This window comes from Papio anubis, chromosome 6, assembly GCF_008728515.1.
Source record: "Papio anubis isolate 15944 chromosome 6, Panubis1.0, whole genome shotgun sequence".
NCBI lineage: Eukaryota > Metazoa > Chordata > Mammalia > Primates > Cercopithecidae > Papio > Papio anubis.
The window spans coordinates 81,707,233-81,779,321 of record NC_044981.1 but is presented as its reverse complement, the minus strand read 5'-3'; the positions used below and the strand labels follow the sequence as shown (position 1 = coordinate 81,779,321).

The 72,089-nt window shown below is 40.3% G+C and overlaps 1 long non-coding RNA gene across 2 annotated transcripts; it reads right to left on the bottom strand.

Annotated features, from left to right (window-relative positions):
• Positions 1-31,729: 31,729 nt before the first annotated feature.
• LOC103883835 lies at positions 31,730-53,817 on the bottom strand. Of its 2 annotated transcripts, none has more exons than XR_002521641.2 (5): positions 52,476-53,817; positions 49,407-49,567; positions 47,025-47,281; positions 46,003-46,264; positions 31,730-31,871 (listed from the first exon to the last, which is right to left on the bottom strand). It is a non-coding gene; the product is annotated as an uncharacterized LOC103883835 (long non-coding RNA). The 2 variants fall into 2 exon arrangements; XR_001901956.3 differs by lacking the exon at positions 31,730-31,871 and adding an exon at positions 34,851-40,021.
• Positions 53,818-72,089: the final 18,272 nt, after the last annotated feature.

Here is a 72,089-nt window from a genome sequence, read left to right as displayed (position 1 = left end):
GCAACTTATTTCTGAGTTGTAATTCCTTGCCTCTACTGTGAGACAAACCCCAGTCACATCTCCAGCACACAACTCCAAATGCCTGAACCACAGCTGCCAGGGGTTCCTCCAGAACCTCCTCCACCAGGAGCTTGCTACAAGTGCTGGAAATCTGGCCACTGGGCCAAGGAATGCCCGTAGCCTGGGATTCCTCCTAAGCCATGTCCCATCTGTGTGGGACCTCACTGGAAATTGGACTGTCCAACTCACCTGGCAGCCACTCCTAGAGCCCCTGGAGCTCTGGCCCAAGGCTCTCTGATGACTCCTTTTCCAGACCTTCTTGGCTTAGTGGCTGAAGGTTGACACTGCCCCATCACCTCAGAAGCCTCCTGGACCATCACAGATGCTTTGGGTAACTCTTACAGTGGAGGGTAAGTCCGTCCCCTTCTTAATCACTACAGAGGCTACCCACTCCACATTACCTTCTTTTCAAGGGCCTGTTTCCCTTGCCTCCATAACTGTTGTGGGTATTGACGGCCAGGCTTCTAAACCTCTTAAAACTCCCCAACTGTGGTGCCAACTTGGACAACATTCTTTTATGCACTCCTTTTTAGTTATCCCCACCTTCCCAGTTCCCTTATTAGGCTAAGACATTTTAACGAAATTATCTGCTTCCCTGACTATTCCTAGGCTACAACCACACCTCATTGCCGCCTTTTCTCCCAGTTCAAAACCTCCTTCACATCTTCCTCTCACATCCCCCCACCTTAACCCACAAGTATGGGACATCTGTACTCCCTACCATCCCATTAAAACCTAATCACCCTACTCATCACCAATATCCCATCCCACAGCATGTTTTAAAATGATTAAAGCCTATTATCACTTGCCTGCTATAGCATGTGCTTCTAAAACCTATAAACTCTCCTTACAATTCCCCCATTTTACCTGTCCAAAAAACTGGACAAGTCTTACAGATTAGTTCATGATCTGTGCTTTATCAACCAAATCGTTTTGCCTATCCACCCTGTGGTGCCCAATCCGTACACTCTTTTGTCCTTAATATCTTCCTCCACAACTCACTATTCCATTCTTGATCTTAAAGATGCTTTTTTCACTATTCTCCTGCACCCCTCATCCCAGCCTCTCTCTGCTTTCACCTGGACTGACCCTGACATCCATCAGTCCCTGCAGCTTACCTAGGCTATACTGCTGCAAGGCTTCACAGACAGCCCCCATTTCTTCAGTCAAGCCCAAATTTCTTCCTCATCTGTTACCTATCTCAGCATAATTGTCATAAAAACACACTTGCTCTCCCTGCTGATCATGTCTGGCTAATCTCCCAAACCCCTATCCCTTTTACAAAACAACTCCTTTCTTTCCTAGGCATGGTTAGTGTGGTCAGAATTCCTATACAAGCCTTTCTGTCCAAACAATTTGACCTTAATGTTTTAGCCTAGCTCTCATGTCTGCGTGCAGTAGCTACCACTGCTTTAATACTTTTAGAGGCCCTAAAAATCACAAACTGTGCTCAACTCACTCTCTACAGTTCTCATAACTTTCAAAATCTGTTTTCTTTCTCTCAGCTGCTGCATATACGTTCTGCTCCCCAGCTCCTTCAGCTATACTCACTCTTTGTTGAGTCTCCCATAACTACCATTGTTCCTGGCCTGGACTTCAGTCCGGCATCCCACATTATTCTGGATACCACACCTGACCCCCGTGACTGTATGTCTCTGATCCACCTGACATTCACTCCATTTCCCATATTTCCTTCTTCCCTGTTCCTCACCCTGATCACATTTAGTTTATTGATGGCAGTTCCACCAGGCCTAATCGCCACTCACCAGCAAAGGCAGGCTATGCAATAGTATCTTCCACATCTATCATTGAGGCTACTGCTCTGCCACCCTCCACTACCTCTCAGCAAGCCAAACTAGTTGGCTTCACTCAGGCCCTCACTCTTTCAAAAGGACTATGTGTCAATATTTATACTGACTCTAAATATGCCTTCCATATTAGGCACCACCATGCTGTTATATAGGCTGATAGAGATTTACACACTGTGCAAAAGTCCTCCATCATTAATGCCTCCTTAATAAAAACGCTTCTCAAAGCCACTTTACTTCCAAAGGAAGCTGGAGTCATTCACTGCAAGGGGCATCAAAAGTTGTCAGATCCCATTGCTCTAGGCAACGCTTATGCTGATAAGGTAGCTAAAAAAGCACAACTTCTATCCCTCAGGGTAGTTTTCCTCCTCCACATCGGCCACTCCCACCTACTCCCCACTGAAACTTCCACCTATCAATCTCTTCCCACACAATGCAAATGGTTCTTAGACCAAGGAAAATATCTCCTTCCAGCCTTACAGGACTATTCTATTCTGCCGTCATTTCATAACCTCTTGCATGTAGGTTACAAGCCACTAGCCCGTCTCTTAGAACCTCTCATTTCCTTTCCATCATGGAAATCTATCCTCAAGGAGATAACTTCTCAATGTTCCATCTGCTATTCTACTACCCCTCAGGGATTGTTCAGGCCCCCTCCCTTTCCTACACATCAAGCTCAGGGATTTGCCCCTGTCCAGGACTGGCAAATTGACTTTACTCACATGCCCCAAGTCAGTAAACTAAAATATCTCTTAGTCTGAGTAGACACTTTCACTGGCTGAGTAGAGGCCTTTCCCACAGGGTCTGAAAAGGCCACCGTGGTCATTTCTTTCCTTCTGTCAGACATAATTCCTTGGTTTGGCCTTCACACCTGTATACAGTCTGATAACGGACCAGCCTTTAATAGTCAAATCACCCAAGCAGTTTCTCAGGCTCTTGGTATTCAGTGAAACCTTTACATCCTTTACCATCCTCAACCTTCAGGAAAGGTAGAATGGACTAATGGTCTTTTAAAAACACACCTCACCAAGCTCAGTCACCAACTTAAAAAGGACTAGACAATACTTTTACCACTTACCCTTCTCAGAATTCAGACCTGTCCTCAGAATGCTACAGGTTCCAGTCCATTTGAGTTCCTGTGTGGACACTCCTTTTTATTAAGTCACAGTCTCATTCCAGACACCAAAACAACTTGGACTACACCCCAAAAAACTTGTCATCCCTACTATCTTCTGTCTAGTCATACTCCTATTCACTGTTCTCAACTACTCAAAAATGCCCTGTGTAAACACTCGTGTTTACACTGCCGGTTTATACTCTTTCTCCAAGCCATCACAGCTGATATCTCCTGGTGCTATCCCAAACTGCCACTCTAAATTCCCTCTTAAAGTAAATCATCTTTGCTGGCAAGGCTATGCTGAACATCCTTGGGCACTCTCTAATTAGATATCCTAGGTCCTTCCAATTCTTAGTCCTTCAATACCTGTTTTTTTTCCTTCTGTTACTCAGACCTTGTGTCTTCCATTTAGCTTTTCAATTCATACAAAACCACATCCAGGCCATCACCAATCATTCTATACAACAAACATTTCTTCTAACAATCCCACAATATCACCCCTTACCACAAAATCCTTCAGCTTTATCCCTCCCACTCTAGGTTCCCACGCTGCCCCTAATCCCGCTTGAAGCAGCCCTAAGAAACATCACCCATTCTCTCTCCATACCACCCCCCAAAATTTTTGCCGTCCCAACACTTCAACACTATTTTGTTTTATTTTTCTTATTAATCTAAGAAGGCAGGAATGTCAGTCCTCTGAGCCCAAGCCAAGCCATCGCATCCCCTTTGACTTGCATGTATATATACCCAGATGGCCTGAAGTAACTGAAGAATCACAAAAAAAGTGAAAATGCCCTGCTCCACCTTAACTGATGACATTCCACCACAAAAGAAGTGAAAATGGCTGGTCCTTGCCTTAAGTGATGACATTACCTCGTGAAAGTCCTTTTCCTGGCTCAAAGAGCTCCCCCACTGAGCATCTTGTGACCCCCACTCCTGCCCGCCAGAGAACAAACCCCTTTGACTGTAATTTTCCTTTACCTACCCAAATCCTATAAAACAGCCCCACCCTTATCTCCCTTCGCTGATTCTCTTTTCAGACTCAGCCCGCCTGCACCCGGGTGATTAAAAAGCTATATTGCTCACACAAACCTGTTTGGTGGTTTTTTCACTTCTTTTGTGATTCTTCAGTTGCTTCAGGCCATCTGGATGTATTCATGCAGGTCACAGGGGATATGATTGCTTAGCTTGGGCTCAGAGGCCTGAAAGACACATTAAAAGGAGAAAAGGCATACAAATTTATTACATACATACACACAGGGGCCTCACAAAGTATGGCTTAAAGAAGTATCGGATGATCAAAGTTTAAGGAGTTTTGAGCCTCAGAAAGAAATGGTAGCTTGGGGGTCTCTGAGAAGGGGTGGTGACAGGTTATGTGATATTGAGGGGAGAAAATACATGAGAAAAGACTGTCTTGTTATGCAGAAATGTCTTAGGTAGCACTACTCAGAAGAATAGGTGGTATTCACCTCTTTAAAATTTTTCCAGTGAGTTAATCTTTCTCATTTTCATGATATTATAAGGAAGAGGCCAAGAACATTGCATTCCTTCTGAAGAACTTCCCTCAGTCAGATGAGGGAGCTTCAGAGAAAGCCCTTCCTGGATTTGCTGTTCCCCAGGTGCTATCAGTTTGAAGTCCAAAGTTGCATATTTTGCAGTATCATTTACTAAGCCCCAAAAAGATCATGAGGGTGGAGCCCTCATAAATGGAATTAGTGCCTTATAAGAAGAGACATGAGAGAGATGGCTTATCTCTGTCTACCATGTGAGAATACAGTAAAAAGGCAGTTGTCTGAAAACCAGGAAGAGGGCCCCACCAGACACTGAATCTGCTGGCCCCTTGATCTTGGACTTCCCAATCTCCAGAACTGTGAAAAATAATTTTTTTAATCCAACAATGTTTAAGCCACTCTGTCAATGATATTTAAACATATATACATACATACATACATATTTTTTAAGAATAAAAATAAAATAAAGTGCCCATGTACACCATCCATCTTAAAAATGTAGAATATAATTAGTATCTTTGAAGCCCCATGAGTGTACTCTTCACTGATGTCTCCCTGCCTCCATCACACCCTACAAACCCAGGGGTAACCAAACTCTTGTAATTTTAGTTAGTCATTCTCTTTCTTTCCTGTATAGCTTTACCACATATGCATGTATCCCAACACAGTATGTCTGATTTTTCTCTATATAATTTTGTACTTTATGTAAATGAATCACACAGTATGTTTCTGTGACTTGCTTTTTCACTAAACATTTTGAAATTCAAACACTAATGTATGAGGCTGTAGATCATGCTTTCTCATCCCTAGTTCATATTTTGCTGTGAGTATAACATAATTTGTTTATCTGTTTTGCTGTTAATGGATATTTTGTGCTTCAATAGCCAGTGCTGCTTTGGAATCTGTATGTGGTTCCTGGTAATCATGCATAAAAGTTTGTCTAGGGAATATATTGTAAGAGCCATTAAGGCTATTCCCATATATTCTGCTGCTGTTTCCTGTCAAAGTTCCTGTTAGGATTGCATTTCACTGCCCACTTAATTTAGGTGTGGCCATATTGGATTAATGAAATGTGAGCTAAGTGATGTGTGACCTTTCTGGGAAGAAGTTTTGTGAGGCAATACGTGCAATGTTCTTTTCTCCCTTCTACAGTAACTGGAAGTGTTCTGCCTAGCAACTGCTTCATCAGCATGGGTCCACAAGTAAGGCTGACAAAGACATGGAGTTGACACTCCAGTCAACCCACAATGACAATGAAGCAAGAGTGAAACAGAAATCTTTGTTGCTTTAAGCCACTTTGGGTATGTTGTTTAAAGCATTGTCTAGCTTATCCTTATACAAAAATTAGTATTGAGTGGATTTCCTTGGAAGACATCTATTCAATTTTAATAAATAATGTCAAGCTCTATTCAAAAGAGGTGGAGCCAATTTTAATACTACTTACCAAGAGTGGATGACAGTTACTGTTATTTCACAGCCTTGCCAATACTTAGTATTCTTAGACTATACTTTGCTCTGATAAAACCTTACAAAATGATGTCTATTGTTTTGATTTTTGTTTTCCTGAAGATTAGTGATACATTTTTATGTTTATTAGGTATTCAGGTTTCTTCTTCTGTGAAATGTCCATTTAGTTTATGCCTGTATTTCTATTGAGTTGCTTTCTGAATTTCTGTGCTGTTAGTCATTTTCTTTTGATTAACATAAGTTCTTTAAATCTGCTCTCTATGCCTCCTTATTCATTCTTCCTGTCTTATTTTTCTCAATAATATTTATTAGCATCTTATACATTATTTATTTACTTGTTCATTTATTGTATCTCTCTTAAGCTATGATGGCACCTCCATGAGGTTAGGGACTGTTTTTCCACTGGTAACTCCTCAGTGCCTAGAGATACATCTAGCACACAATAGGCATCAGGTTGAATGAATGAAAATGTATGTGACCATTGAGTTTGTTGACCTTGGCCAGTTTCACCATAAAGGTAAGTTTTGTCCTGAAATATACAGTTCCTTGAGCTTGATGTCTTAGTGGCCTAATAGGGACCAGACTGAAGGTGGAGCTTTTCACTTCCACTGTCTGTTATGTCACAGCAATTGTTTCTTCCTCCCTTCTTTCATTAATTGAAATGTGGCAAATTTAATCTGATATTTTTAAAAGAGGGGGATAACCTTAGATATGAAGTCCATTTGTGCAGATATTATCAAAATCATTTAAAAAACAGATATTCACCTTGATATAATTTTTAACAAGTTCACACAGAGATTTTTCACATAAAATATCACTTTGGATTTCTTCACTTAAAGAACAAAATGAACATAAAATCTCCTGTGGCATCTTTTAGCAAACTACCTGCATGACAGACAAGTTCACAAAAGTTTTTCTTTAGCTACTCAGACTCTGTTCTCCTAACTTAGCCAGCACAACAAGAACACACATTTGGTGAAGTTCCCCTAAAGAAGTTTTGTTAAACACTACAAGGTGTTATGTACAGAGTGCCAGGAAATGTGTTGATATCTTTATTACAGTCTGTGTTTTTGGAACAGAGCACTTATTTTGGTAACTATGGCTGAGCATGTTGTAAACCAAGAGCTGTAGCCTTGAAATATTGAATATGGCAGAAATTTTAGCGTACTGGAGTCTATGATGAGATCCATACTAGCAAGGGCATCTGAATGCCACCTGGAGATATTTTTTTCTACTCTCCTGCCCTGCCACAGCCTTCAGTAACTGTTACCACACATGTGGTGAAGACCTCATGTGTCTCATTTAGATGTCTCTTCTCTCTCCCATCCCATCCCCAACCTGAGTATCTTGTACTTGATGAAGGTCCATAGGAAAGAGTTGATGAATGGTTGTAGATTCTTCTGTGGCTACAACTTCTAATCCATCATGGCAGCCTATATGTAGACATTGAATTTCTTCTAAGTTTGACTGGTTCCTTCTTTACCTATATATGGGAGATTCCTCCACCTTCTGCTCTTGTGCTAGGGAGGAAAAGGGCCATGGATCTCTTCTCTCCTAGGAAGGTGTAATATAGGAACCAACTAACATTTTTTCCCACTACTGTACTCTCAGCAATCTTAATACCTCATTTTTGACACCAGATGTATGGGAGTTTCTTCCACATTAACCAATTCTCTGACAGCAGATGGATGTCCTACCATTCAACTTAATTCTCCTGGAGATAGCACAGACTCCACAGGTGAATGGCTCAGTCCCACAATACTTCAACCCATCTCAGATGCCAATTGCAAGTAGTAAGTTCCCAGTTACCCACAACTTCTGTCTGACTTGGCTACAAATCAAAGATTCCCACAATCCTCTCTTTGGGGTTGATCACTTGCTAGAGTGGCTCATGGAACCCAGGAAAACAGTTTATTTATTGTTGGTGATTTATTGTTACAAAGGATATATTAAAGAATGCAAATAAATAGCCAGATAAGGAGATATACAGGGTAAGTCTGTGAGAAGAGGTGCAGAAGTTTTATGCCCTCTTTGGCTGTGCTACCCTTACCTCCATATGCTCAATAACTCAGAAGCTCTTTAAACTTTGTCCCTTTAGGTTGATACAGAGGTCTTATTACATAGGCATAATTGATTAAAGCAATGGCCATTGGTGATCGACTCAATCTTCAATGTCTCCAGCCTGGTGAGGTGGGACAGGAAAAGCTGAAAGTCCCAGCCCTCTAATCTCAGGATTGGATCCTCTGGCAAGCTGCTCCCATCCTAGGATATGCAGGGAACCCCGAGTTATACTAGCCATCTCACTAGACTACGGAAAGACACATCATTTTAGAGATCTCAAGGGTTTTGGGAGCTGTATACCAGGAAACTGGATGAAGACCAAATATATATTTCACAATATCACAGTGAAAGACTCACCACTTTTCAGGAATTAGTTCATTTGGGTTTCTTTAAGTCCTTAGATCTCTGAATTCATTTTTGTTTTGTTTTGTTTTGTTTTTTTAAATTATAGTTCTTTGGTTGACATGCTTATTCTTATTGTTAGGGTGTGTATTAGTCCATTTTCATGCTGCTGATAAAGGTATACCCAAGACTGGGAAGAAAAGAGGTTTCACTGGACTTATAGTTCCATGTGTCTGGGGAAGTCTCAGAATCATGGTGAAAAGTAAAATGTACTTCTTACATGGAGGTGGCAAGAGAAAATGAGGAAGAAGCAAAAGTGGAAACTCCTGATAAACCCCTCAGATCTCATGAGACGTATTCACTATCACGAGAATAGCACGGGAAAGACCAGTTTCCATAATTCAATTACCTCCCCCTATGTCCCTCCCAAAATAAATGAGAAATCTGGGAGATACAATTCAAATTAAGATTTGGGTGAGGACACAGCCAAACCATATCATTCTACCCCCTGGCCCCTCTAAATCTCATGTCCTCACATTTAAAAATCAATCATACCTTCCCAACAGTCCCCCAAAGTCTTAACTCATTTCAACATTAACCCAAAAGTCCACAGTCCAAAGTCTTATCTGAGACAAGGCAAGTCCCTTCTGCCTATGAGCCAGTAAAATCAAAAGCAAGTGAGTTACTTCCTATATACAATGGGAGTACAAGTATTGGATAAATACAGCCATTCCAAATGGGATAAATTGGCCAAAACAAAGGGCACTAAGTCACTAGGCTGCACACAGCATGGGGACCCTGGGCCCAGCCCACAAAACCACTTTTTCCTCGTGGGCCTCCAGGCCTGTGATGTAAGGGGCTGCTGTGAAGGTCTCTGACATAGCCTGGAAATATCTTCCCCATGGTCGTGGGGATTAACCTTAGGCTCTTTGTTATCTATGCAAATTTCTGCAGCCAGCTGGAATTTCTCCCTAGAAAATGAGGTTTTTTTTTTTTTTTTCTCTCACATAGCCAAGCTGCAAGGTTTTTCAAACTTTTATGCTCTGCCTCCCTTATAAAACTGAATGCCTTCAACAGCACCCAAATCACATCTTGAATCCTTTGCTGCTTAGAAATTTCTTCTGCCAGATATCCTAAGTCATCTCTCTCAACTTCAAAGTTCCACAAATCTCCAGGGCAGCGGCAAAACGCCACCAGTCTCTTTGCTAAAACGTAACAAGAATCACCTTTGCTCCAGTTCCCAACAAGTTCCTCATCTCCATCTAAGATCACTTCAGCCTGGAACTTATTTTTCATATTGCTATCAGTCTTTTGGGCAAAGCCATTCAACAAGTCTTTAGGAAGTTCCAAACTTTCCCACATTTTCCTATCTTGTTCTGAGCCCTCCAAACTCTTCCATCCTCTGCCTGTTACCCAGTTCCAAAGTCGTTTCCACATTTTTGGGTATCTTTTCAGCAACATCCCAGTCTACTGGTACCAATTTACTGTATTAGTCTATTTTCCCACTGCTGATAAAGACATACCTGAGAATGGGAAGAAAAAGAGGTTTAATTGGACTTACAGTTCCATATGGCTGGGGAGGCCTCAGAATCATGGTGGGAGGTAAGATGCATTTCTTCACTTGACCTTAGCCAAAAGGCCGAGAAGCGATAATAAGATGCATTTCTTAAATGGCAACAGCAAGAGGAAATGAGGAAGAAGCAAAAGTTGAAACCCCTGACAAACCCATTAGCTCTCTTGAGACTTATTCACTATCATGAGAATAGCATTGGAAAGACTGGCCCCCATGATTCAATTACTTCCCCCTGGGCCCATCCCACAACACATGGGAATTCTGGGAGACACAATTCAAGTTGAGATTTGGGTGGGGACACAGCCAAACCATATGAGGGTAGGAGCTCTCATCTCCAGTGACTTTCTAAATGGAAATAGAAACTCCACCATAGATATATGGACAAACATAAGCTTATAAATATTCCAAGTAAATATTATTTTTCTGTGAATATTCTTAGGATGAGAAAAAGTGAGTCCTGAAACATTTCCGGGCACATGAAATATCAAAGGATAATATATGAGAATTAACAACCTTTAACTTCTCAGCTATCACATCTACTCTCTGAAATTAAAAAGTTCCAATTACCTGCCAAATGAGATAATACATTGATTAAATTTTATTTCTAATAGAAAAGCTAAAAATATTTATTTAAAAACATGGAGCAATATTAATTCTTTAGAAACCAATATGATACAAATATCGGGAATAATTTTTATTCAATTTATGAAGCCAGAAATGTTCTATATTCTGCTATATATAAAACAGTAACTTCAATTTTGTTTTGGTTACAAAAGAAGGAGTAATACCTTTTAATGGCATTTCTAGAATTTCCCTAGTTTGTTTTTTTCTAACAGAGTCTAGATTATTGTGAGTTTTTGGGCTCTTGCTTTTTTCTTTCAATCATTTTGATATACATAATAAAAATAACAAAACCATTAGTTTATAATAAGTAAAAATGTTGAAGAAATCCTGAAATTCATTGCCTAATTTTTGTGTACAATATTCCAATTATTCTAACAAAAATCAAATGGAAACATGTATAATATTACATAACAAATGTGTAATATAAATATGTGTGTAATATCTAATATAATGATAATAGTAATATACATGGAGGGAGAATCATAGAAATAGAAGAGATCTTGGAAAACATCTGATGCAAAAATACTAACTTACAGAAGAAACTGAGACCCAAAAAGGAAAAGAGCTGTGTCTAAACTCATATAACTGATTGGTAGCAAAGCTAGGACTAGAAATCAAGTATTGTAGGTTCTTATACAAATTCTCTTTTCCTCTGCAATAAACTTGCCTCTCATGGTGTAATACACAGCTTCTTTAACTATTAGCAGAAGCTAGTTTGAGACTTCATAACTTTAAGCAGGAGAAGCCTAAAATCTCAGTGACCACCTATGGCTGCTTTCCTCTGAGAAACCTTCTCCACCCACAACAATGACTCTGCTTCAAGCAGCCATCGCACCAAGAATGCTGACTCATATGTGAATGGACGTCTGACCCAAGCTTGGGCAAGTGCTAAGTTATCTGTGTTGGTACAGCCCTGAGATAAAACAGATAGCACACTTGAATAAGATAATTGAGGAGAGCTCACTGAAAGGACTACTGACATATCAGTGGACAAACTATGTGCCTCTTTATTTTGCTCACAATGGTAGGGTAGTGAGTGCCCTTGGAAATGAAGGGGAAAGGCAAGGGAGCAGTTATCAGAACTCAGAATATATGTATACAATGTTTATATAATAGAATATACAATGTGTATATATACACAATTTATATATGTATACAATGTATATACAAACACAATGGAATATTATTCAGTCATAAAAAGAACAGAAATCCTGTCATTTGCAGCAATGTGGATGGAGCTGGAAGTTATTATATTAAGTGAAATAAGCCAGGCATAGAAAGACAAATATCCCATGTTGTTACTCATATGTGAGAGCTAAACAAAAAGTGAATCTCATGGAGGTAGAAAGTTCTTATTGGCTCTGATGACTGGTTGCTGGTCCTACTGGTTCTTTAGATGACATATTCTGTCCATCAACTTCAGCTGGGGTTGTTACCAGAGGCAAAGAAGGGTAAGCAGGAGAGGGTATGAAGAGAGTTTCATTAATGAGTACAATAATACATTTAGATAGAAGGATAAGGTCTGGTGTTTGATAGTACATAGGGAAACTATAATTGACAGCAATTTATCATATATTTCAAAATAGCTAGAATAATTAGAATGTTCACAATATAAAGAAAAAGTAAATATTCAGAATTTAATTATTACACATTACATGCATATATCAAAATATCACATATGCCTCCCCAAATATGTACAATTACTATGAATCAATTTTAAAAAAGAAAAATGTAAAACAAAAGTCCAGGATAAACCGAATTTAAAAGTTTTCAGATTGACAAAATTGTGGATTAAATCTTACATTCAGAAAATTAGTAATTGCCCTTAGGTCTTTTCTGAACATTTCTTCAATCCAACAGGTCTCTCTTCCTCATGAAGACACTTGAGTTAGAGAAAGCAGCAAGGATGACAGCTGCTTCTGAACAGTGCCAGTAAAGGATGAAGGAAGTTCCACATCAGGGTTGGGACCCTGACTGTGACAAGAGAAAGAACACAAGTTGTACCAACTGTGAGGACTCCAGCTGAAGCTGATGCGAAGACAGAATATGCCACCTAAAGACCCAGTAGGACCAGGCCCCTGTCATCAGAGCCAATGAGAAGTGGCGGATCACACCAGAATGTTTCATCAGCTGCCTCCTGAAACCGAACACTGCCACAAAGTGGAGTAGGAGGCAAAGCCAGACCCTTCTGAGGAAAACAGCCCTGACTCAGTTTAACCTCTGTACTGACCGCCCTCTAATGACTGTTTCTAATCTGAAGTGACTAAGTTATGCTGAAATGCAAGATTAAGAGTTGTCTACTCTTAAATGAATAAAATAAATTCAGAGCTATGTTGAATTCAGTTATGGAAAAATAAAGTTACATTTCTGACTAGCTAGCTCTAAGTCTGAAATTATAAATCTATGAAATTTATCAACTTTGTCATACAACTGTTGTTATCCTTAGTACCATGATCATAACTACTTTTAATATAACTTTTATTGCTAAGTAAATCTGTATTCTGTTTGAAACATAAAAATAAAAATATTCACTGTGTTTAGTCATTTAGGGCTAATGATGACCTCAGAAAGACACAATGTGGGAATGGGTGTTTGTGCTTATGAAAGCCAGAAGGGAGTGAAGAATGAATGTGTGGAAAAGAAATTATTGGAGTTGGTGGAGACCACTTTCTTGAAAAAATTGTGCTTAATTAGAGTTTTCGTTATAGCTGTTTTAGTTAATACACTAGTAGCTTGATATCATGAAGATGTCAATTCTACCTAAAATGATACTCTTTAAAATTTTGTAAATCTTTTAAGTAAGGTTTGATTTATGTACAATGAATTCATAATTATTAAGTACACAGTTAGATGCATTTTTAGATATGTTTGAGCTATGTAACTACCACCCAGATCAAGATATAAAATAGTTTCATCATTCCAGAGTTACCTTCATGTTCCTTCCTAGTCATTAGCCTTCCGCAGAGATAACTACTATTTTGATTTCTGTCACCACAGATGAGTTTTCTGTTCTGCTTTGAACTTTGTGTAAATGGAATTATGTAGTATATACTCTTTTGTGTCTGATTTATTTTTCTGATTATAATGTTCTTGTTATTCGTATATGCTGTTGTATGTATTAATTGTTCCATTTTTCCCTGTTTTTCTTTCTTTTGCTTTGAAGCATCCCACTGTATGAATATGTTTTGATCCATTCTCCTCTTGATGGACATTTGGGCCATTTCCATTATTTGACTGTTATAAACAAAAGCTGCTATGAATATGTTTGCACATATCTTTCAGTGGAAAAGCCACAAACTTCTCTTGGTTATATACTTAAGAGTGGATTTGTTGGGTTATTAGGTCATTTGACTCTACAAAATGCTGCCTAATTGTTTTCCCAAGTGGTTGAACCAAATGACTTTCTCTTCAGCAATATAAAAAAATTCCAGTTTCTCCATACTCTCATCAACACTATATACGTGTGTGTGTGTGTATATATATATATATATATATATAGCCAGTTTTTAAAAATTGTAACTGCCTCAGTAGGTGTGATGTGGTATATTGGTGTGGTTCTACTTTGCCCTTCTCTGATGTCTAATCATTTTGAGCCATTTTATATGCTTAATGGCTGTGTCTTTTGTGAAGTGCCTGTTCAAGTCCTTGCCAATTTTTAAAATTGGCACTTTGTCTTTATCCTATTAGTTTTAAAAGTTTCTTCAATAGTCTATATACAAGATCTTCGTATTATAAATCACTTCTTTTTTTTTTTTTGAGACGGAGTCTCGCTCTGTCACCCGGGCTGGAGTGCAGTGGCCGGATCTCAGCTCACTGCAAGCTCCGCCTCCCGGGTTTACGCCATTCTCCTGCCTCAGCCTCCCGAGTAGCTGGGACTACAGGCGCCCGCCACCTCACCCGGCTAGTTTTTTGTGTTTTTTAAGTAGAGACGGGGTTTCACCATGTTAGCCAGGATGGTCTCGATCTCCTGACCTCGTGATCCGCCCGCCTTGGCCTCCCAAAGTGCTGGGATTACAGGCTTGAGCCACCGCGCCCAACCAGTATAAATCACTTCTTATCTGTGGATTTCCTACTCACATATTTAATAATTTTTCTGAGGTCACAGAAATGGTCTAATAGAATTTTTTTTTTCACCTTTATGCTTCATATGTTTTGTGTCTTGTTTAAGAATCATGTTTTACTCCATGGTCATGAAAATATTTTTCTATCTTTTACTAGAGCTTAATTTATTTTTAGTTTTCACTAGGTCTATATTCTACTTTTGTGTATGGTTTGAATATAAGAGTCAAAGATTCTGTTTTTTATTCCCATGTGGGTTTCCAATTTTATTAGAACTATTCATTGAAAAGACCATCTTTTCTTCTCACTGAGTTAAAGTGGCATCGTCACATAAACCACATGACCGGGTGTGTGTGTGTGTGTGTGCAAATTTCTAGCCTCTCTGTTTTCTATTGCTCTATTTGTATATCTTTATTTCAAGACCAAAGTGTCCTAATTACTGTGGTAATACTAATATGGGCAGGAGGCAGAGAAATACTGGGTAGAAAAGGGCAATCTCCAGCGAGGGCCACGCCCTCAAGCCTGGACCTGCAGCCCAAAGAAAGAACGTGCATTCCTGTTCTCTTCTCCAAATGTTGCCTTTTCCAAAACCACTCTGTCCTGCCCCACCCCACATCCTGTACCCATTAAAACTCCAGGTCCCACCAATGGACTGACAGAACAGTAGAGAAGGAGAGAAGAGAAGAAGCAGCTAGACATTGGACAGAGGCTGCTTGACTTCAGAGAGATGGCTTGATGGTGGGACCTCAGAGAAGAGCTCAGCCAGTGATAGTCAAACTCCCGGAGAAGACCACCTCCCCACACCATCCCCTTTCCAGCTCCTCATCCCACTGAGAGCTACTTCCACTGCTCAATAAAATCCTGTACATTCACCACCCTTCAATTTGTTCGTGTGACCTGATTCTTCCTGGATGCTGGACAAGGACCTGGATGTGGTGCAAGAGGCTTTCACACTGACCCTCCACTGAGCTGTTTAACACTTAGGTCATCCTTGGCTGGCAAAGCTAAAACAGCACACTGTGACACATGCCCTCTGGGGCTCCAGGGGTCACAGGCAACCCCTAGACACTGCTGTGAGCTGGCACAGAGTTTTGCTCCTGCTGGTTGCCCAGAAGCGCGCGTCCCAGCCTCTGCACCTGCTCACTTACGCGCTCTCCCTCCCACAAGGGATAGAGAGCTGCAAGCTCAGTAAACAAGCCAAACCCTTCATAAGTCCCATGAAGGGGTCAAGGGAAGTATCCCATGTCATTACAACTTTACAGTAAGTCAGAATCTGGTAGAGGAAAATCTCCAGCTTTGTTTTGTTTTACAACTGCCTTGTTTATCTATGTTCTTTGTATTCTCACATATATTTTAGAACCATGCCTGCCAATTTTCACCTAAAACAACCTAATAATTTTAATTAGGCTTACACTGAGCCCACAGAACAATCTGGGGAGGATAGACAACTTAGCCATATTGCATCTTCCAATCCACGAATACATAATATCTCTCCATTTATAATTCTTCAGTTAGGTCTTTGATTTCTTCTTTGCTATTTTAATAATTAAGGGTTTTACAAGCATTTTTAAAGATTTATTCCTAGGTGTTTGATGTTTTTTATGCTAGTATAAGTGTTATTTTTAAAAATGTATTTTCTAATTGTTGTTGCTATTATATAGGAACACAATTGATTTTTAAATTTTGACCTTTGTGTGGAAAAAACAAACTGTTGTTTTTCTCTGCTCAACACAGAAGACTTCTGTTACCAAATGTGTGGGGGTTTCTTCCCACCAAGCAAGCAATCAGTTCTGCTGTGGACATCATTTGGTGTTCTCCAATCCAGTTCAGTTCTGACATTATCTATCTAGAGGTAGTGTTAGATCCCACAGGGTGAGGGTTTCGTCGCACAAGACTGCTACCACTGTCAATGCCAATCACAGCCTTCAGATTGTTTACCTGTGCTTCTGAATCACTGGCTGTAAATTGGGGTTCTCACACTTCCCCTCCTTGGGTTTAATCCCCTCCTTAGGATTAATTTGCTAGAGTAGCTCACAGAACTGAGGGAAACACATTTATCAGTTTATTATAAAAGATATTAAAAGATACAGATGAAGAGATGCACAGGATGAGGTGTAGAAGAAGGGTGCAGAGTTTCCATGCCTTTGTCAGGCTCCCTTTAGGAGCCTCAGAGTGTTCAGCTACCCATCCTCATGGGCCTGTGATGAAGATTTCATTGCATGGGCATAATTGAGGCAGGGACAATAGTATAGAAATATTATTGGACAAAAAGGTTACTGTTACAGGTAGTTAGGCATAAGTATGGCAAGAGGGATCTCTCCCTACCCACTAGAATGTCGGGTGATAGTTTGGCAATGATCACATTGCCTCTGTAAAAATAATTCACCTGTTAACATTAAACGTGTTAATTGAATGCAGACCCCAAGGAGGAAAAGCTCCCTGGGCATGAGTGTTAAGAACAAAAGGGTGAAATAAATGTGATCTTCCAGGTACACTCTACCGGAAAAAGGAAGAAAGCCTCAGATGGTCATGCATATAACTCCCTAAATACTCTGCATGTGCTCCCTTCCCAGGTTAAAGAGGGCTCTGCACCTGGGGAAAGCCCACCCAAAGGGAAGAATTATGGAAAAGAGGCAAACTTATAAAAGTCCTAGGATCATGGTTAAATGGGGCACTTGACCTCTCTTTAACCTTCATGTGCCCACTTGGTTCTCTTCCAAGTGCACCTTCCTTTCTTTCCTGTTTTAAAGTCTTTTTTTTCTTTAATTTTTATTTATTTACTTTTTGAGACAGAGTCTTGCTCTGTTGCCCAGACTGGAGTGTGGTAGCATGATCTCAGCTCACTGCAACCTCTGCTTCCCAAGTTCAAGCAATTCTCCTGCCTCAGCCTCCTGAGTAGCTGGGATTACAGGCACCCGCCACCACGCCCAGCTAATTTTTGTATTTTTAGTAGAAACGGAGTTTCACCATGTTGGCCAGGTTGGTCTCAAACTCTTGCCCTCATGATCTGGCCGCCTTGGCCTCCCAAAGTGCTGGGATTACAGGTGTGAGCCACCGTGCCCGGCCTAAAGTCTTTTTAATAAACTTCCACTCCTGCTCTGAAACTTGCCTCAGTCTCTTTTTCTGCTTTATGCCTCTCAGTCGAATTCTTTCTTTTGAGGAGGCAAGAACTGAAGTTGCTCTGGACCCGTATATATTCACCACCAGTAACTCAGGGTAACTCGGGTCTCTTCCACCCGTAACATTATGACCTAATACTGACAGATTAAGTACGGAAATCCGGGGGCAAGACCCGTCTAGATTTTTCTTGGCCTATCTGTGTGACTTTCCTTCCTCCTGGAGGTGGGGCAGGACTGCTTCTGAAATTGAGTTCTTATGACCTACAATCAGACAAAAAAATGTCTTTATGACCAGTTCTAACACAGAAATGTGGGAGATTACGGTATATTTTTAGCTTCTATGGTCTGCCTTGGGGAAAAAAGTAGCAGGTGCAAGAAGGGCAGAAGAAGGTCAGAGAGAGAGATTCTGATTTTTGAGGCCTACTCCTGAGGCCTAAAGCATTCCAATATTATAACAATTATAACAAAAGACTGTCTTTCACCTTTATTACTCTGAAGCTATTCTGAAGCCACTTCAGGAAACAAAGACAAAAGGCCAAATGCTTTAACAAAAGATATGCTTGTTGTTTTAGTCACTTAGGATATAACAAGTGTTATCATAGTTATAAGCCAGAAATTGTGGACAAAAAACAATTTATATATATATATATCATATATATGTATCATAATATAGATATCATATATATCATAATATCACAACCTTGTGTTTCTAAATTCACTAGTGATTTATAGCAGTCTATAAATTCTATTGGATTCCCTGTGAAACAATCACATTATTTGAGAATAAAAATGTTTTCTTTTTCCTTTTTAATCTGTAAGCCTATTGTTTCTTTCTCTTTCATTATTTCCTTGGCTTGTACCTCCTTTGAGTAGAAGTAGTGATAGTGAACATCTTTGTCTTGTTATCAGTCTCATCAGTTGCAAGGGGAAAGCATTCAATATTTTAACATTAAGTAAGTGTGGAGGTGACTGTCCTTCTGAGACCCACTTTTAAAGGCTAGGACCTTCAGTGAAAGAAAAAATGAAAATTCTTTTTACCAGTACGAAGAACAGTGATAAAGGAATTTTTATCGTGGCCACAGTTCTGGGTAGGATGTTTAGAATCTATCATAATCACATGCCTGTATCATATAAGTTGTGATTTGAATTCACACTACCTACATGGTGTAGAAATTCCCCAAATAGAAATTAACTTAAAAGTTGGTTTTGGGAACATTTAGCATAATTAAATACAAAGCCTCTCTGGAGAGACGTATTCCTGGCCCACAGGGCACAAGATTTTCATAGATAAAAGCTCACTGAGGATGAACTCACAATTTAGAACTACAAACCACAGGAGAAAAATATCCAATATTGTCAAGAGTTATTAGACATAATGAAATAGGATCTTTAGATGTTTAAGAACTGTGTATAATATTACCTGATAGACACCAAAAAATAAGCATGTTAAAAATAATAGAAATCTGACTAAATCAGCTCATTATGTGTCTCAGGGTTAGACAAAGAAATAAAAACACAAAATTTCTCATCTTGAAAAAGCAATGAGTTAATAAATACCTTTTTCATTTCTGAAATTAATAGATACAATCTGGTTTACGTACGTTTTTGCAAAACTTAGAAGTTGGTCCTAATAAAATTAAAACAGAATAATGTATATATTCCAAATTACTATTGAAAAGAAGAGCAAATAATAAATAAGAAAATAATGGCTTACTATGTGCTAGTTGCTGTTCTAAGTACTTTAAATGAACTAACTCACTTAGTACTCACAAAATCTATACTACCTGCATTTGACTCATGAGAAAACTGAGGCACACGGTGTTTAAATAACTTGTCCAAGATCACATAAGATTGAAGCCCAGAAAGTCTGAATGTATAACCTGCTCTTGTAAAGAAATGCTGATGCTGCCTCCTAAGAAACTGTTAAGGGGAGAGAGGAGTATCAAATAAAAATAAAAGACAGGAAGCATAAAATCAGAAAACCTATTAAGTATATTGACTATGATTCAGAAACCGGAATGTATTAGTTTTCTATTTCTAACAGATTACCACAAACCTAGGGGCTTAAAACATCACATATTTATTATCTTATAGTTCTGTTGGTCAGAAGTCTGCCACAGTTCTCACTGGGCTAAAATCAAGGTGTTAGGAGGGCTGAATTCCCTTTTTGGGACTCCCAGAGAGAATCTGTTTCCTACCCCTTCGGGCTTTTGGCAGAATTCAGTCTCTTGCTGCAGTAGATTGTAGGCTAAGTCCCCCATTTCCTTGCAGGAGGTCAACTGAGGGCCATTCTGAAATGCTAGAGGCTCCCTAGTTTCTTGATTAATGGTCCACTTCCTCAATTTCCAAGCCACAGTTGAGTCCATTTCAACCTTCAAATTGTTTTTGCCTCTTCTCAGCTTTCATCTGTTGCTGTTTAACCAGATTTCACTGCTATGTATCCAGGAATTAGGGACTGATTAAATTATGCTACAACCACATGAGGAGATACTAAGCAGCCATTAAGAAATTTTGGTCCAAATTTGTTTTTTTGCCCAGCTTTTACAAGCAGTTTTTGTATTTAAGTTCTAAACTACAATATTGACCTAATTTTTAAAATTCTGAGATGATATTTTGAAAAATTTGTTCCTAAATATTGAATATAATTTTAAATGAATAAGCTCACATTAAATCTAGCAAGTATGGAAGGATAATTTTATATATATATATAAATGCTAAAAAAATCATTAGTTCACTTGGCAATTATTTCAATTTTTTTAGAATGGAAATTTCTTTATTTGTATAATAAGACCATTTAAAATTTTAATTTTAGAACAATGGTGACAGGAAATGCTCATAATAACCATCAAAACTCAAATCGGAAAAGAAAAATGGGTCATTTCATTTTGCTACACTGGGTGGTCTTTTTGGCATAGATGGTCTTGATTATGACTGGCTTTTATTTTCTGATTTATACTCTTTTGTAAAATAAAATGTTTAAATAATCAAACTTGTTAAAACAATATCTACACAAAACGGAGCTTGGGTTTGAAAGCATTTTTACTTACATTATTTTCATTTAAGCCTCACAATTCCAGCTCTTCCCAGCATCCTATGAAGCCTCACTACAAAATCATGTGCATGTCTTCTTGAGGACTGCTGTCATTCAGGAAGGGAGTTGAAATTGCATCATCTTGGACACCATATTCTTTTAATAGCCCATTTTTAAAGAACAAGTGCATGAATCTATCTTAGTCTGTTTAGGCTGCTGTAACAAAATACCAAAAACTGAGTATCTTACACACAATAGAAATTGATTTCTCCAGTGTGGAGGCTGTAAGTTTAAGATCTGGAAAATTTTGTGCCTGATTAGGCCTACTTTTGGATCATAGAACAACAGCTTCCTGCTGTACCCTCACGTAGTAGAAGGGGCAGGGCAGCTCTCTGGGGCCTCTTTTATAAGGACAGTAAGCTAATTCATGACAGTTCCTCTTCATGACTGAATTACATCCCTATGTCCTCACTTCCTAAATTCATCACATTGGTGACTAGGATTCAACATAGAAATTGTCCGGGGACACAAACATTCAGACAAGAGCAGCATCTTAAAATTTTTACTATATTCTATTTAAATGGCTTTACAACTGTTATATTCAAATCCATACAAAGCATTAAAAAGCATCCACTAACATGGAAGTATTTCAACAACATAATGTTGCATATAAAAAGCAGATGGCAAAGGAACATAGATAATACAAAGCTGCCTATGTAAAGTTATCTTTCTATGGATCTAGAAAGGCATATGGTGGTATGCACAGAGAGCGGTCTGGAAGAATGCTCACCAAAATGTTGATAGTGATTATTTCTGGGTGGTAGCATTTCCAGAGATTTTTGCTTTCATTTTTGTAGCTTTAAAAAAATGTGTATTTAAACGTTTATAAACAGAAAAATTAAAGACTAAAAAAGGCCTAACTCAAACTTTGTAACTATTTTATTTTTTTAAAAGGAGTGTCTGGTATAAAACACCAGAAGAGCTCTTAATGTTTAACGAGGAGATTTAAGCAATTGGTGGAAATTGGGAAGAGCAGCTTGATAGCTTCTAAGGCCTTCTCAAACCTCCACAGCTTAGCCTTCCTACTAATATTTACGCTTGGCTCTGGGAGACAGAAGGTGAAGAAACCATAAACATTTAGAGTTGATAGGGGTATAGAGAAGAAAACAGGATTAATAGGAGATTCTATAACCCTGAGAATCCAGGTATGGTGGGATCTCAGCTCCAAGTTGACACAGGAACACAGTTCTCCACAACCAAGCTATAGACAAATCTTAACACTTCAGAGACCTGAGCAAGAGGAAGGCATCTTAGCAGTGACTGTATCCAACCCTTTCCCATGGTACATGGTCTCCTTAGCAGTGGATCTGGTAAGTGACCATTCAGCCTTTGTTTGAATGCCTGTAGGGATAAAAAAATTCACCATCCCACAAATATATTCATTTGATCTTCAGATGGCACAGATTGTTTAGATGTTGATTCTTTATGTGATCTGATTTCTGCTCCCTGTGCCTTCAGCCCTCTGGCTCTAGATCTGGAAGAAGGCCACATGCCTTTTTTATAGGAGAGTTTTAGATATTTGAAACACACCTCAGGATCCATTTCTCTACCTCCTTTCTGGAACAGAGCCTCATTCTCCAGCTTCAATATCCACCACCATGGTCATAAGTCTCATGCACATAATTCAGTTTATCTTTACTGTCTGTTCAGCATACAATAGAGTGACAATTACCTCCCCCACCCCTTTTCTGGAGCTTTGGATTCTAATTCAAACAAAAATCACATTAGTTTAGAGAGAGGGGCAGCCTTTTCACATGACTGAGTATTTACACTGACTTTTTCAACTAAAAAAAAAAAAACTTTATAGGCCGGGCTTGGTGGCTTACGCTTGTAATACCAGCACTGTGGGAGGTTGAGGCAGGCAGATCACGAGGTCAGGAGATCGAGACCATCCTGACTGACGCGGTGAAATCCCATCTCTACTAAAAATACAAAAAATAAAAAAGAGAAAAAACAAAAACATTAGCCACACGTGGTGGCGGGCACCTGTAGTCCCAGCTACTCGGGAGACTGAGGCAGGAGAATGGCATGAACCTGGGAGGCGGAGCTTGCAGTGAGCGGAGATCGCGCCACTGCACTCCAGCCTGGGAGACAGAGTGAGACTCCGTCTAAAAAAACAAAACAAAACAAAACCAAAACCTTATCGATAAGTGGTATTATTCAGTCAACTGTCTCCTACAATATACATACAGTTGGTGTTCTTAACTCAGACGCTGGCCCTTCACTTAAATCTATTGAATGTTTCATATTAGAATAAGAACATCATTCTTTTAAATACTGAATCTGTCATCTGATGTTTTCTATATTCCCCAGTTAGAAGACATCTTCAAATTTGTTACTTATCTCCTGTCTTCATCCAAATCATTGATGAAATATTAAATGAAGCAAAGTCATGAATATATTTCTAAACCATGAATAAATTATTTGACATTTTTTTTCCGTCCTTCAACCCATTGGGGATCTACTTGTGCTTATTGCTAATATTTTCCTGAAAGTCTGCATTTCTAACAAGCACATGGGTCAGTGGTGCAAGGCTGCAGATCACACTTTGAGAAGTAAGAATGATCAGTTGGGTAGTATTGAAATTCACACGTACCTTAAAGCTCCCTATGTCTGCAGCCCTCTGGTGCTATATCTGGAAGAAAGCCACATCACTCTTTTGATAGGAGAGAAGCACAAATCCAGGGCATTGATTCTCAACCTTGCTTACACATTTGAACCACCTAATAAATGCTTAAAAACAACACCCAGAGATCCCTGCTTTTAAAAACCTTACCAGGTGATTCTGATGCACAGTGAAGATTAAGAACTACTGCTGTAAATCTAAATGCATAGCATGATAGCAAACGTTGCAATTATAAATAATTCATATTGCCTTTGTTTCTAATTTCACTTAGAAAGGGAAAATAACCACAAAACAAAAATCCTGACTATTGTGTATTAAGGCTGGTGCCACAGCTGAAAACATACAAATCAAGATTCTGATGGGAAGCAAGCACATAGGGATTTGAACTAAATTGAGCCACCTGAACCCAAAGTCAAATTGGAAATCTCATCAGCATAATTTACCCAATACGATTTCCAAGGTTTCAGGTTAAGTTCTTCAGTAATCAACTTAGGAAAGTGTTAGAGGTGCCATACATCCCAACTAGAATTGCCTAAGTGTTTGGTCTCAACAGACCCAGAGGCCAGCAGTCAGAAAAATTTAGGCACACAATCTTTGGAGGCATAGGAATTGAGAAAGTAATCATCAATTTTTCTTAGCGTTAGCTCCATTACTTCAGAGCAGGACAGGTCAGAAGTAAACTGCATTCAATTTAGGTTGGAAGACTTTGTAAACAATCAAAGGCTGAAAAGTGTCAGTACTTACAGAGTCCTGATATTAAAATACCATCAATGACTTCAATTATGTCTTTTCTTCCACCATCTGGACAGGACACTAAATTGGATGGGGACGGCTGCTGGCTGCATTTCATAGAACAACAGAAAATGCACTGAAGCCTGTGAAAGTGCAATTTTCTTTGTTATGACAACAAGAGGGCACAAGGCACATGAAGAGGCAGTTTGGTGACCTTGCCATAGCTCTCTGGGTCTCCTTGGGTTGCTTCTTGTGCATGACTGTCTATGGTGAAAGCATGTGAGAAGCCCATGGAGGTCTCTGCTGGGCTTTGTTTCTGTGTTACACATTACAATGGGCAGGGCTGGCTCCTTATAAGTAGATGAAATCCAAACATCATGACACAGAAAAGACAGAGAAGGAACGGAAATCTAGAGACCTGGACTTACTTGGACCTAGGTCTACTGCCTAGTTTGAGAATGTTAACACTTCTCAATCAGGTTCTGCTTTCGTAAGATGAAATAAGTAGAAACCTTTTTGTCCCTAGCATGATATGAGTTCTAATATTAATAATAATGGTAACAATAATTAAGCTAACAATTATTAAATACTTACTATATGCTAGCAACTTTTTTTTTTTTTTTTTTTTTTTTTTGGTAGAGATGAGATCTCACTATGTTGCCCAGGCTGGTCTCAATCCCCTGGTCTCAAGCAATCCTCCCACCTTGACCTCTCAAAGTGCGGGGATTACAGGTGTGAACTTCTGTGCCCAACCTATTCTAAATACTATATGGGTATTGACTTAACCATTTTTTAGTAGATACCATTTTATGGCAGTTTTATAAATGGGAAAACAGGGTTCATAGAGGTTAAATGACTTACTCAAAGCCATACAACTCATAAGTAGAAGGGAGACAAGACTTTAACCTAATAACCCAACCTCAGAACCTGAGCCCTTAGCCACTACATTCATTTTTCTCATGCTGATATTTGCATTTACCATTCTCTGAACATGGAATTGTGAAAAAAGTTCCACTTATGATCATATAAAATTATCTAACTATAACTATTAGATAGCATGAGCCAAATTGAGCAAGAAAAGAGGCAGAATTCAGCAACGGAATCAGCTAAGTTCCTCCATAGAACTGTTTATTTCCATAGCTTCCTCTCTGTTTAGCTTTCCACCCAGCTCTCTCATGGCAGCTGCTGTCTGACATCACTGATATTCTTCTTTCACCTTCTCTTCATTGCTTCCCTTTCACTCAGCAGGCTTCTCTTCACGGTTTTCTTTCCATTATAGATTTCATGCTCTGTCACATCAACTATTGTCTTACCAACTTCTTTGCCTGTTTTCTTTCCATTGATTCATTTAGGAAAAAACCCAACCCTCAATGAATCCACGTGCCTAGTTCTCTGAATCCATAGTAGGCTGATGGAGAAAAATCACACAGTTTCGTAGACGGGCTCCACTCAAAAATCACAAGCACCGACTTGATCAGCGCCCTTTGTGCCATAGGGAAAATTTCTATCAATCCCTAATCAACCGCTCCTCCATTCACTGAAGGAACTATTTCAGATCTTCTTTACTTTTCACAGCTCTAATTCTGCTACTTTACCCTTGTCCACAGCAGACAGTCTCATTTCATTCTCAGAGAATATTGAATCCACCAGACTGTACCTTTCTCAACTCCTCGACTAAACCTGCAAATTCATCTGCATCCACACCCACACTTTCCTAATTTCTTTCCATTCACAAAAAAAGAGTCTCTTTCCCTATCTAACATTAATTCTGCACAGTGTGCTAGTGCCCTGAATTTTGTCTTCCCACTTTCTCGAGGACATGGGTCTTTCAGGTACCTACCTCCTTTCCCTTGTATCTTCCATATTTCACTCTCTAATGGCTCCTTTCCACTGGCATTTAAACATGCTCAACTGCTCTCTTCTTGAGAGGAGATGAGGGGATGCGCCACCTCTCTATCAAATATTGAATTCTTTAGTCTTAGTTGTCCCTTCACTCCTCTTCCTCCTCCTTTTCTCCATTTTTGTCTTCATCTTCATCTTGTTCTTCTTTTCTTTGGAGGTGGTGTCTTGCTATGTTACCCAGGCTGGAGTGCAGTGGCTATTCACAGTCCCAATCTTACTACTAATCAGCAAATGAGTTTTGACCTGCTCTGTTTCTGACCTGGACCAGTTCACCCCTCCTTAGCAACCTGGTGGTTCTCTGCTTTGGGGAGGTCACCATATTGATGCCAAACACCTGATTGATATACATAGTAGAGCCCAGAACTCCTGGGCTCCAGCCATTCTCTCCCTTCAACCTCTCCAGTAGCTGGGACTGCAGTTGCACCCACTGTGCCTGGACAAACTTCTTGACAGAATTATTCTCCTTTGTTGTCTCCACATTCTTTTTCCTACCTATTCCTTCTCACTGCAAAATGTCTTCCAATTTATTTATTATTTTCCTTTTCAAGTTTAAAACATTTATTTAAAATATAATTTACAAAATGCTTAATATGCTGACTTAGGAGCCTACAGCGCAGGGGGAGGTGGGGTGGGCAGCTGCCCACGACACCAGCAGAGCAAGACTGCAAGTGTGTATAGCAAGCCATCAGCACTGCTGGCCTCCCTCCCATGCTCTCTGTTCAGACACCCAAGGGGTCCATGTGCACCTGTGGTATCACACGACCAGAAAACAGGACCCCAGAGGTTTCTTGAGTCTCTGCTTACCAGAAAAGCTGAGTGTAGCCCTGCCAGCCCATCCCTGAGCAGGGTATCCTTAGATAGGCCAGAGCAGGGTATGGCTGGGCTGTGAGGGCAGGTGGATTCTGGAAGGGGCTTATGGTAGCAGATGTAGTTTTATTTCCTACATGTAGATGGAGATCACCCTGATCGAGTGGGCTGAGAAGCATTGGTCACCAGACCTGGACCACCAGCTCCTTTGCTTATAGGCTGACATCAGAGCAGTGGCTCATGGGAAGCAGTTAGCAGGAACTGAGGCCTGACTTGTGGGGTTAGAGAGGAGCTGGGGAAAAGGGACAGTAGCATGAAGGCAGATAAAGGGGTGGTAGCCTTAGGCTTCTGCCTCCCATCCCCTTGGGGTTTTCCAAGCTGAAGTCTGCAACTTACCAAAAAAAAAAAAAAAAAAAAATCAGAAGACGAAAGAAAGTTATAAAAGAAAAGAAAAGAAAAGTTACAGACTACCCCCCCCAAAAAAACCACACACACACACACAAAATCAAAACTATTTTATCATCACCCCTCCCATCTCTCCCAAAACAATAGTTTTATCTTTTCTTTCTTTCTCTTTTAAAATTTTTGCCTGCAACCTCTCTATCTGGGAAGTCCAGGGCATTACTACTGGTGGGTGTTGACAGGCACATAGTGGGCAAAATCCCATCTTTGGCCAGAGGGAGGTGTGTGCATTAGTCCCTGCCCCATCGTGAATCTGCAGACACCCAACAGCCAGCCTTCTCTTTGCCTCCCTCTAGAGGGGTGGGGGCAAAGCAAAAACAGCTGGTCCCAACTGCTGAGCCATCAGCACTGCCGGCCTTTCCACCTGGTCTACTTCTGCAGACTTTTCCCATTGAAATGACAGTCTCGTCTTGGGCCAGAAACTACTCTTACATGAGGGATGGACGTTATACATTTAAGATGTGGACACTTGGTCGGGGCAGTGGAACAATAAAGATAGCAGCCAGCTTTTATCCTTGACCAATCCTGGGGGTCATTCCCCTTCTTACTGACTGAAACTCTGTTCCAGCTCTGCTCATGAACAGTTCCTGGCTTCACATAGTTATAAGGCTGTGCTATGGACTAGTCAGTGACTCAACTGGTAGCTGGCCTTTCCTCCTAAGGGGAAGATGTTGTGGAACATGGTTTGCTGGTTTTGGATGGCCTGGCATTCCCAAAGGGCACGGCTGAGAGCCAGATGAACCAAAGGTAGAGTGAGCTGTGAAACCTAGCTTGCCACCTTGGGCGCCCTAAATGCTGCCCTAATTGCAAAACCACACCGACCACTCCAGAATGTATTTGCTGATTAGGAGTGGGGAGGCCATCTGGCTGGCTAAGGGATAAGGCACAGTGCAAGGGAAGGAATCAGAAAGCCTGAGAGAAGCTGGGTTGTACACACAGAGCTGCTCTGGGCAGCTGTCCTTCTAACCTCTTCCACCTCAAGGAGCCAAAGCAAATCTACAGGAGTCAGGGACAGAGGAGAAACAGCCTCGATTCCAGGCCTTCACTCTGGCAAAAGGGTGAAGGGTAGTCTAGGCCTCTGGAGAACCACTCTGTTATCAATCTGCAGTGCAAAACTTTAATTTTCTCAATTTTATTCAGAATGGTCTGCTCCCAAGGTACTGATTTCACAGAGGAAATGTGCCAGGTACAGTTACTGAGCTGGGGCCATCAGTGGAGATGAAGCACCACAGATCCTTAAGAGTTCAAGCCGTGTTGGAGTCGGAAGATCTATTCACCCTCTGACCATACCAGGCAGATGGCTGAGAGTCCTGGAGCCAGACTCTTCTGGTCTTCCTTGTGCTGACAGTGAAATACTGAACAAGTCTCACATCTTTTGCTTCTAAGCCCAGGAGTGCCTTCCCACTCTCTGACACTTCCTGCTCTTTTCTAGAATTAGTAAACTTGACTGGTAGAGAACCACCCTGAACAGTATGGGATGGGGAAGTCTGCTCATTTTCTCTATCTCCCAAAATACCTCCCCAGGCTCTCTGACCCTACAGAACTAACTTGGTCTCTAGGCAAGGCCAAGATGCTCTGGAACTTAGCTGGGGTAGGGAGGTCTAGGCCTGGTGTGCTAATTTGTCTTGGGGCATAAAGCCCTGCCCCTTTTCTGGGAGGCAGTAGCAATACCGAAGCTAAGCTCACTCAAATCCTATTGGTTAATGTTTCTAGTGAATTTCCCAAAAACATTTTTAAGTCAAATACCAAATTACCCTTTCTCAATTAAAAGTTCATTAAACTGCTAAAATCCCACCCATGCACTTTTTCTTACAAATCAAATATTTGTATGAACAAAAGAAAATAAGAAAAACAAAGAAAGGATGTTTTCAAATGGAACTTTTTAAGTGATTAAGACACCCACTTGAGGGTGAGGGCTGGAGTTCATATTTGTGTTTTGAAATCCCAAATTAATGAGCATGATAAACTGTTATTGGTGGCACTGGCTTTACCCCAAGTGGCCAAGTGGCACTGTTTGACTCTACCCTAAGTCCTTGACAGGTCCCCCCAACCCTTTCCTGATTCCCACCCTTTCCCTTTCCATTGACTTAGAGCAGCGCTTGTAGATGTGCCAATCACAGAGGGAAGACATAAAGGGAGGAGGGCACAGTGCGTGAGGTTCGAGGTCCCAATGGGCACAACAAGGAAGAACACAGCACAAGTAAGTTAGGTGTTCTCTGCTCTAATCCAGCTGTTTGCCAGGTCAGTGCAGCCTGTGGAGGATGACCTGGGAGGCACTGAGGGTGGCACCTTTTCTTGCCTGAATTTAACTGCACTGTTTGAAGCCTTGTGACTCATCAGGACCAAGAGTGTCTGATCACATTATTGGGCTGGCTCTTGTCTTTGGGTTGGGCTACCCTGGTTGGCCTGTCAAGCATGAATTTCTCCTGCCCCTCCTCCAGCAAGGCCCAGGATCCACTTCTGGACTGCTGTGTGCTGTGTCCCTGCTGTGCCAGGGACTTGACTGGGAGGGCTGGCCCTGCACTGTGCTTGAGATTTGACCAGAGGGCTGGCCTCTGCTGTGCTAGGGGCTTGACTGGGAGGACTGGCTGCTGGTGGAGCAGAGGCTATTGACCCCACCAATCTGGCGGGCCTCTGGAGTATGTGGATCTGTGGAGCGGGCCCCATGGGAAGACCATTGTCCTGAATCACCATGGCTACTTTGGGAGGAGATTTGGATTTCCAGTTATCTGCTGTCTCCTCTCAACTCTCAGCAACTTCCTCATTTTCCATCTACTTGCCACTTTCTCTCCTCCCTCCATTCTTTTTTATTCATATTTGATTTATTAGTCACTGTGTTGACACTGGAGACCACTGAATCCTCCTGAAAATGCTTTTGCCCCCCTCACAGGTTTCCAGGTCACCACCCTCTCATCACTTTCTTCTTAATTCCCTGGCATTCTGTCTCAGTCTTTTCAGAGCTCTGATCTCTTCATACTCTTCCTGGGATGTCCCATCTCTTCTCATGGCTTCAATTTTCATGTTTATGCTGGTAAGTCAAGAACATATATTTGCAGCTCAGACATCTCTACTGGGCTTCCAACTCACACATCCAACTACTTGGGCATCTCCCCTTAGAAGTACCATACATGCTACAAACCTGCCCCAAATGAAACGGAATTCAGTATCTCCTGCCTCAGACCTGTTGTTCTTTTGTGTTCCCTAATGGTAATGGCAGGCATCTTAGCAAGAAACTTCACAGTGGTCATCATCTCTTCCTTTACCTCAATCACTTACATCTATTAATCAGTCTCCAAGTGTGATTGAATCTATGTCCAGACTCACTTTCTCCATTGTCACTGCTACTACCCCTTTTCAGGTCACCATTTTCACTAACTTGGACAACTGAAACAGCCTGTTAACTTGTTTACATGCTTCCTATCACGACCTCCCCTTTGTTTTCCACATTGCAGCTAGATAACATTTTCTAAATACAAATCTATTTTTCTCCTCTTTTTATTACCCTTCAATGTCTGCTCTTTACCTTGGAATAATGTCACTTAATCAAGCATAGATCTTCCTGAAGGAAAGGAAGCAAGAGAAATGTGTCTCTTCTCTTCCTACACAGGCCTATATTTAACCTAATGTGTTTGTCTGAGTGGTTAGATTCCATGGAGATTGGTGCCATAGAAATCAATGAAAGAACCAAACAGTGCAGGCAATGGCACAAACATGCAAAGAAGGAATGAGAGAAAGAAACTAAGAGAAAGGAGAAGAGATAGTGAGAGAGAAGAGGAGCAATGGAGAAAGAAAGCAAGAGCAAGAAATAGCTAGCAATAGAGAACACAAGAGCAAGTGCCTAAGAATCTTGAAGGTGAAGCGCTGGGGAGACGGGCAGTGGGGCAGCAGCCTCCTTGGCAACCAGCGCTCTCTGGCAGTGGCAGTGCTGCCTATGCAGTCCACCCTGGCCCCGTGTATTTCTCTGGAGAGGTTGGGGGAATTACAATTGGCCTCAGAGCATCTTCAAGGTCCTTAAACAGATTGTCAGATATGAGTGATCTCACAGCAGAGATGGCCCCTTACATATTCCAAACTGCCTCAATCTGTGGTGTAAGTAGGGGAATGTCAGAGTAGGATATTAAGATTTTTGTTTTTCAAAAACAAAGTATAAGCACCTGAACTGAAAGAATAAATAAATAGGTAAGGCTATTTTATTCTCAAATTGTCCACATTTCAAAATATAAATTCAAAGTTTGTGTTGAGTACATATGTAGACATGAGAGCACGAACGTTTCTTACTTCCAATTAACTACCACAAAAGCATATATCTGTGCCAATGTGACTTACTTGGTCTGCTGAAAATAAAGAAGCAAAGATAAAAAATTCTTGTTTTTTTTTTTTCTACAAAACTTCTCAGAAACTAAAAGTTTGACGATCCATGTAGCCTTATTTCATAAAGGCTGAAATGAAATATGCCATTTTTTCCCTGGCTTCCTCAATGAAAGATGAATCTATAAAGGAAGTGAGGAGGCTGAGGAGAGAGAGAGAAAATATTTTAAGCAACAAGAGAAGTCCAGTTCTGAAACGTGTACATTTTTAAGTCTGAACTGTCATAGTACATGAAGAACGAATAAAAATTACAAGTATTAGAGGTGTCATTATAATACATCTTGTTATAATTCAGATTAAAATCCTATAAAATCTTAATGATGACTAGCTACAATTTTTTCAAGTGCTTACTAATGTAGTCACTGCATTAAGTGTTGTAAATCAAGATTTTATTTGATCCTCTCAATAAACCTGAATTTACCAATGAAGACTCAAGGCTCAGTGAAATTAAACAGCTTATACAGATGCACACCACAGAAAAAGGTAGAGCTGACATTTGAGTGACAGCAGCCTGACTCCAGAACTCTTAAGTGTTATACCACATCCCTTATCCCCTGAAATATCCTTTGCCTAGAAAATATGATGTATAATTTGTTTAGCCCATAGAAGAGGTGCGTATGAATTATATTGCCTAAAAGCTGCAAAATAAGTTCCATTCTTCAAAAAAAAGTTCTTCAAATATTAAAATTTAACTGTGGAATGGGAGGGGAAAGACTGGAAAGATGGAAAATAACTATATAAAGAAGCACATGGAAGGCATTCTGTTAGATGTCAGTTTTTAACTCATTCCTACTGATTTGTTAGCACAGCTTTTTAACATTTTAGCTATTTTTAAATTTTTCATTTAAAAAACAGCTTTATTAAGATACAATTCACATATTATAGAATTCACCCATTTAAAGTGTATAATCCAGTGGTTCTTAGTATGTTTACAGTTGTGGTGATGGTAGCACAGCTTTTTGATAAGAAAGTCTTTTGGATCTCTCCTCCCCTACAAACAGTATCAAAAGCCACGAATATTTGCATATTAAATAAATACACAAACAGAAGTTCATTATGTCAGTGTTGTCCATTCTCTAAGCCAAATAGCCTGCTGTTATGACAATTGGATTGGGGTATGGACTGTCACAGGATTAAAGTGTTCCCAGGTGAGGCTGTACCCTTTCCATGAGTAACAACTAGAATTGATTGTAAGTCAACAGTACTTAGAACTGCTCCCCACGTTGCATCAGGAAGTTAGATCACAAGTCATAGGCTTGGTTTTGCCTATGATGAAGTCTACTATTTGTAATACCGACTATTAGGTCATTTCTTAGATAGTCCTCTGTACCCTTGTCAAAGCACATACTATTAATACTATGATGATAAGCACCTCAATGTGGTTTCTTATATACATTAGGTAAAAAATATTTGTTACATAAATTATGAGAGTGACTACTATTTATTGAATATGTACTTTGCCATGTACTTCACAAATATCTGCCAATATCAGAGGAATCATGCAAAGGAGGCAATATCATAGTCACTTTTCAGATATGGAAACTAAAGACTCAAGGCTAAATGGCTAGTGTCTTGCAGAACAGAGATTTAAGGCCTATTCAGGCTGATTCGGTTTGCTTATTTCTACTGTGGAAGGAAAGGAAGGGAGGAAGAGAGAGAAGGAAAGAAAGGAAGAAGATCTAAAACAATTTTTTTGAACTTGCACAACTTCAGGATTTCACCTCTGCATGCATTTTGACAACAATTATCAAAAGAGGAAATTATAATTTGTGAGTTTTCAGTTAACCAAATTGTTTGCATGACATGCAAAACATTGATCAGACATGCCCATAATAAGTGAAAAGAAACACTGTAGGCAGATGTTTTTCAAAAGGCAAATAAGGGTAAGCAGGGTGCTGAAGATATTAATTTTCATGATTGCTGCCTTTGTTGTTTTGCTTCATTGTTCTTCACCCTGCCTGGTCTAAAAATACAAAATAACATGAGAGGAAATTAGTTTTCAGGGCCAGTTATTTTTTTAAAAGAGATCAGACAAATGAGAATCAAGGGTAGAACATCTCTTTTCCCCTACAGTTTCCACACCTGGCCTCACAGTGGGTATATGTGGCTCTACCTCAGTTTGTCCCACTGACAGGCCATTCGTCCTCAAATTCCAAGACCAAGAGATAAGCTCAAAAAGATTGCAGCCTAAAAACAACTTGATTTTTGGTGAATTCCAAATTGGTTTTCCTCTTAAAAATGGCTTCCATACATTTCTTTTTTTTTCAGTGAACAATAGTTAACTTTTAAAAGAAATGTGAACCTTCTTGGTCAAGAGTTTAGGAAGAAGAGAAGGCTTTGCCATCTGTGAATAGTACATTATAATAGAATCTCTCTGGGAAAAGGTTGTCTGTGTTGCTTGCCTTTATGAGATGACATTTAAATAAAAGTACTGGTTCACTTTTTATTGATCTTTGTCCATTACAAGGCATTTTGAAGGAAAATGTGGTGTGAATAGCAGAATCACGTGCTGTTTGTACAGATGGAGAGCCTCGCAGGCTCTGTGTGCCCATCCGTGGTGGCTGTAAGCTATTGAAGGAAATTGGGATCCTGGGGCTTCCCGCCTATGCTGTTTATCTCACAAAAATTCAACACACAGATGCATAGTCATTTCCATAGTCTTTTTATTTCAAGATCTCAAAAACAAGTTTCTATAGGTATATGTTGTATAGGGGGGCTGCTGGGGTATTAATAATGAGGAAGGGGAGATGGAAAGAGAAAGAGAGCACAAGAGCTCACAACTTAGGGTAACATTTTTGATATTTAAGCTATCTAATGTTCAAACTTAAGATTTTCTGGCTGGGTGTAGTGGCTCACTCCTGTAATCCTAGCATTCTGTGAGGCCGAGATGGGCACATTGCTTGATCCCACTTCAAGACTAGCATGGGTAACATGGTGAAATCCCATCTCTACAAAAAATATAAAAATAAGCTAGCCGTGGTTGTATGCACCTGTAGTCCCAGTTACTCAGGAGGCTGAGGTGGGAGGATCACCTGAGTCCAGGCAGTTGAGGCTGCAGTGAGCCATGATTGTGCCACTGCACTACAGCCTGGGTGACAGAGTGACATCTTGTCTCAAAAAAAAAAAAAAAAAAAGATTTCCTTTGCCTAGAGATGATGCTGATCTTAGTTACCCAGTTTCCTTATAAACTACCATGTTAGTAATACATTCACTCACTTACCAGCTGAAGACATATCTGAGAAAATTCTGTCTTAAACTGGAAAAAGCTGTCCCTCCCTAACTTAGCTGACCAAGCTGAATTCACAGCCATAATAGGAAGAACCTGTTTGTCTCCTTGAGTTACTTCTGCCAAGCTTGCTGAAGTGGGAGTCTGTTTCTGATAACCTGACCAGATGCAGCAGGCTAAAGACAAGACAGACTCCAGTGCTGACCTTCACCGAATTTTTACATGTTATAATATCATTATAATATCAAAATCACACCCAGGATAACATGCTAATGAGACATGTGACCCACGGAGAAGCAGGTGCTAAAATTTCCCCACCTTTACACGCCTACACGTTGCTCCTTTTTCCACCTCAACTTCTTAAAATGACAAGAACCACACTTTTCAGAGAGCTAGCACCAGGATCCTATTCCCATATACTGCCCTCTTGCATTGCCAGAGATGCAAGCCTATTAAACTTTGCCTGAGATAAGTTTTGGTTTGGCGTGGTGTTAATTTCTATTTATGTGTGAGCCAAGAACTTAGGGTCCGAGCTGTGATCACACAGGTTTCTCTTTCTTACCCAGCCTATACTCAAACTTCCTTATCTCTTGCTATAATCTTCCTTTTAGCTTGCAGTTTATTACCCAAGGGTACTCACCTTCGCTACTTTTAAAATGGAAGTAGACCATTTGCGATGGGAAATAACATTTTGCAAATATTAAATAAATGCCTCTTACCTTTCTTTTAAAATCTTAGTATCTTGTAGACGTCTACCCTCTGAGCAAACCTTGAGGTTTAAGTCCCAGGGCAAAACAGTAAGCTTAAATGGCAGGTCAAAGGGACAGTTTTCCAAATTTATTTAGTTTATCAAGAACTAAGTCTTGAGATCTCAGGTGATTGAGTTGTCTTCTCTAAGGGGGAAGGGACATGGCTACACTAGGCAGTGTAGCCCATAATTAGTATGCAAGTAGAGACATGTATAGAGTAACTAAAGGGAGAGAGACAGAGAAATGGAGAGACAGAGAAGAAAAAGATGAACTTCTAAGAATATGGAGTTTGTTTGAGCCTTTTCTCAAGATGTATTTATTTTATATATGATTTCTGTGTAGGCATTCTACAGATCCCTTGGGTTATTCAGGGTAAGATTTAGGACTGTGTATCCACCAACAGACAGAATAAACAAACAAAAAACAATAATGATAAGACTAAGTGGATGTAAGGGTAATCCTGTTCCCTTCCCTGAGTTCCAGCCAGGATCCTAAAAATAGGAGCTTCCAACTCCTGTAATCTTTTAAGGAAATATTAGGAACATAGCTGGTGTGTGACCTCCTGCCCCCATAGAAGGGGTGGCAGACTCACCTAGGGAAACCAGTGAGAGGTTAATACCACTGGGCTGGCATTTCATCTCTGGGCAGGCATGCATTAGCAATCACCACTCACTTGTCACTCTGCCTCTCATAATCTAGCTTGTGCTTCTTGTCCCATGGATCAGCAAGGCTCCAGCTCTCCAGCACCTCTCATTTCCCATGCAATAGCCAGAGCCTTGTGCCTTCCCAATCAGAGTCCAATTTAAGCTGTTTGTCACTACATCCAAACCATTAATGGAACAGATATTTTGGTCTTATATGGTCCCTTGTTTCTGTTGGTTGTTCAGAACCCAAAAGAGAGATGTCATCAATTAAACTGCCAAATCCCCAAAATGGAGAGCCAGATTTCCACTTTGTTTTTGCAAAAACCTGAACATTTTCTCCCTTCCTAAGGGCAATTTCCAGTGTTCTAATTTCCCTTGGATATGCTGGCAGATGTAAATCTAGATAGGTTAAACCTCTTACACATTCATTCGGCCTATATCAAACCCTCAACAAGATGTTTTTACTCTAGGGGGTCCACAGATGGGGTGCAAGTGCCCATGAATCTCTTAAATGCAGGAGCATATGTACTTTGTTTCTAGCATATATAATTATTTTTCTAGGGGGCAAAACCTTTTCACTGATTCCTAAATACCTCCATAACATAAAAAGGTTCCACTGGGACCCTCGAAGAAGTAAAGAAGCAATTATAGTGTAGGACAGAGGATCCCAGACTTTGTTGCCCTTACCATCTCAGTGTTTTGATGCACCCCTAGGCTAAAAAGTAAAACCTAAATGGTTCAGTTGTTAAGTAGCTAGGTCCAAGTAAAAGGTGGAAGGAGAATGTGTGGTAAGAGGAGGCTGCTGAGTAGGTATGCCCCAGTGTATGCAAGATCTTTTAACTGTGCCAAACAATTTAAACTTTATCTCTTGCTTAGAGGATCCTTTGAAATGGTCTACAAAGTACAGTGACATGATCAGATTTGAGCATTAGCAAGCTCTGTCTGGTTGTAGAATATAAAATGGGCTCAGGGCAACAACACTGAAGGTGATAAAGCCAGTTAGTCTCCAAGTATGCCAAGTAAGAAGCAATAAGTGGGACAATGTAAAAGGGGAAAAAAGAGGAGTACTAAGTCTTTCTCCTCTCTGTCTTTGAACAATTCCAACTTCCAATAACAATAATAAGAATTGTCTGAGTGAAGCCTTATCTATGTGCTAGACATGGGCAAGGACATTATATACATTATTGCAAATTCTTACAACAACTGTGCAAAAAAGGTATTTTTTATTTTCGATTAACTAACGAGAAAAGTAAAGCAGTCCTTCCCAAGTCAACTGGGTATGGCTTAGTTTTATGAGCAGAAGTAGAGTATAATTTACTCTTGTATCATTTAGGATTCAAATTAATTTTAGAGCTTTATTGCTGCCAACTTCCTATTCCTTTCATGAATATGTTATCTTGCATTTCTTACAAAACAACATGAGAAAGTTTTGTAAACTATCCCAGTTAGATATCTAGAAAGTGATGAAGCCAGGATTTAAAGAAAGCCCGCCTGATTCCAAAGCCCGTTCCCATTCTAATACCACATTGCCTCTCAGTAATTTTCCTTATATGTTGCTTGAGTCTCATTGGAATACAAAATGAACTAGGGCAAGATTTTAGTCCACTTTGGCACAATTAATGCCCAGAATGGTATCTGGCACATTGTAGATACTTAATAAATATGAAGTGAATAAACAAGTGTTTTTTATTCCCCCCTTATGAACTGAGTTCTTTGTAGAGAGCTTGGTAGGTGCTTAATCAATCCTACTCCTGTTGTACAACCTTCTCCCAGCTTTTGCTGTCTTTCCTGAAGACATATTTTTCACGGTCTTACCTAAGAAACAGACTTGGAACTACTCCCACTCAAGATTATAGACACTTTGGCTTCTAATATCAGAACCCTCCCTAGGTTCACCAGGCTATTATTATCATAATGTTTATCCAAATTTTTCCTTTATATTTCTGGATTAAATAATGTTTATGGCCCTAAAATATACAAATTAGAATATGTCAGGATCTTCTAAATATTATATATAATAGTATAAATCAATCCTCCCTATAGCTTCAAATGCCAAAAAGCTAAGGAAGTTTGGCTACCTCCTGGGTAGGAACACTCAATCTGGAAGTGTGCCAATCGCCAAATGCTAGAAGCAGAGAAGTGGACTCATGGCATTTGGGTCTATGCTAATTGGCAAGCCTGGACATAATTTGACATTGCTTCCTACTGGCACCATGGCTCCTGTCCCACCCAGCTGGTGACTGGGAAAATGCAGTCATAAGAGGCAGAGCAGAGTGTACCCAAGGTATTGCTGTAGAGGGAAGGCTCAGTGTTATCAAAGACAGTTCATCAGTGCCCAAGGGTCCTGAAATAAGCTTGACCCTTGCTTAATTTTTATTCGCTTTAGGGCTAAAACCCTAGGACATGCCTCTAGAGTCTTAAGAATGCCAATATTATCGTGGTTTAAACCCAAGTGTTACATGTGTATCAGCAGGGGTGATAAATAGCAATTCAGTTTGCACTACTTGAAGTTGGAAGCACCACCATAATGTGAGAGGGATGCAGCACTAGCTTTGTGGAGAGAATTAACTGAAGTGCCAACATCAGTGTCCATGTTGAACAAGTAGAACCTATAGGTAGGGGAGGCAGTGTGCCTGTGTGAGTTGTGTAGCTGGTGTAGGCCAGTGACCTGGCTCTTCCAGACCAAGATCTTCTACTTGTTCTAAATACACCCCCCAACCCTGCACACACACACGTACCATGTTTTGGTGCCACTACTACACACTACTCTGCTACTAGAATAATACACACGTTAGTCTGCTACTAAAATAATTATCTAAATATGCACTTGCTGATTCTTCAGTCCTTCCCAAGTCTCCTGGGTAGAGCTTGGTTTGGTGAATGCAACAGTGCCTATTTTACCCTTACTTCCTTTAAGATTCAAATTATTTTTAGAGCTTTATTGCTGCCAACTTCCTATTCCTTTCATGACTATATTGTCATGTTGTCTTTCTTACAAAACAACAAAATGATGGTATTAGCATAATCATCTCTTGATTTCAAGGACTAGGAGTATTTTGTTGACCTTATATGTATTCTTATCCTGTATTTGTGCAGAGAATCATGTTGCTAACTTTGTATCTAAATTACCTGCTCTCTTAAAAATCATCAGTTAAACTCTTCAGGTTCATTAGAACAGTGATTTAGGGGTATTCAGTATAGTTTAAAAAAAAACATTCATTATGTTATGGGAGTTAGCTTGTGACTTGGACTCTGTGATGAAAGTCTGAAGTAGAGTAGTTCAGAATACCAGATAATGTGAGCATTAGTGAAAAAAAAAAAGTATAGATCCTGTAGCACAACCTCTTCTTAAAAATCTCAGGTTCTGAGAAGACAGTTAAGTTCACACAGCTGGCTAGTAGATATCTGGGTCTCTAAAATCACCCCAGGCTAGGCTAAATATTAAAAATATTTAACAACAGACAGGACACTAGCAAATGACAAAGCCTCTGGAATCTACAGATGGCTGGTAACAATGAGTGCCAGCTGGGTATCATTCATGACCCACACTGGTGCCTTCTTTGAATCTCAGAGCCACTCCACTCATTATCACACTGCGGAGCTAAGCTGTCCATCATCATTTAGTTCCCATGTTCCTAAAAATCTTCAGGTCTTCTCTACTTCTCCCTGGGTGCTAGAAGGGCAATTACAGAGATAGTGAATTTAACCAGTGTGCCTGAGTAAATTATTTTAAAGCATTTTCTTTTCCTGTAGTTAGAGTGTCTTTTGTTCAGAGCCAGATCCTTGGTATTGAACTAAGACTTCCTAAATTTGGTCCAATTTCTCCTCGTTGCCATATCCCACACCATTTTGCAAATGAAGAATCCAGGGCACAAAAATCCTAGTAAGTTAATAGCACCCCTGAAACAGAACCCAGATTTCAGGATCTTCTATCTATTTCTCTTGTCAGCGCCCATATTGTTCTAAGGCTATTTAATAAGCTATTATTTGATTTAATACAAAGAATAAAAACAGCTAAGAGTCTCCCTCCCTTCTTTCAGCATTCCATTTTCCTTTTGTACATCCTCCCCCAAAGAAGTTTTTCTTTTCAAAAGACAAAGTTAACACCCATTTCAAGTGCCCATTAAGAAGAACTTTCCTCCGTTGGCTCTGCTAAGCTAATGAAGGGTAATTGCTGTCACCCGCAGACCACAGACTTTAGTACCAATGAGCCATCAGGCTGATGCTTCCCAGCATGACAACTTACTTTTCTCAAGGGTTTCCCCAGGGAATCTATAGTGGCACTTGAAAAGCACATAATTAAGAGCAATAAATAGCAAAAACCCCCAGAGAAATATAAATTATTCATAATAATAACTGTGCAGGCTGGCTGAAGGAGGGGTGTTTTTATTACGTGCAAGAGTTTTCTGAATCTGCTCAAATATGTTTTAAAATCTCTCATTTAAAAGATAGTTCTTCCTTTAAGCCAAACATAGTCACTCTTCAAGGATCCTTTAAAAGGCCAAAGTATCAAATTTGTTATTGATTTTTTTCTTCATTCTTCTTTTTATTAGTTCTCAAAATATTTTAATCTTATTATACTACTCAGGTCCTATATCACTATTGGTCATTCTTCAGGCTCAGTAGCACATCTTAGGCTTGGGAAGAAGGATGGGATTTGGAGGAATAAAGTAAATGGTATAACTCATTGATCTGAAGTATAATGCAATTTTTAGTTGGGTTCCCTTGAGCAACTAACAATTGCTGAGCCTCAGTTTCATCATTGATAATTCTGACGGTAATCCATTCTTCTCTCATAGGGCATTGTAAGACTTGAAGGAGATGATGTATATACGTGTATTTTTAAACAATAAAATACCAAACAACTAGTTAAATAAAGTGTAACCATTTCTGACTGCTTCTATGCATTGTGTTCTACAAGTGCCATCGAATCACTTTTTAATTAAAATTAAACTTTTAATTTTCCTCATCTTTAAGATCTTCTTGAGAAGTCTCCTCAGTGATTCCTAGTAGCTTAGGAATCTTTATGTGAAGAATTTTTATATGCATATATCTTATCCTCTCTTGATGGGATTGTGGTCTAGATTTGGGATGCAGACAATACGCAAGTTGGGAGACTTGAGAGGACAATCAGCAAAAAAGAGTACAGGTGTTTCTCCAACTGCTCTTGGTATAGATTCTTGCTATTACAATCTTAAAAGTCCTTTCTCAATAATATTCAGGGGACTGGCATCTTCAGGCCACGATTATAGTCTCTGCTCTGAAATGTTCCCCATCTCTCTACTTATGTCAAGGCATCCCCTGAAATTTTGGCAGAGTGGAGGAGTGGAGCACAATGTGTGTTCTCTGCAGCTGGACACATTGCAACAAGAAAGGAGAGAGGGAAGGACTGAGCCAGGAGGCACAGTCAGATTCTCTCTTTAAACTTTCTAATTAAAGAAGTAAATCCTCTTGCCTTAGGGAGGGCAGCCTAAGTAATGAATGTTAAGGGAAATAGCTTTCTTCATGGAAATCAGAAGTAGATGACAAGCACCTGACTCCGACCTTGATCATGAATGAATACAGGATCCAGTCTGAACTATTTAGTGATTTTTCTCTAGGCACAGAGGAAGTAGAGAGTTGGTTTCATACAAGATTGTGTTTTTAGCAGACAAGGAGACAGTAAGAGAGGCACTAGAACTTAGATTACTGGTAAGAGGGCTGTTGAAATTATGGATGATGGAATCTAGGTTGGATAAGAGTGGAAGATAAATGCAGTAAGACAAACTTGAAGGAAGGATCAATTGCCTGAAGGTCCTAATGAAGGTGGAGAAAAGTTTCAGTGGCTATCGTCTCACAAATAAGCTGAAAGGAAAGGTGGTTTTATTCAGAAGGCTGAACTAGTGATTATGAAGGTGGCAGCAATGTCTTGAATGTGACAGTGGGATTGGTAGCAAAGATGAGTGGGTGAGAGGTCACAGATGATGAGGCAGTGAAGGAACTAGGAAGCTTCATGTGCTAGACATTTATTTATCTGTCTATACTTGCCTCTCACTTTCATTGTCTTGTTATGAAACAGACTTTTCTGGGAACTATGGAGCCAGGTAGAGATTGGTTTTAGCTACTACATTTTTGTCAAGGTTCATATGATATAAAATTATATTCAAGTTAATTTACATAATAATTGATATAAAGGTGATCCTTTAAGTGTGTCTTGAAAATAGCAAAGCCATTTGAAATCTGGGGCACTGTGAAATGAAGGTCAATTAATGGCTTTTTTCACTGTTATGAATTATTTATAACACTTGAAATAATATAAATTTAATGGTTGTGATAATGACATAACACAAGAATAAAAAGATGACATTCTATAATATTGAATTTGAAAATTATTTTATATTAATAAGTCAATGGAGCAAGAGATTAAAGTGGATGGAAGTCTAATTGTGATTCCAAGGACATGTCCTCATAGAAAGGCTTTCATGGGTTACCAAACCTCCTGAGAACTATAAGACATTGCTTAACATAGACCGTTGGCAAAAAGGACACCAATTGATAGTCCCAAGAGATTCTAGCACAGCTAAGATAGCAAAGTATCAACAGAGACACAGGTGTTCAAGAAAGCCACACTTCGGTTCTGTATAAACGCCACCACATCACAAGAGCATTCCATCAAAGCCGCAAGTACAGATACAACACCAAAAGCACAATTGATGAAAGAATTGATAGATAAACTTCATTAACATTAAAATTTCTGCTCAAAGACGTCATCAAAAGAATAAAAAGAATAAGTCACAGGCTTGGAGAAAATATTTGCAAAGGACATATTTGATAAAGGACTGGTTTTGTTGTTGTTGCTGTTGTTTTTTGAGATGGAGTCTCGCTCTGTCACTCAGGCTGGAGTGCAGTGATGTGATCTCGGCTCACTGCAACCTCCGCCTCCTGATTCAAGCAATTCTCCCTACCTCAGCCTCCTGAGTAGCTGGGATTACAGGCACCCATGACCATGCCAGGCTAAGTTTCATATTTTTTAATAGAGATGGGATTTCACCATGTTGGCCAGGCTGGTCTCCAATCCCTGACCTCAGGTGATCTGCCCGCCTGGGCTTCCCAAAGTGCTGGGATTACAGGTGTGAACCACTGTGGCTGGCCAGGACTGTTCTTTAAATATACAAAGAACTCTTAAGCTTCTACAATAAGAAAAAACAACCCGATTAAAAAATGGGCCAAAGATTTCAGCAGACACCTTACCAAAGAAGGTATGCAGATGATGAATATGCATACTTTAAGAAGCTCCACAATATATGTCATCAGGAAAATGAAAATTAAAGCAACAGTGAGATGGCATCACACATCTATTAGAATAGCTCAAATCCAGAATGCTGAGAACACCTAGTGCGGGTGAGGATGTGGAGCAATAGAAACTCCAATTCATTACTGGAGAAGACACGAAATCATACAGCCACTTTGGAAGACAGTGTGATGGTTTCTCACAAAACTAAACACACTCATACCATATGAATCAGCAACTATGCTGTTTAGTATTTATGCAAATAAATTGAAAACATGTTCACACAAAAACCTGTACACAAATGTTTATAGCAGCTTTATTCATAATTGCCAAAACTTGGAAGCAGTCAATATATCCTTCAGCAGGTGGATGGATGGACGGTGGAATATTATTTGGGGCTAAAAAGAAATGAGCTATGAAAAAATATGAAGGAAATTTAAATTCATACGACTAAGTGAACGAAGCTAATCTGAAAAGACTATGTACTGTATGATTCCGCTTATATAACATTCTGGAAAAGATAAAACTATGAAGAAAGTAAATAGATCAGTGATTGCTAGGAATTAGTGGGTAGGGAGGGATGAATAGACAGAGCACAGAGGATTCTCAAGGCAGGGAAATGACTTTTATATCATAATAGTGGATACATGTCATTACAAATTTGTTCAAACCAACAGAATAGACAACACCAAGAGTGAACCCTAATGTACACTATGGACTTTGGGTAATAATAATGTGTAAATGCATAATTTGTAACAAATGTACCACTTTGGTGGAGGATGTTGATTATGGTGGGGGCTTTGGGAAGGGGGCAGGGGTAGAGAGGATGTGGGAAATCTCTGTACCTTCTGCTAAATTTTGCTATGAAGTTAAAATTGCTTTTAAAAATAAAGTGTGTGTGTGTGTGTGTGTGTGTGTATTTTTTTAAATACCCACAGATATCTGTTAGTCCCTTCTTACTAGCTCTAATCCCTCAGGAAAGATCTCTAACCAGTGGTAACTGGTGACTCACTACTGAACCATATACATGTCTGTAGTTGGTGATGCAACTTTGTGACAATGCTATTAAAAATAGGAATTTCATGTCACACTCCAAAATGTTAAATTGCTTAATTTGACAGAAGTGTCTTTTTGATAGGCAGCTCTCACTGATTTTTCAGCCTTACCTCTGGAGGACTTATCAGATCAATAAAAGGAAAGAAGAAATATTTCTTGTCTGGGTATCACATTTTCTCAAGTAGAGATTATCTTTCTGGAATAGAATGGAAGATGTTTTCTAATTAAGAGGCTTTGAGAGGTTAAAATGTGTGTGGGCAATGAGAAAGGGATGTTATGTGCAGCAGGGGCACCAGGATGCAGAGTTGGAGATGCTGAGCAGGTTCAGGTGTTGGTTGGGATTAACCTAATGTAGGTTTTCCAATGACAACAACAACAACAACAACAACATTTTTCCTAAGCCCTGTATGTGCCTTGCCTGTTCTCTTATTATTTAATGCTACAGATTCCTCATATGAGTACACTTTGAAGAGTAAATGAAGAAAGTTTACATTTCTTTTGGTGCTTACTATATGTATATAACATTTTCTCTATTTAAACTCTATAAAAGTATATAATATTCTTTCTTTAGTGAAGATAAGCATCAAATCCCCAATGTCTATGTCCTTTTCTACAGATAACAAGTTAATCCCACAAAAGAGATACCTTTTTTTTTTTTTTTTTTTGAGGCGGAGTCTCGCTCTGTCGCCCAGGCTGGAGTGCAGTGGCCGGATCTCAGCTCACTGCAAGCTCCGCCTCCCAGGTTCACGCCATTCTCCTGCCTCAGCCTCCCGAGTAGCTGGGACTACAGACGCCCGCCACCTCGCCCGGCTAGTTTTTTGTATTTTTTAGTGGAGGCGGGGTTTCACCATGTTAGCCCATGTTGGGATGGTCTCGATCTCCTGACCTCGTGATCCGCCCGTCTCGGCCTCTCAAAGTGCTGGGATTACAGGCTTGAGCCACCGCGCCCGGCCAAGAGATACCTCTTTACAAATAAGAACAAAAATGAGAAGTTAAAATTTGGAGGAACGTGAGGTATGAACGAAAGTGAGAACTATGTTTTGGGAGAAAACGTTATCACTTGATAACATCTGTCCTCATCTATTTATTTAATATTTAATATATCCCAAATTTTGCATACCACAAAACTCCCTTTCCTTTTCCAGCACAATAGTAGGTAGTCTAACAACAATGTCTATGGCAGATCGGTATATTAGAGAATAAAGAAAAAATTTGAGAAAGACAAAAACCACCCAGCTTCGTTGCTTTTCTTACTCTAGAATAGCTAGCCACCTATTCACCCTTTCTATTTTTGAGCAAATCAAGCATCTGTTTTATTCGGTACTTACCAGCAGTAAGCTGAGAACTGAAGATTTCAGGCAGTTTTCTGCCTGGACAACTTGCGCCATGAAGCAACTGGTGCTCATCTCTCCATCGCCCCTCTCCTACTGCCAGGAGTGAGTCTGCTCTCTTCACCTTCTCCCACTACCAGCTTCCCCAGCTCTGCTGCCAGGCCTTAGGAGAACACACAGCCCACAGGTTCTAAGTGATCTCTGGGAAGCTCAGGGGCTTAAGGTTCAAGTGATCTCCAGACCAGGTCTCTCAGAGGAGCTACAAAATGGATTAAATAGGTTGTTGAGGCTTTGTCTGGAAAGCTTTTCACCAATTATAATATGTGAGTGCCAATAAATGTTTATAACAGAGCTCTTTTTTATATTGGTAATCACTTTCACCTGCATTTGTTGTGGGACCTCGTCTCTTTGTGAAAGGAACCTGTGGATGAACTTGGGAAGATTCAACTCAGCCAAGTAAAAAGTGTGTGTTAAAATTGCTAATTTTTAATATTAAAGCATACTAAATTCTGAAGATGAGCAGGAATACTTTGAAATCTCCACTCTCCATTCACTGTCAGGTAGTTGACACTAAACTAAAACAGCTTGAATGCTAAGATTTCTGCATTTAGACTTTCCCTTTAAAAAAAATTTGTCTAGTCACTTACTCTTGATTATCTCTGTTTTTCTCACCTATAGGTCTTTAATCCTGAAAGAAAAAATATGGACTTCCCTCTAGTACATAAACATTAAGTAACTTTGGGTCTGAAAGGGGTAATGCCAATCTCAATTTTACAAAGTGATGTTCCTCATTAATAAAGAATACATGAAGTCTTAGGGAAATGCTTATCATAAGCAAGCCCCCTGTCCAATTGTACATGATTTATTCTAATGTGAGCCTGGGTCAAACATCCACATGTGATGTTTGGGACATCTCATTGCTCTTTTCCTGCAGTTTTTTGGCTTATCTTTTTGAGGTTAACCTAGAATGCAACATAAACCATATACAGACTGGTGGAATAAAAATTCTGAACTCTTACCTCAGGGCACCTGATGATTTGGGTCAAAGAAATATCTTTCTTTGACGTTATTTGTTATAATTTAGGAGCCCCAGGGTACTCAATCTGTCTCCAGTCATGCTGATAGCTTCATCAACTTCCTAATAAGTGTTTACATAGATGTAGTTGTGTAATACCATCTGATGCCACTGAGCACCACCACTCCCTCCTTGAATTCCCTTTGCCTTGAACTTCCAAGTTCCTGCCTCTGGAGTATTCAGGACAGCTCCTCAGTTCCCCTGAGTGTAAAGAGAGGAGGTGGTAATTAATGCAGTGTCACTTCAGGTACACCAGAGAAGTTCCCTGCAAGCCTTCTTAGACTTCTCTTCTTACATACACTGTCTTGGCATAGCCAACCACTCAAGGGGACTCTTTACTTAGAGCTGAAAGATATATAGCAGCACACGTATGAAATCTATGAAATACGCACCAAGATAGCAAATGCTTGATATCAGCGGCTTAAAGCCCTCATGACACCCCCCGGAATACACAAAAGCCTCTGTGACCATCACTGCCTGCCACTGTCTCCTTCTACAGTATGAGATGGGGGTGCTTCCTTCTCGACTTCTGCCCAGTTCAAGGCCAACAGATACTGTGCTTTTGAAAGGATTCTAACCCTTAATCTGTGACCAGTTTTCATGTTAGAGTTTATGTTTCTCTCTCACTCAAAGAAAAAAATGATAAAAACAAGTGCGAATGATCATAATAAAAGTGTGCAAGATGATAAGTATCAATTGTGTGAAACCAACATCTTGGGGCATCAGACAGCATGCATTTTTCAGTTCTTTTCCCTAATCTGCCATTCCCTGTCTCCTATTCAGACAGAAAGACATGGGCAGGCATTTGCTCAAGGGAAATGGCATTTCATTCAATAGTACTTTACTTGGGAGATTCAATCTCTGAGCACCAAGAGTGAGCGGGGAAAAGGAGAAGAAGTTGGCCCCTCTTATTCGTGGGTCCAAGGCTGACTGAAAGACTTGAGCATCCAAGGATTCTGGTATCCTTGGGGGGTGCTGGAACCAATCCCTTGGTGATACCAAGGGATGACTATACAAGGAGATAGTTTAACATGCTGGCCACTGCTGCTCAGTAGGTCAAGAAAAGACACAGGTGTTTATACTCAATCATGCAGGATGACTCTGGACAGGCTATGCAAAGAAGTCAGAACACTGAACATTCTATTAATGCAGAAAGGAAACAATAGTGTTATGACCTTAAATTCTCACAGAGATTTACTGCCCCACCACCACTTTTTGGATGCATGTTTCATACAAGCCATAGAGATTTTCTTCTGAGGCCTGCTATTTATTTGCCTGGATTGCTTCTGTCAACTATGTCCTATTGGTTAATGTTTTCACCATAGAAACTAACCCTCCCATACTTACAGTTCGCAACATCCAGTCCTTTTCCTTTCGTCACCTCTCATAAAGTTAGATCCCACTTCCTGAAGTATGCTGTAGTGTTAAATACACGTTTGAAGATGGCAGAAGGAGCCAGAGACTAGGAATTTGAAAATTTGTTGGCCACAGCAACAAAGAATAAAAGGGCAGATGTGGGGCTGCTAACTGAGAGTCTAACAGAGAAGTGAAGATGATAAAATCTGACACGGCACACAACATGTTTCTAAAAAAAATAAATTTACGTGTAACTGAGCGAGGAAGACATGCCTGGCTACTAAATCCTCACTTCTTCCACTGATCCTGACATAGTTGGTACTTATAACTTTGTTCACCTATTTCCAATTCCATAACCCTTTGCTATCATTCAGTTAAGGTTCTTACCCTAACAAACTAACCCAAACCTTCTTTCCTGAAGAGTACATGATCTTAGTAGTATTGTCTATTTGAGGTTACTTAAATGTCAACTGTTAGAAATGGACATAAAAATACTAAAAGCGCCCCCAGCAAGATTCCCTGTGTTCTAGTAGCACTCATTACTATCCCCGTTATGTAGCAGCAACCCTGTTATTCATGATTTATTAGATCACTTCAGCCAAAACTGGATTTTTAAAAACTGTTTACTCAAATACATGAAGAGGAAGTACAAGCGGTTGAGTTCATGCATTATGTCCTACACAGCTACCATCATGATCCAAAGGAACAAGCATTGGGGCGGCTGGGCAGAGCTGCTGAAAGACACACATAGCATAGATTGCCTTTACCCCCTGATTATTGAGAACCTTCTCTGCAGAGGGGATCTTTCGATGAGCATTCACAAACACCCTCTTGACCCATTCAGAAGAGGTTTATCGCTGTCTTCTTTCTCTAACTTCTTGGTTGGTCATCCTCCATTATTTTTCCTTTCAAGTCCCTGACCATTCAGGAAAACAATTAGTCATTACCCATGATTTGGTGTGCATCTTACCTGTAGTTATTTCTTTTTGAAGGCAAAGAGGACACTCAGATGTATCAACTCAATGTTCTACCCATTAGATGGGTAGAATAACCTTCAGAGCCACATTTTAATGCATCTGTAAATCTGTAGCGGTTCATTTCTGTATGGTGTCAGGAAATTTACAAAGCCTCCTATAAATGGAAACCAAATTTTTTTTTTCTTAGTCAAGTGATCTTAGAGAACTTCCCATTAGTCAGTATGGGTCAAGGAGAGTTGGTAATGTGTCCGGATTAGGTGCGCTAGAAGCATTAACCACCAGTTCGTGCACTTCTTTGTGACCCTAAGACTTCTCCAAGCCTGATAATGTTTATGTCCTTCCATTTTACCATGGAATACTTTCAGGAATCTCATATTATTGATGACATATTGGATAACATTTCCTGTGTGATGGGAAACTCAAGTCAAAGTTCACTTGCCATTTTTTTTTTTTTTTCACTGCCATGGATGCTATACCAAGACCTAGTAGCAAATCAGGAGAATATTTTCTGAAAAAGCCTTGACTTTGTTTGAAAGTTCTAGAACCTCTGCTGTGATTATTCTATTATGACTGCTATTGGATCCATACAGTGCATCAAACTCTCTCAGACATATTGAGCAACATTGACTTTACTGAGTCATAAGGGCAGACTTCGTGACTGCAACCTGCATAACCTTTTCTGGCTTGGAGCACACTCCAAGATAATGATCTTACAGATTTAAAAAGTGGATCAGAGAAGTACAAATATACTCTGAAAAGTGACATATATTACCTCCAAAACAGAACAGAAGAATATTCATTAAACAGCGTGCCTCTTTTCTTAGGTCAAGACGCATAAGATGCAGTGACTTATGTTTCACTTTGGAGGTGATATTCTAAATAACTCTATATGCAGAAACTCTCCTGAAGTGGCATTTCCTTGAATTCTCATAGAGTATTTTTTGTTTGTTTTTACCTACACCCTGGACGCATGTATCTTACAAGCCATAGTGAAATCCTCCCAAGTTAAACTCTCCACAAGATCTCAGCAACATGATTTCATGTAAGTCATACAGTATTATATCTTGTGGAATAATGTAATGTTCTTGGTTCCTGTGGACCATTATAACAAAGAGCCATAGAGCTGATGTAGCACTGAGGCAAAACGTGCATTGCTGAACCTTTCAGGTAATGCCACTGGATCTGGTATTCTCTGACTATTGAATTAGGGAAAGTAATAATAACATTTGTCAGCTCTATAGCTGCATGACAATTGTCAAATGATTTGTCTGTTGTGCTAGCAAAGGCATGACATCTAAGAGAGCAACTGTAACTCAAGCCACCAGCTAATTAGACTTCTGGAATAAGTTGTTATTAATCCTACTTTTTTTTTTTGCACAGGTCAAACGAGTAGGCAAAAAAAGAATGTGATGACAATCACTGTTCCCTCTGTTCCATCCCACATGTCTTTTCAACTTTGTTATGAGGTTCAGAAGATGTCAGAAACTTCCATTTGAACTTCCAGTTGGCATGTTATACTAAATCCATAGGTTAAAGAACAAAAATAGGGATGCTGTGGGCCAATGAGTACAATCATTAATTGTATACCCAGGAACACAGGATGGTCTGTTGGACCCACTCCATCCACTTTAAGATACTTCTCATTACAGACGAGAAAACTCAGGTAAAGTAACTTGCCGAAGTCTAACTAAGCAGTGGCTGTCAGGATGAGAGCCCATGTCAGTGTTTCCTAGGATAGTGCTAATAAAAACTACCCTAAAGTGATTTCTGTGATTTAAAATAGCTATTTGTTTAGTTTATGGACTGTGTTGTGTTTCTGAATGTTTCAAAGTGTTTGTCCTGCCCCTGAGAAGTAAATTCCCTTCACAGCTGTGGCTTATGGAAATGAGAACAGTTTAAAAGAGAATATTCCTATCAATGGAATATTGCTTTAACTTAAGAGGCACTAAAGTGATGCAGCCTAAACAAAACAAGTTAACATTGTCACTGGAAGTCATCTGTGATTTGCTTAGACTGCAACACTTTAGTGCTTCTAAAGTTAATGCATTCTCAGCCACTTCTCTGCACTAACATATAGTCATTCTAGTCATCACAGGGACAAGGATATGATCTACCTTCTACTATATTCTTGGTGCAACTAATGTATCATCAGACTGGAAATTTTTAAGTTTCATGGTGCATATCAAAACTGATATTAAACTCCTTTCTAGAGCTGAATATCATTTCGAGCTTGTGAAAAAGCAACATATTCTGTTCCCGATCTTGGTATGCTTTAAGCATTTTACAAAGTCTTTTCTCTCTCTGTTATTGGCCTGAATTGTCTTTATAATTTCAAGGGAATATTATTTATTTCTCCATTAATTTAAATATCTGCATCAAGTTTTCATTCCAGTAGTTTCATACTAACAAAGTGGCTGAGAGGCTGAAAAGGCAAGAGTCACAACCACTCAAGTCCATGTCTGGAGAAAATGACAGCTTCTGAGGCATATGAGAGATGTCACAATGACACAGTCTCAATCTCCATGCCTGGAGCTGCCTCCCAGGACCATATGAACCTGCCCCACCCCTGTGAGTCTCTTCTCTGTCTTAGATATTGTCTAAGAATATGTGCCTGAGAATTTTCCTCAGTCTTTATAAAAGCCATAATTACCAGTTCCTTATGTCCTTGAAATAATGAGTTCATGAAGATGCCACAGAGATGAGAACAAGTTGGTTATCAGACTTATCTATCTTAATCGCCCCAAAATAGCTTTATTCACTGTATGATCTTTTAAGTACCACATTTAAACAAAGGACAGCAGGAGAAATATGAAATGGGAGCAAGACTAGAGGGTCAGATTAGCAGTTAGGCATAATTTCTATCAAGTATAAACTTCAGAACAAATAGAAACATAAATCTCCACAGTCTTGTGATTAACAATTTGAATCTCCAGCACTTTATTATTTCTGCTTTATGCTACTTCTTTCTTATTACTCCCTCCATAATTCTTCTGCCAATGGGGAAATTTCCAAGAACTACCCTAGGCCGGTGTTTCTCAAACTATGATGTACATATAACTCACCTGGGGATCTTATTAAAAACCAGAATCGGATTTGGTATTCAGGTAGGACCTGAAATTCTGCATAACAAGCTGCCAGATGAAGCTGATGCTGCTGGTCCACAGATCATGGGCCACTCCTTGAACAGTGAGGTAGGGGACAAATTCCTGAGGAGAGGGAAGATGCTTTCCTCACTGTCGTCTCCACTTTCCTGCTCACCCCCTACCCCCACCCCAGGCCTCAATACCAACAAATAGCGCAGCTAGTGTTTGTTAGCTCATCAGTCAATGGGCAGACATTATGCATAGTCATGGCTTTGGGGCATAGTAACATCTTATTTGATGTAACATCTGTCCAGCTGCACATCAAGTCCTGGCAATTTCTCTTCTAAATATCACTTACATGTTGTCTCCTTTGTATCTGCACTACACACCAGTTTTTTGACTGGTCTTCCTGCTTTTCCAGCCTCTCTTCCCTCTAATCCATTCTCTTCACTTCTGTCAGAATGATAATCCAGAAACTGGATTCTTACTGCCCCCAATGCAAACTCTAAGCTCTCTACCCCTATGGTTTAAAAAACCCCTTTTCCTTCTGGGTGATGTCCAAACTTCCAGGCTGATAGCACACCACTGCCTCACGTAAATCCTGGGTCCCTGCTCTACAAAAAAGTTCATGGCTCCTAGAAGAGGCCATGTTCTTTCCCTGCTTTGTACATGCCTTATTTTCTCTCTGAAAGGTTCTTCCCTTCTCTCATCCCTTCTTTTGATATTAAACACTTCCTTCAAAATCCAGCTCCAATATCATCTGCTTATTAAGGCTTTTCTGAATTTCCTTCTACTCTCAGGTATGGTACAGTTGTGTGTTCTCTCCTGTATGCCCATGCCAAACCATATGTATCCCTCCAAACACACATTTTACAGTGGTCTATCAGATTCCTTTACATAGCAGCCCATCTCCACTAACACTGTGGGTTGTTTGAATATAAATGGTGCCTCATTCATTTTTTCTCCTGCTAAAGTAAAAAAGTGTTTGTTTTATAGAAGCTGCTCAATATTTTTTTGCTGCATAAATCAGCGGGGAGCTACATAACTGTAGAAACACATACCAACAACTTTCTCACCTAGGGGCTGGTGGCTGTAGTGAAACCTGCTTCCCTACCATGATTTCCTCTCATGGCACTTTGCCTGGCCTCTAACATGGAGAAGAACTTCAGCAGTGGGAAGAGGAAGGAGTATAAAGAGGTGCCAAAGGGGCCAAAGATGCTCCAGTCTTCACATGAATGTTTGGGTGTCCCATTTGGAAATGTAATTGAGCACAATTTCGAAGATGTCACACCAAAATTATTTTCAAGAGATTAAATTTGGAAGAAAGAGAGAAAGTAAGAAAGAAAAGAAGAAAAGAAAAAAAAGAAAAGAAAGAAGGGAGGAGAAGAGCGGGATGAGAGAGGGAGAAAAAAAGAAAGAGAAGGAGGAAAAGAGGGAGAGAGGGAGGGTTGGAGGAAGGAAAGAGGGGGTGAAGGGAAAGAGAGGGCATGGAGAGAGAGGGAGGGAGAGAATGAGAAAGAGAAAAAGAAAAAGAAAGGAAGAAAGAAAGAAAAGAAAAAAGAAAGAGAGGGAACAAAAGAAAAAATAGAAAGAGGGAGGAGGGAGAAAGAAAAGGAAGAAAGAGATGGAGTCAGGGAGGAAGGAAAAAAGCAGGCAAGCGAGCAAATGAGCTTAAAAAGTAAAGATTTCTTCCTTTTTTTCCCCCCAAACACGATATTTGCAATCTTTGTGTGAGATGTGGGAGGCATTTCACAGGACTTATCTATGACTAATGATTATGTTCTCCTCTAGGAAAGGTGTGATGCATGTGGAGTGGGTTCAGCCTCCTCTGAAACTGTCATTTCTCGGTTGGATTTAAAGTCCCACACTGCTGGTGAAGCCCCTCCTTTCTCTGGGCTCAGCAGACTAGAATGTGTGCTGCGTGCATAGCCCCAGCTCCTCCCACTGTGGATCTGCCATGAAATCCTAAAGGAAGAGGCCTTTGCACTCAGTGCCCAGGACATTTCTTTTCTTGAAGGACTTGTTCTGAGTGAGAAAGTTCTCTTGACTGGTTCTGGCACTTGTTTGGGTGTCCCTGCTTATCTTACTTCCCATCATCCATATGAAAAACACATCTAAAACAGACAGCATTGAAGTATAATTTATTTTAAATGCTGTTCAATTGCAATTTTTTCTTCATACCAATCAGGTTATTAAGAAATAGACAACTTAGATTTGCTCTAAGGAATCTCCTCATTTTGTGGATGAAATGACAGACCTAGAGAAAGAGAGGATCTGAGAGAGGTGACTCTGGATGGTGACAGGGCTAGAACTAGAATCCATATTTACGGAGTGCTGGGCAACCTCAATCTCTAATGTGTAGAATATATTGTGTACTTTTTATTAAACTATGTAGTTTTTTAGTTTGGAATCAGAAGACCCGTGTTCAAACCCAAGACCTATGATTTTCTAGTTTTTCCTGTTCTTATGCTGAATCCAGTATTCTCTGCTATAAAACAGGTATAACAGTTACTATTCCCACAAGGTTATTGAGAGAAACAAATGCAATTATGAATAAAGATGTATTTTATAAAGACATCATATAAACATTAATTATTGTTACTTCTAACAGTTTGCTAATTTTTTGCATAAAGATTCTAATATAATTTTGTGCCAGCCACAAAACTAATACAAACTGATTTTAAAAGTACTTAAAAGTTCAAAAGTGCACCTGTGACCTATATAAGATGATGGAATTTCTTAGTGAGCTATAAAGTTGTCTTCAGTACGTCCTTTTTACAGACGGCCATGCCTCAACACACCTTTTAATCAGTGTTGAGTATGTCGTTTGTTTTGAGAATTAGCCAGCATGTTCCAGACACTGGTTCTTCTTGTCATCTTACCCTACGTCATTTTTCCCTACTTTTGGACATTTAATGCCAAACAGAATTCTAAGATTTTGTCAAAGAAATGATCCATGGGAATTTCCCACACCAAGTTTCCCTGGAATTCAACAATTCAACAGAAGTTTATCAAGTACCAACTGTAAGAATGAAAATTCACACTTGCATAGACTCTAAGAATATGTAGTCTGCTCTGGCTGCTATAGCAAAATAGCACAGACTGATGATTTAAGCAACAGAAATGTATTTTCTCACATTTCTGCAGGCTGGAAGTCTATGATCCAGGTACAGGAAATTCATTTCCTGGTGAGGGTTTTTTCTGACTTGTAGATGGCCACCTTCTCACCATGTCCTCACATGGCCTTTTCTTGGCACATGTGGAGAGAGCGAGCTTTGGTGTCACTTACAATGACATGAATCCCATCAGATCAGGAACACACCCTTATGAGCTTATTTAACCCTAAGTACTTTCCTAGAGACCTCATCTCCAAATGCAGTCACACCGAGGATTAAGCCTTCAACATGTGAATTTGCAGGGACACAAACACTCAGTCCATAACAATCACGAACAAAGCCATCATCTCTATAGTCTGCAGAGATCATGAATATCTTTTCCCATTTCACGGAGACATCTCAGTGACGTCAAGTAACTTCTTCAGGTTCTTTGGTGGCAAGTTCTGATGCTAAATGCAATGTGTTTCTTATTTCAACACAAACTGTTGCCTCTGGCTATTCCTAAGGTTTAAAAGAAATCATAATACCTTGCAGATGCATTATCGAGTTCATGGGTACAAATAAGGGTGGGAGAAGGTCTATCACTCTGAGACTCCTTTAGTCCCTAATTTGTAAATCCTTATACAGTATATTACATGTAAGACTATTAGCATCCATACTAAAGCAAAACAGTCAAATGAAAGACATTAAGGACAGCTGGTCATTATAGCTGTTTTTGTGTAATACACCTTTCTCTGTGACATGTGAGCATGAAGAAAGGAGGAAAGTGCACATTGGTGTTTCTTTCAGCCTCCACGAGGACAGGCTCAAAGTTGGAAGCTGAGGGTGGGAAGCAAAGGACATTCTGCCTGTGAATCTCACTCTATTTGGCAGATGTGGGCAGAGAGAGCTGTGAAGTTTAGATGCATTTCGTGATAATGTGTGCCAGCTGCTGCCCAGATGGGACACAGTTCCAACCTCCAATAATATCTTTGCTTTCCTGTCTCATGGCCTCCATTTACCCCAGGGTTGACATAGCAAAAGCATCATGATCTCTCATATTGCTTTAGACATCTGGTGCAAAGAGAAATTTTCCCTGGGCTACTTGAAAACACGCAAGATGTGGTTTGGCTGACCAGAAGAGTTTGGAGCTGAAGTTCGGCAATAAAAGTATAAGTTGACAGCATGACAGGAAATACCACAGCTCAGACACTGCACATCACACATACCTGGATCTACCAGCTGCCAGCACTTGTCCTTTCCTCTTCCAGGGCCATTTCCCACTCCTCACAGGAACCATATAAGGGCCAGAAAATGGACTAGGAAGCTTCACTGGGAATCATGTGTCCTTCAGACTTGTTAGTGTCTTCATCAAGGCAGTCCTCGAATATCCACCTGGGCTCCATATAACCTGGCCTGGTCCTCACTTTAATGAGCCTCCTCTAGTTCATCTGGGCTAAATTCAAAATCAGTGACTCCTATTCTCATCCCGATTTTAAGCTTGCCCTGTTGCTGAAGATTTCTCTGCTCTATCTGGGAGAAGTAGGCCTGGCTATATAGCTTGCACAGTCCGGGGCAAAATGAAAATGCAGGAAACCCCTTCTCCAAAAGCAGGAAATAAAGTATTGTGAAGAGTACTAGAATATAAAGGTTTTTCTTTCTTTCTCTTTCCACTTATCATGATGTGTTTTTTAAATATTTAATGTTACTCTAAGTAGAGAAAAATTAATACTTTAAATTATTAGCTTGAATGTTACCATTCATCTTTTTATTATACAATGCTAGTTTTAAATTCAAGGATAAGAGTATGTAATTCATTCATGGATCATCAAAATTACACAATTTGTATTTCATGACATATACATGTGTATCTTTTTTGTTCTTTCCAGAACATTGGAAACACTGCACAAAGCCAAATCAACTGTTTTTCTTTTATTTCTTTGCATATACACATTCTACCTAACCTCTCTACCCTCAGCTTACTAATGAGAAAGAAAGAATGAAATAAGAAACTATAGATTTCCTTATCTTTCCCTTTTCTTTCTTTTTTGTTAAATTATACTTTAAGTTCTACAGTACATGTGGATAACGTGCAGGTTTGTTACATATGTATACTTGTGCCATGTTGGTGTGCTGCACCCATCAACTCGTCAGCACCCATCAACTCGTCATTTACATCAGGTATAACTCCCAATGCAATCCCTCCCCCCTCCCCCCTCCCCATGATAGGCCCTGGTGTATGATGTTCCCCTTCCCAAGTCCAAGTGATATTATTCAGTTCCCACCTATGAGTGAGAACATGCGGTGTTTGGTTTTCTGTTCTTGCGATAGTTTGCTTAGAATGATGGTTTCCAGCTGCATCCATGTCCCTACAAAGGACACAAACTCATCCTTTTTTATGGCTGCATAGTATTCCATGGTGTATATGTGCCACATTTTCTTAACCAGTCTGTCACTGATGGACATTTGGGTTGATTCCAAGTCTTTGCTATTGTGAATAGTGCCGCAATAAACATACCTGTGCATGTGTCTTTATAGCAGCATGATTTATAATCCTTTGGGTATATACCCAGTAATGGGATGGCTGGGTCATATGGTACTTCTAGTTCTAGATCCTTGAGGAATCGCCATACTGTAATATCATCATATTCAGCATCAGTGATTGACTAATCCAAGGAAGAGACATGAATAAGAAGGAATATGATGGAGTTCCTCGATCATTCCTGTTTCTGAAAATGCTATTGCCTTCCTTTTGCATTTGAAGCAAGTTCTGATTAGAATGGAAAGTGTGATCTATTAGAATTGTCGTAACTGCCACTTAGAAATTGCTGTGGTTTCTATCTGTGCCTCTGCCTAAATTTCAGGTCAAATTGTAATCCCCAGTATTGGAGGAGGGGCCTGGTGTGAGGTAATCGGATCATGGGGGCAGAGTTCTTACTAATGGGTTAGCATCATCCCCTCTGTACTGTCCTTGTGTTAGTGAGTGAGTGAGTTATCATGAGATCTGGTTGTTTAAAAGTGTGTACGAGACCCCACTCTTCGCTCTCTCTTGTTCCTGCTATAGCCATGTAAGATGTTCCTCCTTCTACTTTGCCTTTCACCATGATTGTAAGTGATATGGTTTGGCTGTGTCCTCACCCAAATCTCTTCTTGAGTTGTAGCTCCCATAATTCCCACATGTTATCAGAGGGACCCAGTGGGAGATACTGAATCATGGGGGCAGTTTCCGTCATTCTGTTCTCATGGTAGTGAATAAGTTTCACGAGATCTGATGGTTTTATAAGAGGAAACCCATATAAGATGTGCCTTTAGCCTTCTGCCATGATTCTGAGGCCTCTCTAGCAATTAAATGGTTTTTTCTTTATAAATTACCCGGTCTCAAGTGTGTCTTATTAGCAGTGTGAAAATGGACTAACACAGCAAACTGGTACTGGAAGAGTGGGACCCTGCTGTAAAGATGCCCAAAAATGTGGAAGCAACTATGGAACTGGGTAACAGGCAGAGGCTGAAACAGTTTGGAGGGCCCAGAAGAAGACAGGAAAATGTGGGAAAGTTTGGAACTCCCTAGAGACTTGTTCAGTGACTGACCAAAATGCTGAGAATGATATGGACAATGAAATCCATGCTGAGGTGGTCTCAAATGGAGATGAGGAACTTGTTGGGAACTGGAGTAAAGGTGACTCTTGCTATGTTTTAGCAAAGAGGCTGGTCGCATTTTACCCCTGCTTTGAACTTGAGGGAGGTGATTTAGGGTATCTGATGGAAGAAATTTCTAAGCAGAAAAGCATTCAAGAGGTGACTTTTGGTGCTGTTAAAAGCATTCAGTTTTCAAAGGCAAACAAGGCATAAAAGTTTGGAAAATTTGCAGCCTGACAATCCGATAGAAAAGGGAAACCTATTTTCAGAGGAAAAATTAAAGCTGGCTGCAGAAATGTGCTTAAGTAATGAGAAGCCAAATGTTAGTTGCCAAGACAATGGGGAAAATGTCTCCAGGGCATGTCAGACACCTTTGTAGCAGACCCTCCCATCACAGGCCCAGATGTCTGGGGAAAAAAATGATTTCCTGCGCTGGGCCCAGGCCCCCCATGTGGTGTGCAGCCTAGGGACTCAGTGTCCTGCATCCCAGCTGCTCTAGCCATGGCTAAAATGGGCCAAGGTACAGCTCCGGCCATGGCTTCAGAGGGTACAAGCCCCATGCATTGGCAGCTTTCATGTGGTGTTGAGCCTGCAGATGCACGGAAGTCAAAAATTGAGGTTTGGGAACCTCTGCCTATTTTTCAAAGGATGTATGGAAATGCTTAAATGTCCAAGCAGAAGTTTGCTGTAGGGATGGGTCCCTCATGAAGAACCTCTGCTAAGGCAGTGAAGAAGGGAAACATGGGGTTGACACCCCCACACAGGGTTCCCACTGGGACACTGCTTAGTGGAGCTGCGAGAAGAGGCCTACCATCCTGCAGACCACAGAATAGTAAATTCACCAACATCTTTCACTGTGTATCTCGAAAAGCTGCAGACACTCAACACCAGCATGTGTAAGCAGCCAGGAGGGGGGTTCTACCCTGCAAAGCCACAGGCGAGAGCTGTTCAAAACCATGGGATCCCACCACTTGCATCAGCAGGACCTGGATGTGAGACATGGAGTCAAACAAGATCATTTTGGAGCTTTAAGATTTGACTGCCCTGCTGGATTTCAGACTTGCAAATGACCCGTATCCCTTTTGTTTTGACCAATTTCTCCCATTTGGAATGGCTGTGTTTACCCAATGCCTGTACCCCCATTGTATCTAGGAAGTAATTAACTTGCTTTTGATTTTGCAGGCTGATAGGCGGAAGGGACTTGCCTTGTTTCAGATGAGAGTTTTGGACTGTGACTTTTGAGTTAATGCTGAAATGAGTCTTTGGGGGACTATTGGGAAGGCATGATTGGTTTTGAAATATGAAGATAAGAGATTTGGGAGGGGTCAGGGGTGGAATGATATAGTTTGGCTCTGTGTCCCCATCCAAATATCATCTTATAATTCCCATAATTCCCACTTGTTATGGGAGAGACCTGGTGGAAGATGACTGAATCATGTGTTGGGTCTTTCCTGTGCTGTTCTAATGATAATGAGTAAGTCTCACAAAATCTGATGGTTTTGTAAAGAGGAGTTTCTCTGCACAAGTTCTCTCTCTCTGCCTGATGCCATCTGCATAAGATGTGACTTGCTCCTCCTGGTCTTCTGCCATGATTGTGAGGCCTCCCCAGCCATGTGGAACTGTAAATGCAATAAACCTCTTTATTTTGTAAATTGCCCAGTCTTGGGTATGTCTTCGTCAGCAGCATGAAAAGAGACTAATACACTTGGGTATGTCTTTATCAGCAGCATGAAAATTAACTAATACAGTAAGTTTCCTGGTGCCTCCCCAGAAGCTGAGTGGATGCCAACTTAATGCTTCGTATACATCTTGTAGAACCTCTTTCTTTTATAAATTATTCAGTCTGTTAGGTATTTTTTATAGCAGTGCAAGAATGGACTAATACTTAAAATTGGTACCGGCAGTGGGGCATTGCTATAAAGACACCTGAAAATGTGGAAATGGCTTTGGAACTGAGTAATGGATAGAGACTGGAAGAGTGTGGAGAGCTCAGAAGAAGACAGGAAGATTAGGGAAAATTTGTAACTTACTGGAGACTTGTTAAATTGTTGTGACCAAAATGCTGATAGCAATAATAGCAGAGATACCCAGGCTGATGAGGTCTCAGATGGAGATGAGGAACTCATTGGGGACTGGAACAAAGGTAACTTTTGTTATTTGTTAGTAAAGAACCTGGTGGCATTGTGCTCCTGCCCTAGGTATCTGTGGAACATTGAACTTCAGAGTGATGATTTCGGGTATCTGGTGAAAGAAACTTCCAAGCAACAAAACATTCAAAAAGTGATCTGGCTGCTTCTAATTACCTATGATCATTTGCATGAGCAAATAAATGACCTGAAACTGGAATTTATATTTAAAAGAGAAGCACAGCATAAAAGCTTGGAAATTTTTTCAGTGTGGCCTTGTGGTAGAAAAGAAAGACCCATTTTCAGGGAAGAAATTCAAGGCAGCTAGAGAAGTTTGCACAAGTTAAAAACGAGCCAAGTGCTAACATCCAAGAAAATGGGGAAAAGGCCTCAAAGGCATTTCAGAGATCTGTGTAGCAGCCCCTCCCATCACAGGCCCAGATGCCTCGGAGGACAGAATGATTTCATGAGCCATGCCCAGGGTCCTGCTGCCCTGCACAACCTTGGGACATTGTTCCCTGCATTCCAGACATTCCAGCTCCAGCTACGGCTCCAAGAGGCCCAGGTACAGCTCAGGCCACTGCTTCAAAGGATGCAAGCCATAAACCTTGGTGGCTCCCATGTGGTGTTAAACCTGAAGGCACACAGAGTACAAAAGTTGATGCTTGGGAGTCTTTGCCTAGATTTCAGACGATGTGTGGAAGTGCTTGGATGTCCAGGCAAAAGCCTGAAGTAGGAGCAGAGCCCTCATGTAAAACCTCTACTATGACAGTGCAGATTGGAAATGTGGAGTTGAATCCCCAACACAGAGTCCCCTCTGGGGCACTGCCTAGTGGAGCTGTGAGAAGAGGGCCATAGTCCTCCAGACCCAGAAATGGTAGGTCCACTGACAGCTTGTACCTCATGCCTGGAAAAGACTCAACCACTCAACACCAGCTCTTGAGAGCAGCCTTGGGTGGGGAAACCTGCAAAACCACAGGGGCAGAGTTTCCCAAGGCTCTGGGAGCACATCTCTTGCATCAGTGTGCCCTGGACAAGAGACATGGAGTTAAAAGAGAATATTCTGGAGATTTAAAATTTAATGACTGCCCTGCTGGGTTTCACACTTGTTACCCCTTTGTTTTGATAAATTTCTCTTTTTTGGAATGGGAATATTTACTCAATGCCTATATCACGATTTTATCTTGGAAGTAACTAGTTTTTTATTTTACAGACTCATAGGTGGAAGGGACTTGCCTTATCTCAGATAAGACTTTGGGCTTTGGACTTTTGAGTTAATGTTGGAATTAGTTAAGATCTTGGGGGACTGTTGGGAAGGCATGATTGTATTTTGAAATGTGAGAAGAATATGATATTTGAGAAGGACCAAGGGTGGAATGATACAGTTAAAATATGTGTCCCAGCCCAAATCTTATGTTGAATTTTAATCCCCATTGTTGGAAGAAGGGCCTGGTGGGAGGTAATTTGATCATGGCGTGGAGTTATCACTAATGGTTTAGCACTGTTAATGTGCTAGTGTTAATGTGATAGTGAGTTATCATGAGATCTGGTTGTTTAAAAGTGTGTAACAAAAGTGTGGAGTTATCACTAATGGTTTAGCACTGTTAATTTGCTGCTGTTAATGTGATAGTGAGTTATCATGAGATCTGGTTGTTTAAAAGTGTGTAACAGCCCCCACTTCTTGCTCTCTCTTGCTCGTACTCTGGCCATGTAAGACACACCTGCTCCCCCTTCACTTTCTGTCATAATTGTAAGTTTCCTGGGACTTTAAAGTAACTTCCAAGGCCAAGAAGGTGCCAGTATCTTGCCTTCTATACAGCCTGTGGAACAATAAGCAAATTAAACCTCTTTTTTAAAATTATACTTTAAGCTCTAGGGTACATGTGCACAATGTGCAGGTTTGTTACATATGTATACATGTGTCATGTTGGTGTGCTGTGCCCATTAACTCGTCATTCTCATTAGGTATATCTCCTAATTCTATCCTTCCCCCCTGCCCCCACCCCACGACAGGCCCCAGTGTGTGATGTTCCCCATCCTGTGTCCAAGTGTTCTCATTGTTCAATTCCCATATATGAGTGAGAACATGCGGTGTTTGGTTTTATGTCCTTGTGATAATTTGTTCAGAATGATGGTTTCCAGCTTCATCCATGTCCCTAAAAAGGACATGAACTCATCCTCTTTTATGACTGCATAGTATTCCATGGTGTATATGTGCCACATTTTCTTAATCCAGTCTTTCATTGATGGACATTTGGGTTGGTTTCAAGTCTTTTCTATTGTGAGTAGTGCTGCAATAAACGTATGTGTGCATGTATCTTTACAGCAGCATGATTTATAATCCTTTGGGTTAATGTAATGGGATTATATTACATTACATTACATAATGGGATGGCTGGGTCAAATGGTATTTCTAGTTCTAGATCCTTGAGGAATCACCACACTGCCTTCCACAATGGTTGAACTAGTTTACACTCCCACCAACAGTGTAAAAGTGTTCCTATTTCTCCACATCCTCTCCAGCACCTGTGGTTTCCTGACTTTTTAATGATCGCCATTCTTACTGGTGTGAGATGGTATCTCATTGTGGTTTTGATATGCATTTCTCTGATGGCGAGTGATGATGAGTGTTTTTTCATGTGTCTGTTGGCTGCATAAATGTCTTCTTTTGAGAAGTGTCTGTTCATATCCTTTGCCCACTTTTTGATAGGGTTGTTTGATTTTTTCTTGTCAATTTGTTTCTTTGTAGATTCTAGATATTAGCCATTTGTCAGATGAGTAGATTGTAAAAATTTTCTGCCATTCTGTAGGTTGCTTGTTCACTCTGAGGGTAGTTTCTTTTGCTGTGCAGAAGCTCTTTAGTTTAATTAGATCCCATTTGTCAATTGTGGCTTTTGTTACCATTGCTTTTGGTGTTTTAGACATGAAGTCCTTGCCTATGCCTATGTCCTGAATGGTATTGCCTAGGTTTTCTTCTAGGGTTTGTCAAAGATCAGATGGTTGTAGAAGTGTGGTATTATTTCTGAGAGCTCTGCTGTGTTCCATTGGTCTAGATCTCTCTTTCGGTACTAGTACCATGCTGTTTTGGTTACTGTAGCCTTGTAGTATAGTTTGAAGTCAGGTAGCAGGGTGCCTCTAGCTTTGTTCTTTTTGGCTTAGGATTGTCTTGACAATGTGGGTTCGTTTTTGGTTCTATGTGAACTTTAAAGTAGTTTTTCCCAATTCTGTGAAGAAAGTCATTGGTAGCTTGATGGGGATGGGATTGAATCTATAAATCTATAAATCACCTTGGGCAGTAGGGACATTTTCATGATATTGATTCTTCCTATCCATGAGCATGGAATATTCTTCCATTTGTTTGTGTCCTCCTTTATTTCCTTCAGCAGTGGTTTTTAGTTCTCCTTGAAGACGTCCTTCACATCCCTTGTAAGTTGGATTCCTAGATATTTTATTTCTTTGAAGCAATTTTAAATGGGAGTTCACTCATGATTGGGCTCTCTGTTTGTCTGTTATTGGTGTATAGGAATGCTTGTGATTTTTGCACATTGATTTTGTATCCTGAGACTGCTGAAGTTGCTTATCAGCTTAAGGACATTTTGGGTTGAGATGATGGGGTTTTCTAAATATACAGTCATGTTATCTGCAAACAGGGACAATTTGACTTCCTCTTTTCCTAATTGAATACCATTTATTTCTTTCTCTTGCCTGATTGCCCTGGCCAGAACTTCCAACACTATGTTGAATAGGAGTGGTGAGAGAGGGCCTCCCTGTCTTGTGCCAGTTAGTAAAGGGAATGTTTCCAGTTTTTGCCCATTCAGTTATGATTTTGGCTGTGGATTTGTCATAAATAGCTCTTATTATTTTGAGATACATCTCATCGATACCTAGTTTGCTGAGAGTTTTTAGCATGAAGGGCTGCTGAATTTTGTCAAAGGCCTTTTCTGCATCTATTGATATAAACATGTGGTGTTTGTCTTTGGTTCTGCTTATATGATGGATTACGCTTATTGATTTGCAGATGTTAAACCAGCCTTGCATCCCAGATATGAAGCCAAGTTGATTGTGGTGGATAAGCTTCTTGATGTGCTGCTGGATTCAGTTTTCCAGTATTTTATTAAGGATTTTTGCATCGATGTTCATCATGGATATTGGTCTAAAATTCTCTTTTTTTGTTGTGTCTCTTCCAAGCTTTGGTATTAGGATGATGCTGGCCTCATAAAATGAGTTAGGGAGGATTTCCTCTTTTTCTATTGATTGGAATAGTTTCAGAAGGAATGGTACCAGCTCCTCTTTATACCTCTGGTAGAATTTGGCTCTGAATGCATCTGGTTCTGGACTTTTTTTGGTTGGTAGGCTATTAATTATCAGGTATTCAACTTCTTCTTAGTCTTGGGAGGTTGTATGTATCCAGGAATTTTTCCATTTCTTCTAGATTTTCTAGTTTATTTGCATAGAAGTGTTTATAGTATTCTCTGATAGTAGTTTGTATTTCTGTGGGATCAGTGGTGATATCCCCTTTGCATTTTTTATTGTGTCTATTTGATACTTCTCTCTTTTCCTCTTTATTAGTCTTGCTAGCGGTCTATCAATTTGGTTGATCTTTTCAAAAAACCAGGTCCTGGATTCCTTGCTTTTTTTTTTTTTTTTTTTGAGACGGAGTCTCGCTCTGTCACCCAGGCTGGAGTGCAGTGGCCGGATCTCAGCTCACTGCAAGCTCCGCCTCCCGGGTTCACGCCATTCTCCGGCCTCAGCCTCCCGAGTAGCTGGGACTACAGGCACCTGCCACCTCGCCCGGCTAGTTTTTTGTATTTCTTAATAGAGACGGGGTTTCACCGTGTTAGCCAGGATGGTCTCGATCTCCTGACCTCGTGATCTGCCCGTCTTGGCCTCCCAAACTGCTGGGATTACAGGCTTGAGCCACCGCACCCGGCCGATTCCTTGCTTTTTTAACAGGTTTTGTGTCTATCTCCTGTTCTGCTCTAATCTTAGTTATTTATTTCCTTCTGCTAGCTTTTGAATGTGTTTGTCTTGCTTCTCTAGTTCTTTTAATTGTGATGTTGGGGTGTCAATTTTAGATCTTTCCTGCTTTTCTCTTTGGGCATTTAGTGCTATAAATTTCCCTCTACACATTGCTTTAAATGTGTCCCAGAGATTCTGGTATGTTATGTCAGCATTTGCTTGTCTGTAAAGGATTTTATTTCTCCTTCACTGATGAAACTTAGTTTGGCTGGATATGAAATTCTGGCTTGAAAATTCTTTTCTTTAAGAATGTTGAATACTATACTGGCCCCCACTCTCTTCTGGCTTGTAGTGTTTCTGCTGAGAGATCCGTTGTTAGTCTGATGGGCTTCCCTTTGTGGGTATCCTGACCTTTCTCTCTGGCTTCCCTTAATAATTTTTCCTTCATATCAACTTTGGTGAATCTGACAACTATGCATCTTGGAATTGCTCTTCTTGAGGAGTATCTTTGTGGCATTCTCTATATTTTCTGAATTTGAATGTTGGCCTGCCTTGTTAGGTTGGGGAAGTTCTCCTGGATAATACCCTGAAGAGTGTTTTTCAACTTGGTTCCATTGTCCCCGTCACATTCAGGCACACCAATCAGACGTAGATTTGGTCTTTTTACATAATCCCATATTTCTTGGAGGTTTTGTTCATTTCTTTTTACTCTTTTTTCTCTAAACTTCTCTTCTCACTTCATTTCATATATCTGATCTTTAATCACTGACACCCTTTCTTCCACTTGATTGAATTGGTTACTGAAGCTTGTGCATGCCTCGCATAGTTCTTGTGCCATGGTTTTCAGCTCCATCAGGTCATTTAACGTCTTCTCTATGCTGTTTGTTCTAGTTAGCCATTCATCTAATCTTTTGTCAAGGTTTTTAACTTCTTTGCGATGAGTCGTAACATCCTCCTTTGGCTCAGAGAAGTTTGTTATTTCTGATTGTCTGAGGCTTTCTTCTCTCAGCTCGTCAAAGTCATTCTCTGTCCAGCTTTGTTCCATTGCTCGTGAGGAGCTGCGTTCCTTTGAAGGAGAAGAGGTGCTCTGATTTTTAGAATTTTCACCTTTTCTGCTCTGGTTTCTCCCCATCTTTGTGGTTTTATCTACCTTTGGTTTTTGATGATGGTGATGTAGAGATGCGGTTTTGGTGTGGATGTCCTTTCTGTTTGTTAGTTTTCCTCCTAAGAGTCAGGACCCTCAGCTGCAGGTTTGTTGCAGTTTGCTGGAGGTCCACTCCAGACTTTGTTTGCCTGGGTATTACTAGTAGAATCTGCAGAACAGCAAATATTGTAGAATGGCAAATGTTGCTGTCTGATCCTTCCTCTGGAAGCTTCATCTCAGAGTGGTACCCAGTTGTATGAAGTATCAGCTGGCCCCTACTGGGAGGTGCTTCCCAGTTACGCTACTCAGTGATCAGGGACCCACTTGAGGAGGCAGTCTGTACATTCTCAGATCTTAAACTCTGTGCTGGGAGAACCACTACTCTCTTCAAAGCTGTCAGACCAGAATGTTTAAGTCTGCAGAAGTTTCTGTTGCCTTTTGTTCAGCTATGCCTTGCCCCCAGAGGTGGAGTCTTCAGAGGCAGGTAGGCCTCCTTGAATTGCAGTGGGCTCCACCAAGTTTGAGCTTTCCTGCCACTTTGTTTACCTACTCAAGCCTCAGCAATGGTGGACACCCCTCCTCAAGCCTTGCTGCCACCTTGCAGTTCAATCTCAGACTGCTGTGCTAGGAGTGAGCGAGACTCTGTGGGTGTGGGACCCTCCGAGCCAGGTGTAGGATTTAATCTCCTGGTGTGCCATTTTCTAAGACCATTGGAAAGGTGCAGTATTAGGGTGGGAGGGTCCCAGTGTTCCAAGTACCGTCTGTCACATCTTCCCTTGGCTAGGAGTGGGAATTCCCCAACCCCTTGTGCTTCCCAAGTGAGGTGATGCCCTGCCCTGCTTCGGCTCATTCTCCATGGGCTGCACCCAGTGTCCAACAAGCCCCAGTGAGATGAACCCACTACCTCAGTTGGAAATGCAGAAATCACCTGTCTTTGCGTTGCTCATGCTGGGAGCTATAGACTGGAGCTGTTCCTATTTGGCCATCTTGGAACCTCCTCACAAATTAAACCTCTTTTCTTTATAAATTACCCATTCTCAGGTATGTATGTATGTATGTATGTATGTATTGAGATGGAATTTCACTCTTTTTGCCCAGGCTGTTGTCTCAGCTCACTGCAATCTCAACCTCCCAGGTTCAAGCGATTCTCCTGCCTCAGTCTTCCAAGTAGATGGGATTATAGGCACCCACCACCTTGCCTGCCTAATTTTTGTATTTTTAGTAGAGACAGAGTTTCACCATGTTTGCCAGTCTGGTCTCAAGCTTCTGATCTCAGGTGATCTGCCCACCTTGGCCTCCCAAGATGCTGGGATTACAGGTGTGAGCCACTATGCCTGGCATCTCCAATAGTTCTTTATAGCAGTGCTAGAATGAACTAATTAGTCATATATGAAACAAAGTTACCTTGCTTTCACTTTGAGTCTCTCTGATGTCCCATGTACCCAGTGCACATCAGGCACCTTGTGGTCATGAGTGCCCTATGCTTATGGAGATCTTGTGCTCATGGGCATCCTGTGCTCATGGACACCCTTCCTCATGGTGCATCCTGTGCTTGTGGGCCATGATGCATGCTATATGCAAATAAAGAAGGAAGTGATTAAGAACATACATATTATACATATTTCCTCTTCATGTATATCCTTCATTGCCCCACTGGACTTCACTTACAAAAAAAGTAAATGAAAAGATGTAATTACAAATAATTTCAAGATAGTAACATCAGAACACTAAACCCAGTGTGAGGCTATCTTGAGGGGACCTTGTGCAACTGCATAATTCCCTTCTGCCACATTGTAGGGTATGAGATTGAAGAAGAATACGGTTACCAGGGATGTATGGGGGAATGCTTTGGGAACAATCCCTAGTAATTTACATCCTTAGGGAACATATTTATACCTAATTGTGATGGTGGTATAGTTCATTCCTTACCATGTGATGAGGCATTTTCTACAGAAGAAGCAACACACAATTGGCACCATTAATTGAACATGTCTCATGGGCTACATGTGATTTTTCTCCTACAACATAATGAAAGTTCTTTTAAAAGATGCTTATGTGTTAAAGAAATATTGCAGGATTCAGGTTATTGTTTCTCCTAATGAAGCAGAGAGAGTTTTCCTTGTGAGATTTGATAAAATAAATCATTTTTTCTGCACAGATAAATATCATTAAAAAAACACAGTTGTGCGATAAAATCCTTTCTTCTCTGATTCTCTCTTTGCTTTAGAGAGCCTTTGAAAATTCTTTTCAGTTTCTACTTCCAACTCTTTCTGTTCCCAATGAATTAGCAGATTTTAATCTGAATTCTTACAGTTACTGTACAAAAGTTTAAATTCTATTTTCTTTTCATAAAAGAAAGAAACTAGACACCATGACACTACCTTTAAAATAAAAAAATGAATTGTATTATTTATAAAAATTGACTTAAACTTCAACAACAAGAAAATGGACCTGAGTTTAGGCCTCCATGTAGTAGGTAGAATATTAGACATTTATTTGAGTGCAAATCATCATATGGTATTAGCAAATAAATATAAAATTATTATATTTTATAAATCAACAAATTATAGCATACAATTTTAGGTCTTCATAAATGATAAAATCTAATATCTTAGTACTCATATGAATCTGCCTCATGCTGTAATAAAAATATATCCAAGACTGACTAATTTATAAAGGAAAGAGAGTGCTTTAGAACAGGAACCTCTTTGACATTTTTCTCCTTGACTCACAGTTCCACATTGCTGGGGAGGCCTCACAATCATGGCAGAAGTCAAAGGAGCAAAGTTACATCTTACATGGGGGCAGGCAAGAGATAGAGTGTGTGTGGGAGCTTATAAAACATCAGATCTCGTGAGACTTATTTATTATCACAAGAACAGCATAGGAAAAACCCACTCCCATGATTCAATTATTTCCCACTGGGTCCCTCCCACAACACATGAGAGTTATGGGAGCTACAGTTCAAGATGAGATTTGGGTGGGGACACAGTCAAACCATATCGTTCCACACCTGGCCCCTCCCAAATCTCATGTCCTCAAATTTTAAAACCAATCATGTCTTCCCACCAATCCCCCAAAGTCTTAACTCATTTTAGCATTAACTCAAAAGTCCACAGTCGAAAGTCTTATCTAAGACAAGGCAAGTCCTTTCCACCTACAAGCCTGTAAAATCAAAAGCAAGTTAGAGATACAATGGGAGTATAGGCATTGGGTAAATATACTCATTCCAAATGGGAGAAATTGGCCAAAACAAAGGGGCTATGGGCTCCATGCAAGTCCAAGATCTAATAGGGCAGTAATTAAGCCTTAAAGTTCCAAAATGATCTCCTTTGACATGTCTCATACCCAGATTATGCTGGTGCAAGAGGTGGGCTCCCAGAGCCTTGGGATGCTCTGTCCCTTTGGCTTTGCAGGATATAATCCCAGTCCTGGCTGCTTTCATGGGCTGGTGTTGAGTGTCTTTGTCTTTTACTGGTGCACAGTGCAAGCTGTTGATGAATCTACCATTCTGGGGTCTGGAGTACAGTGGCCCTCTTCTCACAGCTCCATTAGGCAGTGCCCCAGTAGGGACTCTGTGTGGGGTCTCCAACCCTAAATTTCCCTCTGCACTACTCTGGCAGAGGTTCTCTATGGGGACTCTGCCCCTACAGCACACCTCTGCCTGGACATCCAGGCATTTCCATATACTCTCCCAAATCTAAGCAGAAGTTCCCAAACCTCAATTCTTTACTTCTGTGCAACTGCAGGCTCAACACCACATAGAATCTGCTGAGGTTTGGGGTTTATACCCTCTAAAGCCATGACCAGAGCTGTATCTTGACCCCTTTTAGCCATGGCTAGAGCAGCTGGGATGCAGTACACTGAGTCTCTAGGCTGCACACAGCAGGTGGTGCCTGGGCCCAGCCCAAGAATTCATTTTTTTTTCTCTAGGCATCTGGGCCTGTGATGGGAGGAGCTGCCACAAAGGTTTCTGACATGCCCTGGAGACATTTTCTCCATTGTCTTGGTGATTAACATTTGGTTCCTTGTTACTTATGCAAATTTCTGCAGCAGGCTTGAATTTCTCCCCAGAAAATGTGTTTCCTTTTCTATCGCACTGTCAGGCTGCAAATTTTCCAAACTTTTATGCTCTGTCACCTTTTGAATGTTTTGATGCCTAGAAATTTCTTCCGCCAGATGCCCTAAATCATCTCCCTTAAGTTCAAGCTTCCACAGACATCTGGGGCAGGGGCAAAATGTGGCCAGTCTCTTTGTATACCAAGAGTAGCCTTTATTCCAGTTTGCAATAAGTTCTTTATCTCCATCTGAGACCACCTCAGCCTGGAACTTATTGTCCATATCACTATCAGCATTTTGGTCAAAGCCACTCAAGAAGTCTCTAGGGAGTTCCAAACTTTCCCACATTCTCCTGTCTTCTTCTGAGTCCTCCAACCTGTTTCAACCTCTGCCCATTACCCAGTTCCAAAGTCACTTCCACATTTTTAGGTATCTGTACAGAAGAACCCCACTCTACCAGTACCAATTTATTGTATTAGTCTGTCCTCATGCTGCTAAGGAAGACATATGTGAGACTGGGTAATTTATAAAGAAAAGAAGCTTAACTGACTCATAGTTCCACATGGCGGGGAAG